The sequence below is a fragment of the Lygodium microphyllum genome, chromosome 6 (assembly GCF_053477565.2).
Source record: "Lygodium microphyllum isolate KBCC chromosome 6, Lygodium_microphyllum_v1.1.10, whole genome shotgun sequence".
NCBI lineage: Eukaryota > Viridiplantae > Streptophyta > Polypodiopsida > Schizaeales > Lygodiaceae > Lygodium > Lygodium microphyllum.
The window spans coordinates 84119373-84191461 of NC_141140.1; the positions used below are offsets into that span (position 1 = coordinate 84119373).

A 72089-nucleotide genomic window follows, 5' to 3' on the forward strand; every position below is an offset into this window, starting at 1 on the left:
TTTGTAGTTGTCCCCTCTCTTTTAGTGGATGCGGTGGCAATGGTAGTGGCAGTGGGAGCCTCTCTCTCTCTCTCCCTCTCTCTCAATCTCCCTTGTGTTGATTTGTCTCCCTTCTTCTCTCTATACATCTCTTCATCAACAAAAAGAAAAAGAGAAGTAAAGAAAAGAGAAAAACAAAGAGAGAAGAGATAATGCATTTATCTCAAAGCTTGAAGACGAATCCTTTCACGCTTCTCTCCTTCTTCTTCTTCTCCTTTACGGGTTCCCTCATTCTTCTTTGCAGTTGTCCCCTCTATTTTTGTGGTGGATTGGCGGTGGTAAATCTCTCTCTCTCTCTCTCTCTCTCTCTCTCTCTCTCTCTCTCTCTCTCTCTCTCTCTCTCTCTCTCTCTCTCTCTCTCTCTCTCTCTCTCTCTCTCTCTCTCTCTCTCTCTCTCTCTCTCTCTCTCTCTCACGTTGATCTCTTTCTCTTCATCAACAAAAAAAAAAGAGAGAAGTAAAGAAAAGAGAAAAACAAAGAGAGAAGAGATAATACACTTATCTCAAAGCTTGAAGAAGAATCCTTTCGCGCTTCTCCCCTTCTTCTTCTTCTCCTTCACGGGTTCCCTCCTTCTTCTTTGCAGTTGTCTCCTCTCTTTTTGTGGTGGATTGGCAGTGGCAGTGACCTCTCTCTCTCTCTCTCTCTCTCTCTCTCTCTCTCTCTCTCTCTCTCTCTCTCTCTCTCTCTCTCTCAATCTCCCTTGCGCACGTTGATCTCTCTCACTTCTTCTCTCTATACACTCTTCATCAACAAAAATAAAGAGAGAAGTAAAGAAAAGAGAAAAACAAAGAGAGAAGAGATAATGCACTTACCTCAAAGCTTGAAGAATAATCCTTTCGCGCTTCTCTCCTTCTTCTTCTTCTCCTTTCCCTCCTTCTTTGCAGTTGTCCCCTCTCTTTTTATGGTGGATTGGCGGTGGCAGCAACCTCTCTCTCTCTCTCTCTCTCTCTCTCTCTCTCTCTCTCTCAATCTCCCTTGCGCACGTTGATCTCTCTCACTTCTTCTCTCTATACACTCTTCATCAACAAAAAGAAAGAGAGAAGTAAAGAAAAGAGAAAAACAAAGAGAGAAGACATAATGCACTTACCTCAAAGCTTGAAGAAGAATCCTTTCATGCTTCTCTCCTTCTTCTTCTTCTCCTTCACGGGTTCCCTCCTTATTCTTTGTAGTTGTCCCCTCTCTTTTTGTGGTGGATTGGCGGTGGCAACGACCTCTCTTTCTCTCTCTCTCTCTCTCTCTCTCTCTCTCTCTCTCTCTCTCTCTCTCAATCTCCCTTGCACACTTTGATCTCTCTCACTTCTTCTTTCTATACACTCTTCATCAACAAAAAGAAAGAAAGACGTAAAGAAAAGAGAAAAACAAAGAGAGAAGAGATAATGCACTTACCTCAAAGCTTGAAGAAAAATCCCTTTGTACTTCTCTCATTTTTTTCTCCTTCAGGAGTTCCTTCTTTCTCCGTTACACTTGTCTCCTCCCTCTTCATGGATGGCGACAGTAGCGGCGGCCTCTCTCTCTCTCTCTCTCTCTCTCTCTCTCTCTCTCTCTCTCTCTCTCTCTCTCTCTCTCTCTCTCTCTCTTGCTTGTTTACAAACTTGTAAAATGCCATGCTCGAGTTTTAACACTTTTTTATGAAGCCCCTCTCTCTCCCGTTTTTTATTTCTCTCCATCTCTCTCTTCCTTCCCCTGCCTTCTTCTCTCTATTTCTCTCCCTCCTTCCCTCCCCACTCTCACTCAACTCATCTCATTACAAAGACAATCAAAGATAGAAAATAAAAAGCTTAAGAAACAAAGATATTGAAAGAAATGTCACCCCACCTCTCTTTATCTCTCTCTCTCCCCTCTCCCTTTACTTTTCTTTATTAACCTTCTCTCTCATTCTCATTGTTTTCCTATTTCTCTCTCCCTCTCTCTTGCTCTCTTTTTTTTTTCTCTCTCTCTTTCTCCCTCTCTCTCTCTTCTTTTCACTCTCCTTCCTCTCTTTACCTCACCCTTCTTTTCTACCTCCTCCTGCTCTCTTCCTTCCCTCTCCCTCTCTCTATTTCTCTCCCCCTCTCTTTCTCTCTCTATTTTCCTTTTTTTGTTTCCTCTCTCTTTGTTTCTCCCCCCTCTCTCTCTCGTTGTTTCTCTCACTCATCCTTTCTTCCTCCCTTCATCTCTCATTTCTTTCTTCCTCTTTCTCTTTGTTTCCTTTCTCTCCCTTCATTCTTGTTCCTCCCTTCCTCCCTCTCTCTCTTTCCATGTATCTCTTTGCAAAGAAAAACAAAAAAAGAAAACAAGAGAACACAAAAATAAAGCAAGAAGAGGCAATGTACCTACCTCAAAGGCCTGAAGATGAAACCCTTTGTACCTTCTCTTTGCACCTTCCCTCCCTTCTCCCTTGCATACTTCTCTTTCTTCTTCGTGTATAGCAGGTCAACTCTCTTACAAGTACCTTCTCTCTCACAAAGTGATAGTGCATCTCAATGCGTTTTGTCCTAGCATTGAACACTGGATTCCTAGCTAATTGTATGATGCTCATGTTGTCACAATGAATGACAACTGGACCATCTCCTTGCACATCCAAATCACCTAATAACTTTTGCAGCCATACCACCTCACATGCTGCCATAGCAGCACCTCTATACTCAGCTTCTGTACTCGATAAAGCAACTGTAGGTTGCTTTTTGATGCTCCATGTAATTGTTGCACTACCAAGGGAAAACATGAATCCACTTGTAGATCTTCTATCTGGCATGCTACCAATCCAATCTGCATCTGTGTATCCAAAGACCTGTACATCCTTACCTGCCTCATAAAAAAGTCCATAATGTAAAGTGAACTTCACATACCTCAATATACGTCTAATTGCCTCCAAATGAGGCTTTCTAGACATCTGCATAAACTGACTAACAAGGCCAACAACATAGCTCAAGTCTGGCCTTGTTATAGTCATGTAAATCAAACTCCCTACTATCCTCCTGAACATAGTAGGGTCTTCTATCTCATCCCCAACATCGACACTTAACTTCACATTTTGCTCCAATGGTACGGAAAGAGGCTTACATGCTGTCATACCATACTTGGATAACATATCCAAGCCATATTGCCTTTGGGATAGCCATATATCCTCATCACATCTGACCACCTCAATACCAAGAAAGTATCTCAGCTCACCCAAATCCTTCATCTCAAACTTCTTCTTCAAGAAGTCCTTAACTTCAGCAATCCCATTATCACTGTCACCTGTAATAATCAAGTCATCCACATAGATGACTATGATGACCAAACCTACATCTCCCTTTCTCACATAAGTGAGTGATCAGCATCAGAAATACAAAATCCAATATTGACAAGATACTCTCCAATCTTGTCAGACCATGCTTTAGGTGCTTGCTTCAGCCCATAGAGTGCCCTCTTTAACCTACACACATATGTGGGATACTCTAAATCCTCATAACCTGTTGGCTGCTCCATATACACTTCTTCTTGTAATTCACCATGCAAGAAGGCATTCTTAACATCCATTTGCTGCAAACTCCAACCTTTGGCTGCTACCAAGGAAATCACACATCTAACAATTACCATCCTAGCTACTGGACTGAATGTCTCTTCATAATCTATGCCATATGTTTGAGCATAGCCTTTGGCAACTAGCCTAGCTTTATACCTAGTAACTAAACCATCTGCATTATGCTTGACTTTGTAGACCCACTTACAACCAATAGCTTTCTTACCCTTAGGTAAGGTACCAAATCCCAAGTCTTATTGGCTTCTAATGCAGCCATCTCCTCATCCATTGCTGCATCCCAATGAGCATGACCAACAGCATCCTCAAAACAAGTAGGCTCAACATCCTCAATTAGTTTCACTATAATATAAGCATAATGGTGAGCTACATAATCTTCAAAACCAAATCTTTTAACAGGGTATTTGACCCTGCTAGATCTGTGTACCACTGGATCACTCAATGGAGCCTTTACATTACTATCAGCTCTCTGTACACCTGGTGTCCTGACTGAAAGAATGCCAAGCTCATTGTCCAAACTCTCCAAACCACTAGAATCTCCATCAAATCCCAAATGACTGATAGATGTATCATTACCATCCAGCACTTTCTTCTTTCCTTTGTCCTTCCCTGCAACACTTATAGATCCACCTGAAGATGTGGGGCTACTCCTTAGTCTCCCAGACCAAGGGCTCACTATAGGTGCAGTACCAGATGATGTTTCTGGTCCACTGACTCCGTGATTCTCATTTATATTTTTGCACATAGCTCTCCTGATCATTATCATCATCCAAAACAACACCAGCAGGTGTATACCAACTTCCCATCTCATCAAAGATAACATCTCTACTCACTCTGAACTCACCTGTGATAGGGTTATAACAGCGATACCCTTTCTGCTCTAAAGAGTATCCAATAAAAACGCATTTTTCTGCCTTTGGATCAAGCTTCTTCTGTAGCTCATCTGGCATATGAACGTATGCAACACGACTAAATACCTTCAAGTGGGATACATCAGGCTTCTTGCCAGTAAAGCATTCTTTAGGAGTCATCCCATGAACTGCAATGTGGGAGTTCTGTTCATAATGTAGACAGTAGTATGGACAGCCTCAGACCAAAAATGTTTGGGCATATTCTTTTCAGCATCCATTAATGCCCGTACGAATTCTGCAATATGCCTACTTTTTCTTTCTACAACCCCATTTTACTGTGGGTTATACTTGCAAGTAAATTGCCTCTTTATCCCTTGAGTCCTCAAGAAGCCAGTAAACTCATTAGAGAGGTACTCTCCCCCTCCATCTGATCTCAAGCACTTCACTTTTAAGCCTATTTCTGTTTCAACAGTTGCCTTAAAATATTTGAAGTGCTCAAACACATCACTCTTTTCCTTCATGAAGTATACCCATAGCTTCCTTGAACAGTCATCAATAAATGTAACAAAGTATTTGCTGCTACTAAGAGATACATTCTATGTAGGCCTCCAAACATCTGTATGTACTATATCAAGTATATTTCTGTTCACTTCTCTATCATATGAGAAGGGTTGTCTTGCCTGCTTACCAAACTGGCATGCTTCACACACTTTATGCAATTCTGTAACTCTGAAAGAAGGCAACCCTATAACCAATCCTTTGGATTGCATTAATTTTAGCATTTGCACATTTGCATGTCTAATACGTTCATGTCATATTTCAATATCTGCAATTACTCATTTTCCTTTAACATACATAGCAGCATCCATTGCAGGAATTCTAGCATCTAAAGTGAACATTCGGTCAACTCTACTTTATTTTGCGACCAACCTGCACTTATTATTAAAGTCTTCTACAAAACAACCTTTTGCATTGAATCGGACTTGCAACCACTACTCTACCATTTGGCCAACAGACACTAGATTCTTTGTAATTGATGGCACATGTAATACATCTCTCAGACTCTTTGTCTGGCCATCATACAAGGACAAGGGAACCTTTTTAATGTGTGAAATTGGGTGGCATGAATCATCACCCGTCTGCACATAACCTGGGTTTTGTAAGTCATGCATCTCTCCAAACCATTCAACATGACTGGTCATATGATTAGATGCACCTGAATTGACATACCATACATCAGCATATGTCCCCTTTTCTGTAACTGCATTCATCATATGCTACATAACAAATAGATGCTCATTTTTGTCTTCATTCTGTCGTGAAGACGATGCATAGTTTCCTTGCTGCAATTTACCACTGTGAATATCATCCTTCTTAGCATAACAATTGGCTACAATATGTCATGTTTTGCCACAATAATGGCAAACAATAGCAGAATTTCCAGAGTCTCTGTTCTGCCATCCACCTCGTCCTCTAAAGCTCCCCCTGCCTCTAAAGTTTCCTCTACCTCCAAAAACCTGCATTTCACCAAACTGTTGATTGAACCTGTTTTGCTGGTTATCACTAGCACGTCCCGTACCACGGCCTCTCGAAGAGGATCTACCACGTCTCCTTTCTGAACTTGAGTAAAATGCTTGGACCTATTCACAATTTCTTTCAGACGAATCACCCTGCATATTGATCTCTTCAGTAATCGTGAGATAGATAAGCTCATCAAAATCTAAAAATGGCTTCCGTACATATACTAAAGTAACAAATGATTTCCATGCCTTCTCATTGTTAAGGCCACTCAGAGTGGATGAAAGCAAATCATCATCATCCAGCATTACATCAATCATCACTGCTAAAGCATTTGCAATGCTCCTTACCTTCAACACATACTCATTGACAGACATTTTTCCTTTCTTCAAGGCATTTAACTCTTGCTTGAGTTGAATCTTTCGTGCCTTTGTATTTACTGAAAACATGCTCTCAAAAATTGTCCAAGCTACATGTGAAGTTTTTGCATTCCTGATATGTCCCAGCATAGTATCATCAATGACTGCAGATAGCCAGTACATCACCTTTTTGTCTTTCGCATTCCACTCTTTCCATGCTTTTAACTCATCTGTAGTCAGAGGGATACCCAGCTCTGGCTCCTTTTCTTCACCTAAAACAAACTCATAAAGGCCCTTTCCAATGAGGAAGTTTGTCACACAAAACTTCCATGACGGATAGTTGTTCTTGTCGAGCTTCTCAATAATCGGATTTCCACTGTTCTCTACCATTATCACAAACAAGGATACAATACAGCAAGCTCGTCTTCTGCAATCTTTCACAACACGTGCACAGCAATACACCAAGCAACCTTTTTCACTGATTGCTCAATAGTACATGTAATCTGTAACATGTTTGCAGATAAACCTTATGTTTGCTTCCTACAAACACCTCAAAAATTACAGATTCGAAATCTATAACCTCTGCACCCACTTTCATCAATACAACCAAAATCGCAGTGTACCCTGAAATTGTTGTTCGCAACCTTGCTGCTCTAAAACGGGGCCCGAAACGGCCTCAGATGCTTCCAATGTCTCCATAGGCACTATCCAAGAGAGAGACTTGAAGAATGGGAGAGCTTCTTACCTGTTACTTGCTTGCTCGAACCTTGCTTCTTCTCCTTCACTTCAGCCTTCAAAATCAGTCTCTCTTAGTGGCACGGCTCTGATACCATGTCAAGAATCACGTGGTAGGGGGATTTGCTTGAGCTACTGTGCCAAACACACACTGTATACACAAGAGGAAGCTCACTCAAGAACACAAGAAGAGAGATGGAGGCCAAAACGTTTAATTGTTTCTTCTTCTTCCACATACTATACAATGTACACAAAGTATAGATAAGATACAACATAAAAGAAAGTGGCCTTCTAAGTCAGATAGTGCATAACCGACTACACTAATCAACTGGCGTTATATCTTTGCCAGCTGTAGGTATGTGTAATAAAATAAATATAATAAGTGATAAGTCAGTGGCCATGTGAGTATCATAATGACCACCAATGTGCTAAGTGTAGACGTGTAGACTCATCTAGCCAGGCGGTCCATCATCAATGTCCGCACGTGTTGAGCTTGCCATCTCAACATAATATAGACAACAATATGAACAACTTCAAACCAAAAATATTTTGGCATATTCTTTTCAACTATCAATGCATGTGCAACTTCTGTAATAAGTCTCTTTTTTCTTTCTGTAAACCCATTTTATGGAGTATACTTGCAAGTAAACTGTCTCTTTATCCCATGAGACCTCAAAAAGTCACTAAACTCATTAGAGAGATACTCTCCCTCTCCATCTAATCTCAAGCACTTAACTTTCAAGGATATTTTTATTTCAACAACAATCTTGAAAGTTTTGAAGTGATCAAATACATCACTCTTTTTTTTCATAAAATATATCATAGCTTTCTTGAGCAATCATCAATAAACATGACAAAGTATTTGCTTCCACCAAGAGATATGATCTGTGTAGATCCCAAATATCTACATGCACAATATCAAGTATATTTACAAGCATATTACCATTGAGTCTTTTACTACACAAGATCTCTAAGGCTAGATTTAACTCTTCTAATTTTGGGATACTTTATATATATATATATATATATATATATATATTCTCAATCGAAATAAGCATTGTACCCTAGCATCAATAGAGCTACACATCCTACTTAATAATTGTCTCCTTATTCAAGATGGTTGTTAAGATAGCAAGCTCAACACGTGCGAACATTGATAATGGACCACCTGGCTAGATAGATCCACACGTCTATACTTAGTATATCAATGATCATTATGATCCTCACATGATCACACTGTCTCATCACTTATTATATTTAGTTTGTTGCACCTACCTACAACTAGTATAGTTATAGTGCCAATCAATTAGTATAGTCAATTATGTATTGTTTAACTTAGTAGACCACTTTCCTTTATGTTGTATCTTATCTATACTTTGTGTATATTGTATTGTGAGTGGAAGAAGAAAAAAAAACCAGTAAAAAAATGTTTTGGGGCCTATCTTTCTTTTTATGTTTTCAAGTGAGCTTTCTCTTGTGTATATGGTATGTGTTTGGTACAATAACTCAAGCAAGTCTCCCCACCACAAGATTCTTGACATGATATCTCATGTATGATATCATTACAATGATTACTTCTAGCACTGGATTTAAAAGTACTCAATATCTACAACCACTCATTTTTCTTTAGCATACATAGCAATATTCATAGCAATAATTCTAGCATCTAAAGTGAACATGCAACCAACTCTACTTCCTTTTGCGACCAACCTGTACTTATCATTAAAGTCTTCTATCAAACAACATTTTGCATTAAATTGAACCTACAACCCTTGCTCTACCATTTGATCAACAGACACTAAAATCTTTGTGATTGATGACACATATAATAGATCTGATAGACTCTTTGTTTGGCCATCATGCAAAGACAAGGGAATCTTTCTAATGTTTGAAATTGGGTGGTATGAATCATCACCCATCTACACAACCTAGATTTTGTAAATCGTGCATCTCTCCAAACCATTCAATATGACTAGTCATACGATTAGATACACTTGAATCAACATACCATATATCATCATGTGTCCCCTTTCCTGTAACAGCATTCATCATATGCTACATAATAAACATACACTCATTTTTATCTTCATTTTGTCTTGAAGGCGAGGCATAGTTTCCTTGTTGCAATTTACCACTACGAATGCCATCCTTCTTAGCATAAAAATGGATTGCAATATGACTTGTTTTGCCACAATAATGACAAAAATTTCCAGAATTGCTAGAACCTCTATGTCATCATTCACCTCTTCCTCTAGAGCTCCCCCTACCTCTAAAGTTTCCATGGCCTCTTGAAACTTGCATTTCACCGAATTGTTAATTTAACCTATTTTGTTGATTATTACCAATACGTCCCATACCACGGCCTCTTGAAGAGAATTTATCATGTCCCCTTTCTGAACTTGAGTAAAAATCTTGGAGCTGCTTATCACTTCTTTAAAATAATTCACCTTGCATCTTAATCTCTTTAGTGATCATGAGAGAACCAAACTAGTCAAAATCTAAAAATGGCTTTTATACATATACAAAAGTGACAAATAATTTTTAGGCCTTCTCATTATTAAGGCCACACAAAGTAGATGAAATCAAATCATCATCATCATAAGGCATTGCATTAATCGCTACAAAAGTGAAACGTACTCATTGACATACATTTTTCCTTTCTTCAAAGTATTCAACTCTTACTTGAGCTGAATCTTCCATACCTTTGTATTTACTGAAAACGTGTTCTCAAAAATTACCCAAGCTGCATGTAAAGTTTCTACATTTCTGATATGCCCCAGCATAGTATAATCAATGACTGCAGATAGCCAATATATCACCTTTTTGTCCTTTGTATTCTGTTCTTTCTATGCCTTTAATTCATCTCTAATCTCGTAGGGTTACTCAGCTCTAGCTCATTTTCTTCACCTGAAACGAACTCGTAAAGGAATTTTCCAATAAGAAAGTTCGTCACACGAAACTCCCATGATGGATAATTGTTATTGTCTAGCTTCTCAATGATGGGGTTTTTACTATTCTTTGCCATTATCACAAAATTGATATAAATTAACAAGTCTTATGTAACCTTTCACAACAAGTGTACATAAATACACCAAGCAACTTACAAATTTGATATATGTAACAAGTACACCCACTTTGATTGACATAACCGAAATCACAATATACCTTGAAACTGTTATCCGTAACCTTGTATGTCTAACACAAGGCTTAAAATGGCCTCAATTGGCCAAAAAAGCAACGGGGAAAGCCCTAAAGGGCACATTTACAAAATATATATTACTTGTATACCAAATCTCACAGCAATCTGAGATTTTCACTTTGCCCTACTTTTGGTGCCTCCACAAGCACTATCCCTAAGAGAAAGAGTGAAAAAATGAAAGAGCTTCTTATTGATTGCTTGCTTGCTCGAATCCTTGCTTCTTCTCCTTCACTTCAGCCTTCAAAACCAACCTCTCTCAATGGTTAACATTCAAGGAAACCCCAAAGTCCCCCAAAATAATTTTATCAAATTCATGAAAGGACATGAAGTAAGATACTATGTATGAAGCATGAAAGTAGCAACTACAGAATCAAAAGAGGGAATGGTTAAGGTCTTGAAGAAATTGAACTTTGTTAAAAGAGGGTGAGAAATTGAAACTTCTATGCATGCCAAAGGATCTTACTAGGAGGAAGAGGCTGAGCATCCCAAACATATACATGTGATAGATGGTCTTATTTAGAGAAAGAGGCATAGTTGATGGCTTTCCTAAAGAAATTCTCACAAATGTTTACCTAGAATTATTCATAATTGAATGGAATACCACCTAATGTCATAGCTCATACTATTCACATGGCTCTAGATGCAAAGCTAGTATGATAGAGTGCTTACCCACAAAGCATGTGGAAACCCTAAGGGATGAGCTAGAAAAGCTCTTAAAAGCATGTTCAACTCTAAGATAGAGCACAAAAAGTAGATCTCACCTATAGTTGTGGTATTCAAACCAAGGGAAAATTTGAGTGTGCATAAACTACAAGAAAAATAATGTAGCAATTAAAAGAGAAAATTGTTGTCTCCCATATAGACTACACATGCTAGAGTATATAGCAAGTAAAGAGGCTTATAGCTTTTTTAATGGATTCATAGGCTAAAACAAAGTCCAAATCCATATAGATGATTGACATAAAAGAAGCTTCCCAACTTGATGTGAAGCTTTCCCAAAAATAATAATGCTATTTGATTTTGCCAATGCATCAACCACTTCCAATGTCTATGATGTTATGAGTATCATTATAAGATGTTATGAGAGGTTTTAAAAGTGGGTTTTGAGAAAATATGTATGATTGCTAATCATAAGGAATATTGATAATATCTTAAAAACATGTTTCAATTGTGTAGGATGTACCAATTGTTATTGAACCCTTCAACATGAAAATTTTGGGTCGAGCATGTTTATAAAGATGGCTGCATTTTGGGGTATGTGGTGAGAGGTGTAAAATAATGGCATAACTACTAAAATCACTTACATTAGCATAGATATTGACTTGCCACCCCTTTTCAAGACAAGAGTCAATGATTTATAAGACGTATACGAGGTACTTAAGTATGGTCTGTGTGATGTGTCTAATCAACAAACTTCTTATAGTATGGAACACACACAAAAGTGTCATATAAAACATGGTGCTTTGTACCTTCATGAAACCATGACATAAGAGATTGAATGTATGATCTTGTTTCTTCAACATGACAAGACTAAACAAAAATAGAGTGATGTTGTAAGTAACAATAAAAGTACATCAATGTTCCATACCATTTACAAATTTCAAGAGTCCAAACATGTAGGAAAAGAGAGCTAGGCAAGTTACAAGTACAAAGAAGAGAGCTAGGTAAGGACTTGCCACTTAGTCACATTGACTCGTAGTCTATGGAGTAGTTAGTAACAAAAGATTTTTGAAGGCATAGGTTCTATCATTATGCAAGCCCTTAAACCCATTACTAAGATAAGACTCATGATCACTAGATGAGTTCTCATGAGATTGAACCAAAATCATCATCACTAATGAGATTGCCATAATTATCATACTCAAGCTCTTGAAAGTATTATCCTTATGAGTGTGGGTAGCTACTTTGTAGACAAGCTACTTGTTGAAAGAGATTATCAATACAAAAGAGTGGGCTTTACGCCCACAAGAGGGCAAGGCTCATGCGGCCACCTTTACTAGTTCTATTATGTGAGCTCTATATTCATAAGTTGTGGAGCATGCAAAAGGAACCCTCACCTCAAGCATTCAATGTGTGCACACTATTTCACATACAACTACTTTCTCTTTGTGTGTGGTATTGACTTTGCTTAAAGAATACTTCAATAAACTCCAAATACAAAATTCATTGAATAAATTAGAAATTTATCTTCTTCGCTACTTGACAAGGTTATGTTAGTAGCAGTCAGTAGCATTATTACTTTCTCATGAAGTAGGAAAGTTGTGTTGAGTCGATCGTATTGGACAAGACTTGAAAATATTGAAAATTATTCCACTAAGGATTCCACCCCATATTGAAGATTATTCCATTATGGATTCCACCCCAACAAATGCGATATAATAATTAAGGGAAGGTTTCCTTTTAAGTAGAAAACTACCTGCAAACCCCCATTTTTTAAGGAAATAGTTTCGACCAAGGAATGATTCCAAAATGCTGTAAGGGCTTTAAGGGCATAACCCACAATCCAAGTTTTGAACTCTAGTGGGCTCGCACTTGGAAGTTTTGGAAACTAATTAATCCAAGGTACTAAATAATGGTTCAAAGCCAAAGTTCAGAAACCAAGGTCCAGGTATGGAGAATGAAGAGCATTTCCTTGGATGGGAGGCTTGTTGTCCATTTTTGCCTCAAGTCTTTCGAGCTGGAAGGACTTTAAGAAGGCTCGGCCGTCTTCAAGCTGATTATCGTTAGACAGGTTTTATACAGATTTGTGCTCAAGTTGGTCGAAGCTTAACTGGGTTGGGTATATACTCTTAAGGCTCTCTAACCTCTTATGAGTGGTGGTTGAGAAGATGGGAAGAATTGTGGCAAATGCCTTTCCCCCATATCCTCTGCACATGAGGCCAGGCAGTTTAATCTGCATAGTGGAAAGAAGGGTGCATATGAAACAAGCATAGCATCGTCTCTGGAATACAGGAGTGAAAAAGCATCCTCCATGTCCTAGTTAAACTGGAAACAGTGAAACACAGGGATTTCCCCATGACTATCCGGCCTCCCATGGTTGAACTGCACGCTGCCTCTCCCACATAGAAAAAGGTCTAACCCTTTTGAGCTCCTGACACTTCATGTGCGAACCGAACCCCCTTTGGAGATGGCTAACACAGGACACAATTTTCCAAAATGGATCTTGGAAGGAGAGGGGAGAATGTGGATCAAATAAGTTTTGTTAAAAAGGAGGGAAACTCTCCTTTATTGTGAAGTCTATAAAATCCACCACGCTGTCTCAAGACTGAGGGAAGGCATAATAAGTCCTCACGGACTGTGTCCCAAGAGGAGAGATTTTCACTTATTAAAGGGCAGGCATATCTTCAAAGTGTGTGACTATTAGAGAAACAAGAACCCCTAAACCAAGATGACATGGAAGAGAAGAATAAGAAGAGTCTGGGCAGGGTAGTACTCCTTCCTTTTGAGGAGGATAAATCACATCCTATGGAGAACCCTTATGAACAAGTTCCATATGAGAAAGATTTGCTGCTCCAAATGTGTGCTTTGTAAAAGGCACGGCACAATAACACATTACAGTGCTTACTCTGGGAACATTAAGCCTCTATCATTACATCTTTCAACAGATAGGCTTATAAAGCAAGAGCCTTCGGTGGCATATAAAGGCTTAATGAAAAACTTCAGCCTTTGAAGCTACACATGGGACTGCTTAATGAAAAACTTCAGCCTTTGAAGCTACACATGGGACTTCTTAGGAGGTATAACTGACTTATCAATTATGAAAATTGGAAAATTATGCAAAATTGTGTTCCATTAACTACTCTACCCCTGCATAGGTAATAAAATATTCAGGTTTTTTTGTTTACTTTGTAGAGATGTCACATGTATACCCACATTTAAAAGAGTAGATTTATTGTTATAGAAACCCCAATATCTCACACACAATCTGTGCACATGCACGTTTGAGACACTACACACGTGCTTTCCTATGTATTGATTTACATGCGAAGATGTGCTGCCAAATTACAATATTTCTCCTTTAGCAGACCTAATCCTCCTCTAAACGTGTCAATAAGACCTACATGGCTTAATATTGGATAGCAATGAAGCACACTAAGAACATCAATATTCGCTCTCAAGCTAAACGACCAAGGCTGGCCATGTTGGTGTTCTTGCTTGTAAGGGAGGTTGCTGATTGGCACAAAGGTAACCACTCGGGTGGGTTCTCCAAGCCTTGACGTTTCTTATGAGAGATTTTCAAGGCTGCTGATTGGCACAAAAAAGGTAACTACTCGGATGGGTTCTAAAGCCCTTTGGAGTTCATGGCATAGCTTTATTGGCTTTGCTCAATTCAAGAAGCTATCTTTCAAATGTGCGATAAGAAGTTTAAACTACTTTCCTTGTGACTATGAAGAGACTGAAAACCAGTAGACTCCTGTTCACCAGTGATATATTAAGTGAGAAAGGGCAATATCATATTTGATAGAATTACCGATACATACACAGATACAAGCTTCCCACACTTAACCCAAAAGAATCAATCTTTGCACCTTTGCCTCTGCCCAGGTTCTCTTATTCTGATTTCAGTCCAGACATTCATCTGTCTATTCTTGAGAGCAGAGCTGTTTGATTTTATTGACACCTCACAACAACTTGAGCTTCCACAATCTTGGCCAGCATTGTTTCAGAGGCCCTCTTCACAGGTATGGACTACAAAAATGGGTCTATATGTTGGCATGCGTCTTCTCTGTTGGCACGTTCAAGAAGTCATGGCATGTTTGTGTAAGAGCTGAGTCCATATGTGTACTCTTACTTCCTGTCTGCCTGGTGACTCCATCCATCATCATCATAAGTCAAGAAGTGCACATTGCGGCAGCAGACACGTGCCAATTGCACACTAAGAATATGCCAGCAACCTACATCACTTCTCTTGTTGCCTGGCCATCTTCCTTTGCTTCTGCAAACAAATTATCACAATCAGATAAACAACAACAGTCCAAAACTCAGTCCCCTTTGAACAAGTATCATCTTTCTTCCACTTCACTCTTATCACAGTGCTCACCCATTCTTCCAACACATTTATGTCATTGATATTATTCACAGCATCTGGCTTCTCCTCTTCCAATTTCTTCCGTGCATCTTGAGCAGCAGCCTCCTCTGCAATGAGCGCTTTCAGCTTGTTCAGTTGCTGCATTGAATCAAATCACATGGTTAAGGACTTCATGCATACCAAGCACCAACACAATCTAAATCATGAAAACATTGATTTGCATGCACAATTCAAAGTTGGCCACCCATATTTGTTCCTGCATGGATCAAAGTATACACTAATGGAACTAAAATGGTAGCTGCAAGGACTTACAGGCGAAGGTCTTCTGGAGTCTAGCAACACAACTTGTAAAATCTGTTCCACAGTGACAAGGCCTTTGTGCTCCTCAAACTGCTTAGCAAGAATCTCGGACTAATTATGACATGGCCTACATGGATGGAGAAATACAACCAAATAACCCCTACTTGGTAAGACCCTTTGAATCAACCATCCAAGAAAAACTTACCAGTTCAGGGGTGAACTCCATCCCATTCTGCATTTTCAAACTCACAATCTTGAACTTGTCCTTCGTCCTCCTTTCAACAGGCTGATTGCCTTCTTGATCTATGGATTTGGGAAGCTCAATGAATTTGACCACTATGTACCCATAACACAAAGGCAAACATACCTGTAGAGATCAGTAAGACTCCAGATGCAACACCAATAAAAACAGAAAACAAATTGCTTTTGCCCACTATTTACTCACACATATCAATACTATACAGCAGTGCTGCAACCAGTTGCTTTCAGTGCATTTTCCTTACACTGTCTAAATAGAAGCTAAGAAAGCAAATGATTTTCTGAGCTCGATTGCTATGCTAGAACAGCATACATTACAGAAGTTTAATCTACACTGAGAAATACCAAACTGACCTCCCCATACTGCTGAGTGCTTCTGTGAAAACCTAAAACACGTCTGAGAGCACAACATGTGCTCTGGAGCTATATCCAAAACAATGTAAAACGGAATCCATTGCAGTCAGCTCCGGTTATCCATTTAGGAGAATCCGACCCTGAGGAAGGTGGTTAATGAGTGAGAAAAAGCCATCTGCAGTCCGTTCTAGAATCGATGCTGGTTTACTGAATGGAAAAAGGCCATACAACGTAACTGCTGAGGCAATCTGGTCTCATAGCTTGGGAGCTTATAGGGCAGTGCAATAAGAGGACCAGCACTACAACTATACATGGCAAGTAACTGTGCAATGTTCACTTGCACGCAGCTTGACTCACATTCTTCAAAATAAACTCCTAGATTCTCACCAGAGCGAGAACTGAAATGATATGTAAAGCTTTACGCTGCATCTATACTGTCACTTAAATGCATAGAGGTCCAAGCAAAAGGGGAGCCCAAAGTCAACATTTTGGGAGGAGCAGAGAGAGGGATTGAGGAGCTTACCAATAGCCACGATGGATTCCCCCGGCCGAAGGACGCCATTGGGAGGGCGCATGAAGCAACTCTTGGGTGCAGTTGTTTGAAACTGCAAGGACCAGAAATGGTGATCAGAAGCCAGAAACCAGAGGATGACAAGACGTCGACGACAATGATGATGATGATGATGATGATGATGACCACAACAATTACTAATTATGACAATAATGATGAGATGACAAGGACGATAACAATGACAGCGTCGAGTACAAAAATGTGGGGAGAAAACAGGTATGGAAGTGGAATGCCACTTACTTTGAATGCAACACAAGCTTTGCTGGTATTCCTAATCCTTACTGCACTGGTAGACTGTTTGCCCGGCTCATCTGTGATTGAAACGAGACATAGTTAAATCACCCAATCAATGAGGTATAGTTAAAATAGATGGAGTCCAATAAACCGCTCAGCTGATCGATAAAACTAATCCAAATCACCCAATCAATGAGACACTTAAAATACGAGGAGTTTGGACAACCAATCAGCTGCGCAGTAAAACTAATCCAAATCACCCAATCAATCGGCTTACTTAGCGAATTAATCCAATTCACTCTATCAATAGACTAATCAATCAACTAACCAGACAGACAACTCAATCAAGTGATTAATCACAAAGACTAGTCCAAGTCGACTAATCAGGAATAAATAAATTAACCAAAACCGCTCAATCAAGACCGAGTACTCTTGGGGAAATGAATACACCACACTCACAAGGGAAGTAGAGCTTGCTATGAGGCTCAAAACGCAGCCTGCGCTTGGTGATTGAGAGGGCTTTGAGGATGCTCAGATTGGGAGCAGAGTTAGAGGAAGGGGAAGAAGATGATGAGCCAGAGCGAGACGTGGAGGAAGGATGACGATGATGATTATGAGACGAAGATGTGAAGGAGGCATTGAAGGAGGAGGTTTCATGGAGGGGACGCCTGTGTGATCTGGGAGGGGAGCGATGGTGCTGGATGGAGACCTGCTGCCACCATGGCCGCCTGCACAAGCTGCCGGGACCCCGGCTTTTCTTGTGGTGATGGTCCGGGGGTCCTTCTGCTGATGCTGCAGCAATGGCGGCCTCGTCGTCGTCTTCACCTAGATGGAATGGATGGCTTCTCGGAGGCTCGGCCTCGGCCGCCATAGCCATGGTTGCCAGAGAGAAAGAGAGAATGGAGGGGGGGGGGGGAAGGAAGGGGAGGAAGCGAAGGGGGACGGGAGCTGATCATGCATAGGCCTATAAGAGAGAGAGAGAGAGAGAGAGAGAGAGAGAGAGAGAGGGAGAGGAACGAGAAAATCGGAATAAATTTCTTATTTCTAGGAGAGAGAGAATCGGGAGAGATTATTTCATTTCTAAAGAGGAATTCTAGGAGAGAGAAAATCAAGATAGAACTATATTTTCTACCAGTCTAAGGTAAAGAAAATTTCTTACAAATAAAAAAAGGAGAGGAGGAAAGAGAAATTTAATAAAGAAGCACAGAAGGAAATAGAAAACTTGTACGGTTCCTACTAATAAAGAGGAAGAGGGGGAAAGAGAGGAAAACGAGCGCAGAGAGTGGAAAGAGAAAAATCCTGATATAACGTTATATTCGCCTACTGAATCGTATGCGAGGAGGAGAGAGAAAAACTCATGATAGTCATACTACGGAGACATTTATTGACAGTGAAATGAAAAAAAGGAAAAATCGTGATAGGGTGATTATTTAAGGTATATGTTTTTATTTGGGCGAGAATCTATTTTGACAGGGAGTCATAGAGAGAGAGAGGATAGAGAAAAATTTAAATAAAGCCCAAAGGAAGGAAATAATTGTTTGTTCTGCAGAAAGGTGACACTGGAAGAGAATGTTGGAGACACTGTTAAATCTAAAAGGAAATAAAGCATTTCCTTCAATATTTTTAACCTGCGGGAAAATAATTTTGGCAATTTTTCACCGGCGCCAGTTATTTTTCCCACCGTATTATTCCTTCTTGACTTTCTTTTTTTTTGGCCAGAGAGGGAGGAAAGAGAAAATTTGGGTTTACGAAATGTAAAATTCAAAATCCTTTTTATTGGTGCCTTTAAAAGACTTGTGCGTTTGTGTGTTTTGGGCCCGCCAAAATCGTTTGCGGAGCCTCTCTTTCTTTTTTAAAAATTAGTTTTTCTTTTTTTAACGGCCGCATTCATTAAAAACGGCTGTGCGATTATATGTGTATGCGCAAGCCACACAACCAAATCCCCGCGAATCACGAAGGGAAGAAGCCTCCTTTGGCTCTAGGCTTAGGCAGGGCATTGTCACGTAGGGGGCCACACACATGAGGCCACCTCAAGTGAACTCAAGAGAGTCCGCACATCTCTGCCTGAGAGTTACAAACTTCTTGGAGTTCTCTAAGAGCCGGGACACGCGCAAGCCGATTGCCATGCGCAAGTAGCTGCAATAGCCTAACACTTATGCATGTCTTGGCAACATCGACTTCAACCCCCCTTGAAAAGGGAAGCTCAATCGAGTCCACCAAGTACCTCTTAAAAATACTAGTACTTCATTTTACTCCATCGACTTTGCATACATGGAAGTTTGATGGATGTCCAATTGTTTCTCTCACATTCAAGCTTGATCTCTTTCTCCTCTGCAGCACAATCCATCAGGCTTCGAGTCCACTATGAAGTGAACCTACATATGGCTGCTAATCTGAAGTTCTTTCACACCATCAATGCAAGTCATCAACTTGTGTGTGCCTCAATTCTGATGTTTTGGGACAAGATTAATGAGGTATTTCTTTTAAAGCGCAAGCATTATCAAATTAGTATTTTAGTTGAAGAAAAATGACATGTTATGATATTTGCACATTTTTACACTTTTAAGAAACAAGCATAAGCAAGCATATTGATTGCTATAAATCTATATGTGTTGCCTTTGATAAGCCACAAAAAACAAAGTCTTGGTTGTTTCTAATACCAATATGGTTCCCAAGTGGGATATAAATGTGGACTAATAAAGTTATCAAACCCTGCATTTACACAAAGAATAGTTTTAGCGCAATCCAAATTTAACGTTTTCAAAAAAAATATCAAATGAAAGCTCGTTGATTGGTGCCTCTTTCTATGTTGCAAAAAGAGCTTACCAATGATTCGATAATGCTACTATGATCTATTAGGCCTAGTGCTCCATTTTCTAACATGTTCTATAGTAGGTGTGAAATGTGAATGTATCCCCACTTACCCCACTACTCCCTCATGTGACATGGCAAGAGTGGTGAGAACTCATCCCGACTCACCCTACTAGTGCCTCATGCAACTCTACTCTAAGACATAAAGGTAGTAATGGTTGGTCACATGGAATAAGAATATTTCTCCTACTTTATAGTTCATTGTAGCTAGAGTTGAAAACTATGAAGTCCTACGCTACTGCTTTGACCTAGGTTTCACCATAGTTTAACCATGTTGAAAGTTCTCATGACTTTGAAACATTAACTTGAAAACCAATAGTCTCACATTCTTTGCTCTCCTTCTTTCGACTTCTACCTTAATAGATGAACAACTCATGTGTGTGTATTATGTTTTTTCTCCTACCACATTTCACATTTGCATATTACCACAATAAGAGCATTCAAGCTCACGTGTACAACACATCATGCAAGCCATAGGTGCACGCATTTATGCTCGAGTGGCATCTTATCAAGGTTAACTCAAGTGACAAGAGTATTGATGGCCTACTTTTGCACCGATGGATGGTTGGATCTAATTCCTAAAACACCAAAAGTCATTTGAGATGAGTAGCAGCAACAATAAGTAATGCAAGCTGTGAGGGTTTTTAGAGAGATTATGCCTTCTTTGGGCCAATCCATATGAGAAATATCATTACAACTTTGACATCTTGTAGTTTGTACTTTGATGCCCTTATTTTACTAATTTGTCAAATAGTTTAGTAGCTCTTTTGAGAGCTCTTTTCATAGACATTGGAAAAGCCCCTCTATTTTTGGTTGGGGGAGGGGAGCATGCTCCAAATTCACGCTACTCTAGCAATGGACGATAGTATGTCACATCCAATATTTATCTCTTGATCCTCTATCATCTTATTGTTTGCTCTTGCATCACATCTTAGTCCCTTCATAAATTTTTAGTTATTGAATTAAACCAACAAATACTATCGAATGGTGGACATTCAATCACACCATTGGGCTTTTGGCCACCCACATCGATGACCTTTACATGAAAGAACTCATGATTACTCATATCATACCCAACAAAGAAACATTGGTGGGAACATTATTGATGGTGACCATTTAGACCATTGTACAAAATGATAGTTCGCCTTGCCACCAAGAGCAATAGGGATGGTTGAGATTGACTCCTCTCTATCTATCTTCCATACTTTGCTTTAACAAGCATGCCAAATTCCTTCTCCCTATGTTTATCATACCATATGGCTCTAACTTAAGTACTAGTTAATCTTTTTCTTTTAATAAATACCCAACCAATGCATGAATAGTAAAATGGGGAGGCCATTTTTCATTATGGTCTAGGTGCAACAACCTCCCCCCCCAATGCTACGTGTCTGTGAATGACTAGGCCCTAAGAAGGTATGCCCACCAAAATGTACATCCACTATCTGGTGTCCAAGATAGTTATCAATTGTCTTTTCCAATTTTTCCATTTACAACCCAATATGATGAAATTTGAAGTCTTCAAACATTTGACCCTCAAATTCAAATAATATTTGTCATTCAAAAATATAGATCTCAATTTCTTGTGAATTCTTGAGCATAGATTCACCCAATTTTTGCCCCTTTCAAATGTAAGAACATTTTTCGACTTTGATTTTGGAAGGTGCGGCAAAAAATAAACAATACAATGGAAAAGGCAACCAAAGGTATCACTTGTCATCAAGTTGTCATCCCACAAGATATCATCATACCATCTCATTCAATGAAGTTGAAGCAAACAAAGATAATAAGTGACTTAAATTTGAGCAAAGAACCCTTTTATGTGGTTCCAATGGATAGCTCGAGGTGATAAATGTAAGATCCCCCCTTGTAGTCTGAAAGGGAATACTCTTTAGTAGGGGCTTAAGGCTCAAGTTCCCAACTAATAATGTGAGGACCACTCTAAGGTACATGGTCTTAGTTGGCTTAGGGAACCTTGAATCTATCTAATCTTGCATTACTCTTATGAACTCCTTGAGTTTGTTCTTGAATATTTTTCCAGGTAGTGATGACACTTTCCATCATTGTATCCATCACAACTAGGCATGATCAAAGTATGTAGGCTTGCTAAAATATCATGAGGGTGATGAGAACTTGTCAAGGACAAGGATTGTCACCTAACCACTTGCAGGAGAATAACTTAAAGAATAATAAAAACTTATTTATTTATTACAAAAGGTAAAGTACAACAATATATTACTTGATACAAGACAGAAGGATGAAGTACAACAATATACTTCTTTACAGTAGATTGATACAAGACAAAAGAATTAAGTATAGCAATATACTTCTTGACATAAGATTGATACAAGACAAAACTTGATACAAGACTAGATCAAAGACAAGACAAGAAGAAAAAAATATCTTGGTTATAAAAGAATGAACTACAACTATGTACTTCTTGGCACAATATCAATACAAGGCAAAACCTCGATACAAGACTAGATCAAAGGCAAGACAAGAAAGGACATGAACTAGAGATACATGACTTGAACTAGAAGTAAGACTCTCACAATTGGTGTTGGTAAGATTGAAGGGCTTGAAGCCCAAGACCCCTATTTATACTAGAGTTGATGAGGTCATACAAAAGCTTTTAGATGATATTATCATTGATGGCATAAGCATTGCTAAAATAAGTGCTAATGCAAGCACTCCTGTAGAATCTTCCAAAGAATATTATAAGACCTTTTTAGAATCTTATAGAACTTTCTAAAAGAGGTTTTTGGAAGATATTGGGTTGATTGGTATCCATGACGTCATGCGTGCACACCAAATATATTAAGTTCTAGCATCACTATATGCGTGATTTGAATAAAGATGGGATAATAGAGCCAACATATGAGAATGGAGCTGATATCTTCACCAAAGCTCTTATGAAAGATCTGCTTCGAGTTCATCTTCAAAGCCTCGGTATTGGGCCGAGGATGTAGATCACTTGTGATGGGTGGATATTAGAGGAGGGGGAGTGTTAGATATGCTCAATGCCTACCCTCATAAGATGGTACCAATGATCCATGGTGCTCAAAGTTGTAAGGCCCCCATTATGAAGGGAACGCATGTGTGAGCCCAAGTATTGATTGGATCCTAACTTATTTTCAGATGAGGTATATGTTTTGTGGGTCTAGCCTTTCAGTTGGATATAATAGTGAAGATGGGAGCAACTTGAGGCACATTGCATTAAGTTGTAAAGTGTGGGAATTATAGGGCCCCCTCTATTTTAGGGTTTAGGGGCCATGGAAGTAGCCCTTAGTAGTTGGGGGGTGTCAGGGGGGCCAATGTTGGGGGTAAAGGTACCTCTGTCTAACCACTAGTGTATTCATTACACAAACAATACTCACACACCTATATACTCTAAGTGGCGGGTGCCTATCACGATCACTTGATTCTTTATTCTTTCAGCAACATTTGAAGAAGGGAAGGTCGGTCACATACGGTGACTGTTGGAGTTCCACACATAGTGTCTCTATCTCTTGCTCTATCTACCATAGGTCTTCTTTGCTCTTGCTTCCACTTTTGTACTTCCACTCATGCTCTACCTTTCAACTGGTATCAAAGCCAACCATTCAAGGAAACTTTTCATCCTTTGCTTCAGCCCTAATTCAAAGCTTCAACTCAAGGTTTCACGACAACCATTGTTTTTTCCTCTCAAGATATGCATTGAGTCTTTACTTCTTTTAGCTTATTCTAGCTTGCTCTGCACTTGTTAAGGAGCTTCCCAAGGCTTAGATGAGCCTTATTGAGTGCTTATTAAGCTAATGAGCAACCATTTTATCCATTTTGAGTGGATACATAGCATGTTGTAGAAGTCATGGACAATTATGATGACATCACTGTCATATTTTGGCCATAACGTTTGCATAAGGTATTGGATTTAGGCATTCTATAGCTAGAAATGAAGAGTGTGGTGAGAGCTATAGATTTGGGAACTCACAAAGGTGTGCAGTTTTTTATTCTCTATTTCATAGAGAATAGAACAGCTTTGGTTTAGATAGCAAAAAATAAATTCTACAATGCGTGTTTGATGCTTTTGGGAGTGATTTGACCTTAAAATAACTTAAATTTCACTGTCATTTTAGTGTTGTAATAATAGCGCAGCAAGCATTTATTAGTGAAAAGCTTATGCATAATGCTCATTGATGCTTTACAAGATACTTAGTGGATGTTACGCTACTTCAGTTGTTATGTATGCTTTTTTATATGCTATGGCATGCTTTTGAGTTGAGATTTGGGCTCTGTTACATTGATCTTGGTTGTGGTTACATGCCTTGGTTACTTTAGTGGCTTACGTAGTTACCAGCTTGAAGAATCTATTGGGTTTTATGCTCCTGGCTTATGTTTCATGTATCTTGGATACTCTGATATCATATACTTCATGTTTTGAGCTTGTATTGCTCATTTGGCATTCGATTTTGTTCAAATGGGAGTTACTTGCACAACTTTGGATATTAAATAAAACTTTGGATTTTTATAGTTGAGCTTGAGCTTACTTTCACCAAGACTATGGGACACTTACTTCATGTATATGATCTCTTGATATGTATTGAATGCAATTATCCTACAATGGGTTGATTTGATCACTTATTTTCGACTTGGTACTTATGTCTATCAATGTGTTGTCAGTGATATTTATATGCTTCTGGGTTATGTATTGAGCTTTGCTTAGTGGAATGTGCATTTGGTAGCTCTCCTCTCTTTCCCATGAGATCTCCTATGTGCATGATATATATTATTGCTGCATGTAGGGTTATTGACACACTACAGTTGTGATAGCCTTCAGTGTTTCTCACAACTGGTTGTTGGCATAACAATGTAGCTTATTATAGCAACATATAATTTTAATTTTATGCATTCTATCGGAGGGCAGCCACTTGGATTTGACAGTTACTTTATTATAGTTATGTCTGTTAGTGTGTTGTCAACGATATGTATATTCTTCTAGATTATGTATTGAACTTTACTCAATGGGTTATACATTTGGTGGCTCTCCTCTCTTTACCATGAGATCTCTTATGTGCATGATGTCTATGCCTACCACATGTATGGTCACTAACACATTGCAATTGTGACAGCCTTTGGTGCTAGTTATTCATGGTCTTTCTTTCTTGGTTGCTCATATCTAGTTGTTGGCATAACAATATAGTTTATTACAGTAGCATGTCATTTCAATTTTATGCATCCTATCTAAGGGCAATCACTTGGATTTGAAAATTATTTGATTACAGTTAGTGGACAGCTCATCCTTTTGGCAGTTTCTCTTGCTCAACCCTTGATTTGGCTGTGATTTTGGGGCTATTTTACTATCATTTACATCAACCTATTTGTCTTGGATTGTGCTTTCATCTCTTGTTGTATGGTGCATTGAATATCAATACTATCTTTAACATTGAGAAGTTGAATGGTACAAATTATAGCCATTGAAAGGCACAAATTTGACAGGTTCTAATGCAAAAATTGTAGATTAAGTCGTTGAGACATGAGACACAAAGCTTGAATACCTTGATGTAGAGGATTGGGTTGAGATGGATGAGCCATGTAAATCTACAATCATTTTTCCACTCTCTAAGTAGGTCTACTATAATGTTGTCTCTGATGGGAAAACCACATGGGAGTTATGGGATAAGATTCACAATGTCTATAATAAGTAGAGCTCTACCTCTCAGATATATTAGTTGAAGCAACTCATGTACCTTCATATGGAGAGGACCTCCATGTCTGCTCACTGGAATGAGTTTCATTCTATTGTCAACCACTTGTCTTCACATGAAATTGAATTTAAGGACAAACTTCCTCCCTTGTTCTTGCTGGTTGCATTGCTTGAGTCATGGGACACGTTCTATATTGCTATGTGTGCAAATATGCCTACTGATGGATTGAAATTGTAGGATGTAGAGGTGTGCTTTTAAATGAAGTCGTTAATAGAAAGAATGTTGATGCTTCTCACACTTCTCATGCTTTAACACTCAGGTTTGCAATAATGGGAGGAGCGGCAATGATCATTATGGAAGAGACTCTTAGAAGTCTTGTTCTCAATCACATGGACAGTCTTGTAGTAAGTCATGTGGTCATAAGTCCACATTGACTTGTCACTATTATGGGAAGTAGGGTCATACTTGGCCATAGTGCCATAAAATGTGTGATGAAGTATAGGAAAATGATAAAGTGTAGGAAAAAAATGATGATTGTAGCATTGTCATAGCAAGTCTAGTGTCAAGATTGAAGAGGTTAATGTCATGTAGGTTGATTGTGATGATGCCTACATACTTGTAGCTTCTTCTCTTGATGCTTTGTAGTCATCTTCCTATGCTCAATGTTGGCTGCTTGATTTAGGAGCTTCATTTCATGTCACTTGTATTGAGGGTGGTTCCAGTTCTATTGTAACATGACATGATCTGTCAAATTGGGTAATGACCTTGCCTTGGATATTGTTGGTACTGGAGATATCTAGCTAGGTCCTTCAGGTGGTATGTTTACTTTGCATGATGTACACCATGCTCTAGCATCTTTGACCAAAAGTCTATTTTTGGTAGACAATTGGATGATGTAGGTTATGTCATATCTTTTAGTGATTCCTCATGGAAGCTTAACCACGGGAATCTTGTCCTGGCGCACAAGGTGCCAAGTCTAGCACTCTTTATTCCTTACTTGTATCTAGATTTATTGGTCATGTTTTGGCAGTGGGGCTATCATACCACATGTATCGTTATGGCATCATTGCCTAGGACACATGTTATTAAAGGGAATAAAAATGCTTACCCGTTTGCAGTATCTTCCATCCCTTGATCATAAGTATTTTGATTCTTGTGATCATTGTCTATATGGTTGGCAGACTCATAACTCACATAAGAAGTCTGGCATTATGTGCATGGTTGAGCCTTTGGTTCTTTTCATTCTGATGTTTGTAGACCTATGCCTTACAAGCTGTTAGGTGTTGTGAAGTATTTCTTTTCTTTCATTGATGATTACTCATGTAAGGTTTGGGTATATTTCATAAAGTAGAAATTGGAAGTCTTGGCTACCTTTCAGCGTTTGCTTGCTTTTGTTGAGAACCAATCTAGGTATAGGCTAAAATGCCACAATTTGACAATGAAAGAGAGCTTGTATATAAATCCTTTGAGCAATTTTGTGACAAGAGGGATATTAAGTGTCAATTGACCACCCTCCCCCCTCCCCCTATACACCCCACCCTAGAATGCTATGGATGAGCACATGAATAGGATGATTTAGGAGTGAGTCTATAGTATTCTTAGCCAAGCATGCTAACCCCATAACACTTTTGGACTGAGGAAATTACTACTATTGTACATTTGATCAATCAATCTCCCCATGCACTTCTCTTAACTATCAAGTTACAGAGGAGGTATGCTCTGGAAAACCTCCATCATATACTCATTTGTGTGTCTTGGGTTGTGAGGCTTTCTGCCATATTCCTAAGGACAAGTGCAATAAGTTGGATCATAAGTATATGCAATGCATATTTCTTGGTTATGGGGATGCAAGTGAGATGGGCTATCAACTATGGGATCCACATGCTTGAAAGGTCATTTGCAACCATGATGTCGTTTTCCATGAGGAGAAAATGCATAAGCAGCTTCAATAGGTCGTTAAGGTACAATGGTGGTATTTTAGGAGGAGTCTCATGTTACTATATAGCTAGCTAGATAGCTTGTATGGTTGATGCTCCAGTGGCCCAAGACCATAATGTTAGATAGGAGGTACATGACCCACATCTTATTTTGTGATGGTCTACTAGAGATAGATGACAACTTGCTTGATTTGCGCCCTTTATGGATTATGTTATGGTGATAGACATCGGTAAGTCTCTTACTGATGATGAGGCAATGCGCAAAGGTGATCATCACTCTTGGGAGAGGTCCATGCATCAAAGTATGCCTCACTATAGAAAAATCATATGTGGGATTTGGTTCCTCAGTCTAGTGAAAAATGTGCATTGCTATGCAAGTGGATATACAAGTTTAAGAGTACCCTTGGATGCCCCAAGCTAACCTATAAGGCCAAATTGGTTGCTAAGGATTTTAAGCAGGAGCATGGTGTTGACTTTGATGAAGTCTTCTCTCCTATTGTCAAGATGACTACCCTATGCTTGGTTTTGGCTTTGGTTGCATAGCTCAATTTGGATCTTTATTAGATGGATGTCAAGACAGATTTCTTACAGGGGGACTTGCATGATGAGATTTATATACATCAGCCTTGGGGCTTTGAGAAAAAAAGGCAAGGAAAACCTAGTGTGCAAGTTGAGAAAGAGCCTTTATGGCCTTAACTAAGCACTTAGGGAATGGTACCATAAGTTTGATGCTTTCATGCATTCCCAGGGATGTACATGCAATAATATGGATTTGTGTTTATACATGAAGAAGGCTTGTGATGGCAGCCTTATGAATTTGGTGCTCTATGTTGATGATATGTTGATTGCTAAAGTTCTCATGATGAGCTAAATGCCTTGAAAAATCGAGTTAAGAAGAGCTTTGAGATGAAGAACATGGGATAGGCCTCACATATTCTTGGGATGCACATCACATGCGATCACTCTAAAGGTCTCCTTTACTTATCACAAAAGGATTATATCCAAAATGTTCTCGAGTGGTTTCATATACAGGATGTTAAGCCTATTAGCTATCCTTTACCTTCTCATATGAAGGTTAGTTAGGGTGATTGTTTGTAGTTTGATGAGCAAAAGGTTGAGATGGCAGAGATCCCTTAAGAATATGCAATGGATAGTTTGATGTATACCATGATAGCCACTCATCCTGACATAGCATTTGCAGTGGGAGTTGTGGCAAGCTATATGGATACACCCTACATGTGTCATTGGGATGTTGTAAAGGGTATGATGAGGTACCTTAAGAGCTATGGGATACACTGACTCTGATTATGCAAGACATGCAAATAGTAGGAAGTCCCCACCTCTAGCTATGTCTTCACCTTTGCTAGAGGGATTGTTTCTTGGATGTCCAAGGTGTAGAGCTGCACAGCCCTATCTACTATAGAGACAAAGTATATTGCATCCATTGAGGCTTGCAAAGAGGCTATCTAGTTAGGCGGTTTGGTTGCAGACCTTGGAATTAATGATTTGGTCCCTACACTCTATTTAGATTCTACGAGTGCCATTTAATTGGCCAAGAATCTAGCCTTCCATGTGAAGACAAAGCACATTGAGGTGTGATATCACTTCATCAGGGAGGTGGTAGGGGACAAGTCTATTGAGCTATCTTGATTAACAAGAATCCTATAGATTTTCTCACTAAAGGTATGTCAATAAAATGTTATGCCTTCCTTAAGAAGATGATAAACGTAGGATGAGATGACATCTATTCTTCATGTAGTTTTACTTTATGTACATTTGTACTTTTTCACTTTTTTCTTATTCTCTCCTCACTAAGGGCACATTTGCCTTTAAGTGGGAGGTGGTTGGGGGTAAAGGTACCTTTGCCTAACTGCCCATGTATTCACAGGTGGTGGGCACCCATCACTGTCACCTCATTCTTTATTCTTTTCGGTCACACATATTGACTGTTGAATTTTCCACATATGGTATCTCTCTCTCTTGATCTCTTACTCCATCCACCATAGCTCTTGATTTGCTTTTTCTTCTACTTGTGTGCTTCCACTTAGGCTCTACCTTTTAGCTAGTGGCCCCTATGATGGAGGTTTAAGGGTAATGCCTCGGGCATGACAGTAAAGGGAATATTTCTTGGCTAACTAGGAAAGATTCATAATATGGTTAGTTGGATAGGCCAACCAGACTGCCTTCTTGGGGGGCTATAAAGGGAAGGCCCCTCCAAAGCCATCATCAATCTATCTTTTATCCAAGTAGAGTTCTTCTAGCTAGCCTCAAGCTCTTTGCTTATCATCTATTGACATTGCCACTTAACCATCATAGTGGAAGCTCACAAATTGATAGACTCATCTTTGTATCAATTTGTTTGGAATTAAGAGAATTTTATTTTCTTCTCTTATTTGCTATGCACTCTCTATTCCTTGCTCAATATTTTTTTTAAATGGCATGTAATTTTTAGAAATGTCTTATAAGGGCTCTTTGACATCAATTTAGCTCCTACTGGGGTTAAATTAATACCATGATCAATGTCACGATTTGAGGATGTGTTGGCAAAAATTTCAAGAAAAACATTTGAGTAGTTTCTAATCCATGAGGTTCCTTCCTCCATATCTACCCTATCATGTTTGATCAAGTAGATTGGGTATCCTTTCCTTAACCATGTAAATGATATTTATCCTTGGCTAATTGAATCTAAAGGCCAAACTTGATTAGTGTCCTTTTGGTAGCTCTTGATTCTAGTTGTAACTTCCTCAAACACTTTAGAGAAATGAGAGAATGGGTACTAATTCAATTAGTCAAGCTTGAAATGGCTTAGTTTTATCATTAATAAGAGTTTGAATCATGAAGAATTGACTATTAGTATCATGATTGTTAATAATAGCATGTGTATTGGCATATTCGACCTCTTCTCTTAAGGTATGTTCCTTTATAGGTTCTCCTATATCTTACTACAAGTGCAAGCACTAGCATTTATTCCTCTTCCACATCTTATCTAGGCAAATCCTTTTCAATTGGGAAGCAATTGCCAAAAGTTTTGAATAGGATTTTGACTAACTAGATTTGGAAAATCAGCTCTTCTATATTGAAAGCATTGAAAACTTCCTTGCAGGGGGTTGTACTTGTAATTTTGGTAGTTAACCTAGGCTCTCCTTGGTTGATAGTTTCATCCTCCAATTCTAGTTTGAAAGGTTTTGTTGCTTTCATTAGATCTAGTAATTTACTTCACTATCAGTTTAGTCCTTATAAAAAAAACCTTCCAAGAATATTGGTATCAAGTCAATAGTTCAATTGTGCATGCAATATTTGACAAATTAGGCTATCTTTTGAGTAGATGGCATCTATAGAGCACATTGTTTAGGGTGCCATGAACTTAGAGTAGGACCCTCTAGTGATAGTTTGAACTGATGGAGAAAAAAACACATTCATGTTGACATATGCTTAAAGAATAGGGGTGGATATCATCTTTTCACTACCTCCATCATCTATTGTCAAGTTTGAGAACCTTTCATTACAATGTTCTCATAGCACCATTACTTCCACTATAGCATGAGTCTCAATCAAGGAATCATATCATCTTTTCACTACCTCCATCATGTATTGTCAAGTTTGGGAACCTTTCATTACGATGTTCACTACCTCCATTATTGCTTGAGTCTCAATCGAGGGATCATGGATGTATTTGCTATGCATGTACCAATAATAGTCATCCATAGCTTCCACCTAAACCTCAAAATCCATTTCTACTTTAACTCCTCCAAAACTAGGCAATTAGATCTTATTGTGCAAGAACTTCTTCCATTGAAGTTTGGTGAAGACACTAATAATAGAAAGGATATTATCTTCCCAATTTCATCAAAACTAAGACTCATGATATAATGAGACTATGCAAGCATTTCCAATCTAATATTCAAGTACTTTCCACATTGCTTTCAATAGTTAAGCTTTTCTTTCCTAACTCGATAGTACACAATTAGCTAGGATGTATTCAATTTTGCTAGCATCGGTGTAGAAATACAAAATTGGATGTTTGCCACAATAGACCTTATAAACACTTCCAACAACTAAATTTATGGTGGGGAAGGTTATTAGGTTAAGAATAGACATCATGGTAGTAGGGAAACTCTATTTGGTTAAGGATAAACATCATGGTATCATGTAGTTAGTTAAAGAGACCCTAATGCTTCCACATATTATCAATAGTATATTCCTCAAGTCAAATCCATCACATGCTCAAGTCACAAAAGTCAAGGAAATAATATCTTCAAACATTTTTAGCAAACTAGTGTATCCTTTTAGTAGTAAATCACTTAGTTTTCTAAGGATTCTCAAGTTCCTTAGTCTTACTTGCACTTGAATTCTTAAAAACTTATGTTAAAATTATCCCACACATGACATTATAAGTGCTCAAAGACTACAATATGACTAAGCACTCATAGGCTTGACAAGTGGCAAAGCTTATAATTAGCTTTAAAGCTTGTAGATATGGCTCTCTCTCTCTCTCTCTCTCTCTCTCTCTCTCTCCCTCTGTGTGTGTGTGTGTGTGTGTGTGTGTGTGTGTGTGTCTCTCTCTCTCAGCCCTCTTGGTGCAGGATGGCACTTCTATAGTTGTGAGTAGAAGAGGGGCATTATGTGTTAGTGATAGTGGGATCACCCATCTCCTCCCCTCTATTCTCACTACTTTTCTCCATATCCATCTTATGCTTATCTCCTCTCCTCCCATCCCATGAGCACTCAATTTTGAGAGGGGTCTAAATTAACAAATCAACATTATTGCTATCTCTTCCTTTAGCCTTTTGCATGCGGGAATTCTTGGATTTGAATGTGATTTTGACCAAAGCTTTGTCTAGAGACCATACATTTACATGATACTATTGCAATTGAATCTATGACTTTTGCATTCATATTGAAATTTATTGTACAAACAATTGCAAATGCAAGAGGATGTGATTTCATTCTCCCAAGCATCAAACTTTGTTGATTTAAGAAAATGTTTCCCAATCACACAAAATGTCAAAACTAAAGTTTAATATTTGTAACTATCCATGTAGAAATGCAAAAATGAAATTGAGACTACAAAAGTACCATTCATGTAAAACCCGTTTGATATAATTTTATCACGTGAGTTCTAAAATGGCTTCACTATAAAGCACAAACTTCAAAGTAAACAACAAATATGTGTCTTTCCACACATAGTTCTAAGATGTAATGGGGTAGTATAACGATAGTGCTAGATATGATCAATGTCCCACCCTCATTAGGTGCTACCAATGATCCATGGTGCTCAAAGTTGTAAGGCCCCCATTATGAGGAGAAGCCAAATGTGAGCCCGGACATTGGTTGAGTCCTGACTTGTATATCAGATGAGGTCTATGTGACCGGATGGCAAAAAGGTGACTGTTGTGGGTCTAATCTTTGGGTTAGACGGAGTGGTTAAGCTTGTAGCAACTGGAGGCGCATTGCATCGAGTTGCGATGTAAGGGAGTTAAAAGGGGCCCCTATTGTGGGGTCTGGGGGCCGCGGAAGCGGCCCCTGGTTGGGGGGTCCCAGGGGGGCCAGCGGCCCCTTTGGCGGGAGTCCGGGGGCAGCGCCCCCGGCCCGATGGTAAAGGGAATATTCCCTGGAATATTCCTTGGCCGATTAGTGGAGACTCATATGGTAGGTCGGGACCTAACGACCTTCGCGGGCTATAAAAGCTAAACCCCTTCGCAGCCATCTCTCACTCATCTTTCACCCAGTCAGAGTTGTTGTTCCAGCTAGCCTTAAGCTCTTCACCTATCTTCTCTCCAGATCGCCATCTAAGCTTCACACAGTGGAAGCACACGGGCGGACAGAGCCATCTTTGTATCAGTTGTTTGAAGTTAAAGAATTTACTGATTCTCCTCTTATCTGTTGTGTACTCTCCATTTGCTTTCTCGGATTCTGTTCACTGCGCCATGTAATATTTTATAGATAGAAGAAATTAGGTGTTAATGAGTACATTAACTTGTCTTGGGGATTTTGCCTAGAAGGCCTGATATGCTATTGCAGAGTGGTACATTAACTTTAGATATGTTGCAAGCAAATGCAAGCTATTGTGTGACACACTAGCTTTGCTTAGCTCACACAACATGAATATATTATTGAAAAATTATGTTTCAACTAGATACTACTATACAAGACCACTTTTTATAAAAAAAAAGGAAAACAAAAAGAACATGAAACATAAATTGCAACTTCACTTAGCTCACAAAACATACTGAATTTGCATACAATGTTTCATTGTGAACATTTACCACCTTGCAATTCGACTCCCTTTGGTAAGTGCATGTTCGATGATGGTGTAAAGTAACCATAGAGATAATCTTGGGATTGAAGTGTCACAAATATAATTTCTATGAAAAGGTGTGATAGTTTGGAAAAGTCCCAAATCAAAACAATTTTTGGTGTAGGGATCCTTCAACATAATGGGGAGATAATAATGATTAACCTCGTTCTCATTCATTTGTAAGTGCTAGTTTTAAAGTGATATAGCATCAGATTGATTGAGGGCATTGCAACACTAAGGTGGAGTAAATGAGAGAGAGAGAGAGAGAGAGAGAGAGAGAGAGAGAGAGAGAGAGAGAGAGAGAGAGAGAGAGAGAGAGAGAGAGAGAGAGAGAGAGAGAGAGAGAGAGAGAGAGAGAGAGAGAGAGAGAGAGAGAGAGAGAGAGAGAGAGAGAGAGAGAGAGAGAGAGAGAGAGAGAGAGAGAGAGAGAGATGTGCATGTATGTTGTATAGAAGGGCATGTGCATAGCAATAAGCTACTTGAAAATTGGACAAAATTTCATACTACAACTTTTCCAATAGCTAGGATCTATTAATGCATATCATTTGCATTAAGAAACTAATCTCAACCATGTGACACATTGTTTGGCAATGACTAAGTTTATCCATCGTGTAAACATACATGGCATCACCATGTCAATCATTGAAAATAGGAAAGTCATTCCTAGCTATGCGCCATGTCAAGTGTGTCTTTGATAGGTGCAAATAGCTCTCAAAGTGTAAAATAACACCTTCATTTGTAAAGTACTTGAATACAAATTCTTATTGTGATCTCTCTCTCTCTCTCTCTCCACATGTACACATATCCATGTGTATGCATGTGTAAAGATATGTAGGGTTGCCATATGTACAAAGCTCAATCCACTTATCCTCAAACATTTCCTTGGTGAAGTGATACTTCACCTTAATATGCTTTGTGTTTGCATGAAAGATAGGATTCCTTGCCAATTGGATGCACTCTCACTATGCAAAATGGTCACCTCTCTAGCAATGCCTAGATCTCCCACGATATGACCAAGCCATATAGCTTCCTTGAATGCCTCAATGGCAGATAAGGCCATATATGGGTGTGATTGAGACATCCATGAAATTGCACCCTTGTGAATGTGTAAACAAATTTTGCCATGGACTTCCTAGAGTCTACATTCCCTACAAAACTAGCATCTACATATCCAATGATAAATGCATCCATCCTTCCAAAACAAATTCATATAAGTCTAATGCCATTCAAATATCTCATGATACTCTTTACTTCTTTTCGATACTTCTTGTTAGGGTTTTTCATAAACCCACTAATCACTCCCACTAAATAAGAAATGTCTAAAAGTGTAGCTACCATAGCATACATCGAGCTACCAATCGTGGATGCATAACTTATTGTGGCCAATTTATCCTTTTGCGCATTTGACTTAGGGCTATCCTTTTGGTTATGTTTCAAATATGGAAGCAACAGAATACTGATGGCTATCCTCTTATCTATATTAAAATACTCAAATACCTTCTTGATGCACTCTTTTTGAGACAATTTGAGAACCTTATTATGTCTATCTCTTATAATTTGCATACCAAGAATATGATATTTATTCCTCAAGTCCTTATGTCAAACATTTCATCCAATATTTTCTTCAATGTATCCACATGTAAGAGAGACTTCATGGCAATAAGCATGTCATCCATATAAAGGATCAAGGTGGCAAGACTAACAACCATAGGGTTTGACGTATATAGATAGTAATATGTCTCACTCCTTGTATAGGCTTGGCTTGTTAAGACTACAAACCAACTATTCATTGTTGTGCATGAAAACACTTTTGGTTGTTGCATATAAATATCCTTATGCCAATTCCCATGCAAAAAATACTACCTTTACATCCATCTAGATAAGCTCCATATCCTCCTTGCCAATTAATGCAAGCACTATATGAGGATTTTTCATCTTGACTACTAGTGGGAAGATCTCATCAAAGTTGATCTTTTGTCCCTATCCATCCTCAAAATGTGGCATGAGAGCCACACTGTGGCAGCCAATGCAAGCACTATGCGAAGAGTTGTCATCTTAATTGCTAGCAAGAAGGTCTCATCAAAGCCGATTTTTGGTCTATCCATCCTCGAAATTTTGCATGGCCATTCAAAATCTCAATAAGCATTCTCTTATATGTTTAATAGCTCCATGATGTTATGAATGTTGTTGTGAGGTTGTCTTTCCTTGTATAGGCATTCAAAAGTAGCTAGACAATCTATCATCCTTAAATATGTCCTCTAATTTGTATATTTTAAGGATCTCATCTTGAAATGGCAAGGGATGGTAATTTCTCTTAGTAATGGTAATGAAAGGCTTATAATATCTAGACATACCATGATTTTACCATTCTTTTAAGCACAATGACCATTAGAATGCCATTTTACACACACACACACACACACACACACACACACACACACACACACACACACACACACACACACACACACACACACACACACACACACACACACACACACACACACACACACACACACACACACACACACACACACACACACACACACACACACACACACACACACACACACACACACACACACACACACACACACACACACACACACACACACACACACACACACACACACACACACACACACACACACACACACACACACACACACACACACACACACACACACACAAAATCTCTAGTGATAACTACACATCCTTTTTGAGTTATTCTCTCCATATCTCATTCAATCTCCTCAACCTTTGTACTTTGGGCTACTTTCTCTTTTTGAGCTCTTTATGGCATTGTAAGCCTTTGGCTCCTCTAAGATGACTATACTATTTAGCAACCACCTTTGGAAACTTTTCATATATCATCTTATACTCTTTATTTCCTTGTCTGTCAAGTTTCTCCCAACATCTTCCTAACATCAACTTGCACTAAGGTGACCTCAACATTGAGCTATGAACATGCTCTACATAAACCAAGATAAACATGTAGTAATTCCTCTTTTAGCTCTACTTTTTAGGCACCATTGCTCCCTATTTCTTCCTTTTTTGATATTGAATGGTTAAACTAGATTTCTTAACAAGCTTACCATCATGTATCTCCATCTTCATAAATCACGATCTTTGAATGGTTAACATCATAAGCAATAAATAGTCCTACTTTCCAATAATGGATAATGTCTTGCAATCAATGATAGCCTTTCCAAGATTATGGGGTATGGTTACTCTCTAATAGGGATCCCATAGAAATCTACAAGACATGTAAACCTATCACCAAGACTTTGACTTTGTAAAAAAATTCAAGACATCAAACCCTTTTTAAACTTGTAAGCCTAATATTTTCCTAAATTTCTCTAGTCACATATATTTCCAACTTCTCCATAATAATACCTTTAGTCATCACACACACTTGTCCTCCTCCATCTATATATGTCCAAATTGCTCACTTTTTGCTCTAGCTCTACTTCAAGGACTAGGATTGGGTCCATTAGTGAGAATTTGAGGTCACTTTTTGGCCTTTTAGCATGTGGAGAAAGAGTGCACTCCACCAATGAGGAGAAGGCTTTCATTGCAAATTTTTTAATTTGAAAATACTTTTAGTATTTTTGAAAAATAAATTTGATATTTTTAAAAGTTTTAGTTTTATTGAAATGGCTTAAGTAATTGTCACTTTCTAGTAATAAAAATTATTAATTGTTAGTTTTACTGAGATGGATTGGAGTGGTTGACATTTTTTAATAATAATATTTTGCCATTGCATTTAGCTATTTCTCTTATTGAGGCAAAAAAAAAGTGGTGGGATACTCTTATTTGAAATATTCTAGTATTCATTTCCTCCTCTCTTCCCTCCACTTGATAGCCCTTGGAGTTTTTTTTTTCCCTCTCCACTTCACCACACATTTTTGCCCTCTATCTTCTTACTCCATGGAAGAGTCTTCTCAGCGTGGCACAAAACCTAGTGCTTCCATTGAGTCCATCTCACTTATAATACACTCAATGAGCAAGACATGTGGGTTCCTTGATCATAACAAAGGGAAGTTGGATAATCATGCAACATAAAAAGTAGAAGAGATCCTTAACAACCAACCCTTTCTTATCATGCTGGAGGGTAATAGATTTTAGCTTAGTGGCTCCAAGTGGAAAATGAAAGAAGTGCACTTGCATCATGTTTTCATGCATAAGGAGGTTCGCCTTGAGCCCAATGCCTTCAATCTCCTTCTCCATAAACCCAATTGCTATTAATGTAATTTGGTTGCATTTTCTTTTTGGTATGAATGAAGGTTCATGTTTCTTATTTATCTTGTAACTAACAAGACTATTTGATGTTAATAGACTTGCATCCATCAAGCCTTAAGGAGTGACAGCCAATGGAATATGCAGTAGATATTCTAAATGTGGTTCACACATCCGTTGATGCAAAGCTTTACAAGGGGAGGACCAAAGTGGCACTGGTTGAGAGGGGCATATTCTTTTATGATTATTTTTATATACTACCTTCCTCCAATGAGCAATGGGAAACCTTGTATAACCTTCCCCTTCCATATTGCCTAAAGCCCAACATTTAAAGTAGGAAAATCAGAATATCTACTTTTATGCATATAGCCATTTTTGTGGACTTTTTCTCTAGCACAAAAGTCCCAACTTCAAGAATCATGTTCCTAGTAAAGTGCCTAGATGCAAATAGTATCTTGGAGTTTGTAGATGCACGTTAGGATACAAAGGTATAAGATGGAATCTCCTGCAATATGCAACTAGATTTTGTTATTTGCAAGTATATGATTGCCACTTAAACCTTCATTATATGACATTCTCATATAGAATATGGCACCATGTTTGAGTGAAGTTGGTGCCACTAGACCAAGACATGAGAGATTTTTTTGGAAACTCAATACTAGACATTGATGTCTGGCTGAATGGTGAACTTTTGATTGTTATGAAGCTAGGGTCAACATGCATAGTATGACAATTGAGGAGGGACTTGCACAATGAAGTCATCTAACTTTCTACTTCATTTAAGTTCTATGTTGATAATAAGAAGGTGCATTGTTATTTGCATTATTTGTTTTGCTTTACATTCACATGTTCAAAGGATTTGTTCACACCACATTATTTTTAATTACTCTCTCTTGATGTCTGCTAGGTCCCAATGAGAAAGGAAAATAGCTTTACGTGTAAAAAGATAACAAATAATGATGTGCATCTATATTAAAAGCCCATTACTATGTATTACTAGAGGCCATTACACATGCCTTTTCCACGTAAGAAAGACAAACATTCAGGAGCCTTTTGCACACAAGAAGACAATACTACCAAAAAATTGTAATTAACAAGTTTAGCAATATGAATAAAACCTTTTTTTTTTCATTTCCATTTTCTTATGTGTTGTGTACAAATGATGAGAATGAGCCATCTCAAATTTACATTTTAAAGGCCATCAAGGCTAGGTTCAAGAGCTCCCTTGAGGGAAGGCGCCGAAAAATAGAGTGTGAGGGTGGCTGGGGTGGTGAGGTTATCGTGAGTGGTGAGACTATGGTTAAGATTGGCGGCAAGGTTGGGATTGGGATTGCGGTGAGGTTATTGTTGGGATTGGGAGGATTGACATGCAAGGTTCTCCATATCATGTTTTGTAATCTTAGCTCCCCCCCTCTCCACCCCTTGCAGCCTGCTATCCACCACTTGCAACTCACTCTCCACAGTCACCCCCATTTGTATCCATTCTTTCACATCCACCATATCACCTTCAAATTGCCATATGGCATGTTCATACAGATACATAGCCATTGATTGAGTTTCTTTCTCCTCACGCCATCTCTGTGCACACACACTCTCTCCCATTAATCTCTTTGCACCACCTTCTCCTTGTGGCATGGGGTAATGCAAGCTACAATAAATTAAAGGGTGGTAATTTTGAACTTTTTAACATCAAAATCAAAGTAGCTTCATATATTAGCTAGCTAGGAGGAACTACAATAAATGCCCTCTACATCATTCTCTCTTTTTCACAAAGGTGCCTCATTACTATTCAAGGGAAACTACAATCATGGGTTCATCACAATCTCTCTACAACTCTAGCTAGCTGGTCTTAGAATCTCTTGTATTTTTACAACATATGTATATAGGCTCCAAACATTAGGAAATTATCAATATGTTATTCTGTTGTATGCTTTGTGCGCGTTTGTGTAACTTGATAAACATTTAGACACAATACACATTGTGTAGCGAAATCTATACTTTTGACTTTGATGAGCATTTAAAATTGTCCTATCTATAACTATGTACTATTCAAGAAATTGGCTCAAAATGTGAGGAGTCAATATATATTTTACCGATTATAATCTATGAATTATGCATGTTATATATTATTCCATTATCGTTCAAATGTGCTCCCTACATGCAAGTCAACACATTGTTTTGAAGCAAGGTCACTTTAAAACAAGGTGAAAAATCACAAATGCTTTGCATTGGACAAGTGAAAGTGCAAAGATAAACATAGAAACAAAGAATGTTGCCTCAATCATTGAACAAGATAAGATTTCCAAAGCACTACACCAAAACTAGGATAGAAGAAGCTAGTGAACACAAACAAGCAATGCTCTTGATCGAGCACTTACTACTCATGATAGGAAATGAAAATGACTTGCATATCATCAACCCTCATGTAAGTAAACATTATCAAAATATATGGGATATGAGGTACCATCATCTTGTAGACCCCTCAGCATTAGTGCGCCAAGAAAATATATAGAATTGTACAGGGGTGGTGGCAACAAATTTACAATATAGCAATTTAAAAAAAAGGGGGATTAAAAAAGATGATCAAATAAATATACCTAATGAGATCAAGGATTAAGATGCCCAAAAAACAAACAATAATAACTTATTGTTGTAGGAAAACCATAATGGAGTCAACCAACACCTCTTCATTAGCATGAGAAAGCACTTGAATGTCAAGAGTGTTGAGCTCAACCTCCAACTATTATCCTCTCAAGGTTATAATGGCCTAAGTGGGGGACCACTATGCCCCCTAAGTAGGTCACACACTCATTAAGGATGGTGTCCAACTCTCTTCGTCGAAAGTGGTGGTAGTTGGTAAGGTTTGCTAAAGTGGAGGTAGAGGATAAAGACTTTGTGGAAGAGGCAGGGGTTGGCAATGGCTGCGGTTTGTGGTTGATGGGGCTTGGTTGGGGACACTTGGAGTTGGGGCTCTAGATTGAAGCTCATCGAGTAAAGGCACTTGGGGCTAGGGTTGAGACTAGGGCTAAGATTGGGGTTCGGGCTCATGGGGTGGGGGCACTTGGGATTGGGGCTTAGCTGGGGGACTAGGGTTGGGGCTCATGCTTGGGCTTGTGGCGTGGGGCACTTGGGTTGGGGGTTGGGGGTTGGGGCTTAGGCTAGGGCTCAGGCTCAAGCTCATGGAGTGGGGGTACTTGGGCCTAGGACTGAGGCTAGGGTCGGCGGGTTGTCTCGAGCTCTACAAGCTCATGGGATGGGGGAACTTGGGCATGGGGCTAGGGCTTGGGCTCGAGTGGTGGGGGCACTTAGGCTTGGGGTTGGGATTAGGTTCCAACTTGTGGGGCTTGGTCTCATGTCAATGGGGCTCAACAAGCTCTACCTAGGGGCTTTGAGGGCTTTGTCATTGGGCTCGAGTTGGGATTTTTCTTGTGCTCTTTGTAAATGTATTTCCCTCTCACGGGAGATGAGGATGTTGGCCTAGCTTGTCAATGGTGAAAAGGTAGGATAGTAATAATCTCTTGCATGTAATGGTTTAAGATTTCCATAGGATTTGAAATCCTATCATACTAGAGTTGCAAGTGGTGCAAGCTGTTGTAATCTCTAGGCATGACCATCAACCCTATGGGCATGGGTTGCAATAAAATATGTGTCCTCAAAAAATTTGATGGGAAAGTCTTTACTAATCTCTTAAAGCATGTGAATTTTTGAGAAGGTACATTGCATGTCTATGGCCCAACAATTACAGATTTCTTGGACCAATCTTTGGAAGGGAAAACATGGTATTGTAGGTTGCATTCGAGTCTCTACCCTAAATAGCTCATTAAGAGCTATTTGGTGAGTTTGATATCTTCTATGCCTTCCGTGGGAGGGACCCCCAATCATAAACCTTAAAACATATACGATAAAGAGTCACCACAAAGCCACAAAGGTTGCTCGATCACTCACTAACAGCTACAAATGCTTATTCTCCATGTGGAGCAAAGTGTCCATATCAATGTGCGTATGTGTGTATACCTATGTGGTATGCATAAGTGAAGGTACATTCATGTGTTGATGTGGTCATGTGGCTTTCTTGGTGTAAATATATGCATTCATGGATGTGTGCATGCATGCATGTTTCCTTGAGCTCTTTGTTGTGTCCCTCAAATTAAACTCGTCTCTCTATTTGTACACGTTAGCATTTGTTTGTGGTGCTTAGAGGTGGAGGGACATGTGGCCATGTAAGAAATATCTAAGAATACTTTATTCTTTTTGTTTTCTTAACCATCATTTATGTGTGCAAACTAATGATTAAGTTTCAACAATATTCCATATCTTTGAGAGAGAGAGAGAGAGAGAGAGAGAGAGAGAGAGAGAGAGAGAGAGAGAGAGAGAGAGAGAGAGAGAGAGAGAGAGAGAGAGAGAGAGAGAGAGAGAGAGAGAGAGAGAGAGAGAGAGAGAGAGAGAGAGAGAGGATGATTTAATTATAGGAATAAAAAGCAAGATTTGAGTTTGGTTTTGCGAATTAATATAATGGACAAGAGAGATAAATGTACCATTCATTGATTTGGGAAATATGAGCCTTTAGTGCATTCCATTGTCAACACACCTTCAACCCACTCCATGTATATATATAAGATAAAGATATACAAAAAACCAATTTTTTAAATAGAGAGATATGCATAAGTTCTTCATAGAATTATGGTGTTTCAAGAATTACTACCAAAAAATAAATTTTAGTGAACTCTTAATAGAAAATGCTAAAATATGTTGGGGTCATTATCCATGTAAGCAAGGCCTAAGTTTTTGAAATGAATAGTAAGATTGGTACATTGGGCTTTTGCTCATGGTCTTACATAAAGGGGTGGAATCCTTTCATAAAATTGTGGGCTCAATTTGTCCCACCAAATTGGATACATGCATCGAGGTTTAACCATTAGTCCAAGACTATATCCAGGCCATTTTGATGTTCAAACCATCTACGAATGGGTGGATTTGTAGGTGTTGTACTTGCTAGGTCAAATGATTCATGCTTTTAGAGAAATTTAGTAATCTCATTATAGTTGCTAAGTTGTGCCATTAGCTCATTATTGGAGTAGACGGGATCCTTCAAATTCCTTCACAAGCTAATCAACATGGGGAGAGCCAACATATCCCCCTATTAATTTAGAACCATACATAAAGGGGATCCTCAAGTTGATCAAAGTTAAAATTCCATAAACCAAAAAAAGGAGGCTCATTAGAAGTTTTCACTATAAATTTTTTTCATGAGAAGTATGTCATGATATAATCATTAATATATGAGCTTAAGGTCCAGGATTACTATGAATAACTTAAGTAATGGATGTATAAAACTAGTTGAGTGCACAATTTTTTCTTGTTTCTTGATTGTAGTGAAACAATACTTTGTGGATGCTACTTGGGAATTAAACCTAACCCCTCATGATTGATTCACATAAGATTAAGTGTACATCCTTACTTCATGAAGGGATGGATTCTAGATCGTGTGCAAAATTATGCCAATCTCATTTGTTAATGCTGACAACTTCCAATCTCATAGATTGCCAATTCTAACATTTTTCTTAGGAGTGACACTTAATGCATAAACATTGAAGGGGCTTTTCTTCTCACCTTAATCAAGTGAGCTACAACATCAAAATAATGGTTATTAATTGATTTCTCTTGTCCTCTTGTAGGAAACTTCATGTCCTACATACAATGGCTAACCTCTCAATTAGCTTGCTAGAAACTAAAAATAGATTTTGTTACACATTATGGACTAAAAAATTTAGTGTAGACAATTCTAACTTTAAAGTGGCCAATAAAATTCCCCTTTATCTAGCTTATCAAAATGTTTGATTGAAGTTGATTTCCATAGCCTTTTTTTTTTTGGGAAAAAGAAAGGGTAAAGTTAAATAGATGTTTCAAAAAAATTCTAGCACAAACTTGATAGAAAACTCGTATCACACATAACAATTCAATATTTATTACTAGAAAGCTCATGATTCATGAATGTATAAACCAAACCCCCCCTTTATTACTAGAAAGCTCATGATTCATGAATGTATAAACCAAAACCAAACACCCCCCCCCCCCTCCCGCCCCCCCCCCAACCCCCAACACACACACATAAAGAAAAACAACTTTACTCAATAAGAAAAACTTTATATTTATACAAGTACAACTTCTTAAGCTACATTGTTAACTCTTGTAGTACAAACTAGGTGTAGTATTTCTATATAGTTAAAGTTAAGCACACTATTTGTAATTAATTCTTTAACTTCACTTTTGTCACCTTTGTTACCATGATCTCTCTATGGGTGTAGCATATACTCCACCTTACTATCCATAAATTGAAATTAATATTTTCTCAATCTAAAACTCTTTGTATGCCTTTCCAACTAAGATGTGCTCCAGTAAAGAAATGGTAGGACTCTACAGTAAAAAGCCCATGTTGTGCATTACCAAGCCATGTCCATAATTTGTGGCTTGACATGATTCCTTCAACAACTTGAATAAAAAGAACTTAAAGCGATTTATATACCTTAAATATTGCGACTACTTTTTGGATAGTTCCTATGGGTTTTTAAGTTAAAAGAAATAACTTTTATCATTCTCATCGTACAATTATTGGGTTTTATAAGGTAGAATGACAACAAGAACATTACATCATTTGAATCTCTTTGCAATAACCTTCTTATATGATTTCTTAAAGCCAATACATAAAGCATGCAACATGTCTATGGGTATACAATCCATGGTTTTTAGCATAATCTAATGCATGCATTATTCCTCCTTACATCCTTTTTTGTCACTATTCATGTGTCATTATCTCATGGTTACATTCCCATGTGTGTCAATTATTTGAAAGCATTAAAGATTCCAGTTTGGAAGCATAGCTCATTTGTTATGGGATCCCGATCATTCATTATTTGAAAACATAAAATTTAAGCTTTGTAATGTGCTCAATCATTGGCTTTAAAGCCAATACACAAGGAAATGTTGGTAGCAGATAATATGTATTGTCCATATCATTGCTCTTACAAAACATGACCACATGTGTATTTGAGTTCCTTAATGATCAAGTTTTGGAATACAAAGACCATAATACCATGATGATGAGATTGGGTAGAAGGTCACCTCATCTTTTGGAGATGCATGCTACGTTGACTTATGATACTTTAAATAAACTTTTTCTTACACACCTTTCCACATATTTCCAAGATGTAGAGAATAAGAAAACCAAAGGTTCACTTTTCCAAATGTCAAAGGGTGAGAAAAAGAAAGAAGAATAAGCAAGTCACATAAGACAAAGGCTTTACATCTAAATACACACAAAAATTTGGAAGTTGTGCATGAGCTTTCATGTATGTTTCATATTTGCAATTTGTTTTTAGTTGTTTCACAATCTAACCAAACTTTTCGAAAAATAGTTGTAATGATTTTTTTTCTTGATTTTAAGATTTATTTAGCTTGGATGTACACATGATTATTCTTTGGCCAAAATATAGTTGTCACCATATTTATTTATAACACACTCAATTTTCTCTATTATCAAAGCGTTATCCAAACTCATTTAAGAAAGTTCATATAAAAAGATTTTTACGAATGCAAATATTCAAAAGATAAAAATCATGGATTGTTTTTGTTGGAAATCTCTTTCATTCCAACAACTCATGATGATTACATAGAGTGATGGATGCCCAACTGTAGAGGCGCTCAGTCGGCAAGACCCATAGACCACTTTTTGTTCAAGTGTTTCAAGCCAAGCACTAATGGCTACCTCTCACATAGCTGACGCGCTATCTCTCTATGAGTGTAGTGAGCTTACCTCCATGCCCGATTGAGTTGCCTCCTCTCCTAAGCACTTTGATAACTCCATGATCCAAGTGCAAGCTTTAAGCAAGCTTGATCCTCAAGCTCCACACTCCAAGCTCCAAGCTCCATTTCCGCGAGCAAGAGAAGAGAAGAGAAGAGAAGAGAAGAGAAGAAGAGAGGAGAAGATAGAGAGCTTCTTTACCACGGTCCCTCACCCTCACACACTCACTCCCTCACACTCTCACACTCCCTCTCTCAAGCACAAGCTCAAGCAAGCAAGAAGAAGAAGAAGAAGAAGAAGAGAGCTACTTTTGCCCACACACAAGAATGAGCTTCTCATTCACTTTTCAACTTTATATACAAAACCCTAAATCCCTTTTGGGTGGTCATCCCCTTATCCCCCTTTTTAACATGGCCGGCCATGGCTTAAGCCCTTTTTCCCATTGTCCTCCTATCTTCCTAGCTTCCTTTCTACCGCCCATCTACCTTTACAATTTGCACGGGTGAGAGTCTGACACTTTTAAAGTAAATCATGGTGCGCCTTGTGCTCTTTTACAAAAGTATTAACTTGCGTTTTTTCTTGCATGCCTCTCTCCTTGATTTAGGAGTTTTTTTGCACTTCTTGTATTTCTAGATTCTTCTTTGTGCGCCTTTGTCTTCTGTTTCACTTTTACCTTGGCCTTGTCTTTTGCTTTAGATTTTTTGGATTTTCCACCTTGTTCGTCTGAGGGTTAACATTACCCCCTCCTAGACAAGTGCTAGTCCCATGGTACTCCACCGTCGTAGGTAGCAGGCTTTGGCATACATCGAAGACGTGGGTGGAAGGGACTGATGTGGAGGAGTTTTGGTGGTGGTGCAGATGAAGGTCATTGGGGGCACTTTGTTGACCGGATTGGTTGGTGATAGGGTTGTTGAAGTTGGCGATAGGGCTGATTTTTGTTGGGAGCTGCACTCATGGGTTGGCACAGGTGTTGATGTTCTGGGGATTCTACGGGTGACAATTCTTTGGTGGGCTTGCAAGATGATAAAGGATAAGAATTTAGTGTTGAGTGTTGATGAAGAGCTGACAATACTTTCGTTGGAGTCTTTGATACTTGCAATTGAAAAGCCTCTCATATGTGGTCTCTCCTTGGGGTAATGCTAGTCTTCTTATTGTGCACAAGATGTAGTTTGATTAGTTTGGGAGACAGGTTGAATTCTAAGTGAGCCGAGAGTAATGTCTTGCACTTGAGGACCCAAACTATGTATAGATTGTGGTGCATATATTATGTGAGTGCACGTGCATACTTAGATATCACGTAGTTAGAAGATTGCTGGTTTGGTTCCTCGTAACAACGTGTGGATGAAGCAAGGGCTTAATGGGGTGGAAAAAATTTTCGATGTTGAGGAGAAGTATACTCGAAGGCTTCTTGAGACATCATTTGTGATTTTGACAACCCGATGTAGCATAATTGAGCTCATTGACACCTTAGCTTTTAGTAGCTGGTGGTTACTAGTAGTGTTTGAAGAGTACGCTGTACTTTCCATGGTCTTGTGTGCATTGCTTACCACTATTGATTGCAATGGTACTACTAAGATGGAGTGCGAAAAAGAATTGTGCAAATGGTTCATGGGAACAGGTCTAACCACAGGCAAGACAAGCTCCCTAGGTGTGTCCTGCCCTTGATGTTCCTTGAACAATTGTGGGGGATGTATAAAGGGCTAGGGAACTAGGGACGATGAGCCAGCCGACCAAGGTCATTGGGCATACCTAATTTGGGGATCCCTAGGTGCTGTGTTGTGATCCTGAGTGCTTGTTTTTTTCTCCTTTTTTTTTGGATAAAATGAATACAACCAAAGCAATACATTGAGGTTATTAGCCTTTCATTTGGACTGAGAAATGTTGAGATCCAAAGGCTGTGAAAAATGGATATTACAAGGATGATTGTGTTACTAGCCTCGATGCTAGAGGAACAGTTGTTGAGATGGAGAGATATACTTGAGATTTTGCAAACCTCTTTGTAACATGTGAGACATTGGTACAATTGAGGTAGCAACTGCAGTGAGCCAGATGTAGAGTTTGGCTAAGAAAGAGAGAGTAGCCAATGACTATGCTTTGGGCCATGCTCAAATGCAATGTATGCTTTCTGCAAGGGTGATTTTCTTTTCCAGCAACGGGGGTTCCATCATGGCTCTTTTGTTCTTGGTATTTCTATTGCTTTTTCTGTAATGGCTCTTTGTGGGGTTGGTGGTCTTGTGGTGACTTGAACATTGAACACTTTCATACAGAGACCTCTATCATCTTGTATCCACTTGACAACTCGTGAGAGTATATGCAAGTCATATGCTTCAATCATAATGGATAGGTGTAGCTAAAAAAGGCATCACTTATTTGAATCCCATAGTGTTGACTTTGATGCATATGACCTGAGCTGATTACCATTGCTTGTGCGTGTGTATGCTTTGCTTTTTTGATATTATCTATACACAATCACAAAACACATTGTTTATTTATATATACATTTATAAATCCATGTCACTTGTGAGGATAAAAACCAATTGTAGAACTCAAGGTTGTACTGGAATGTGGCACACTCATCTACTACTTGTGGCAGCCTACTCAATAACAACAAATATTTTGCAACATCGAGTAGCATGGTGCCTTGTTTGAGTCTATTGGCAATATGTAGCTCCTCCTCGGTGAGAATTTTATCAATCAGAGAGTTCTCTTGGCTAGCTTCGGCTAATTCCATACCCAGAACGGTAGTCAGCACTCGAAAGGAAGTTGGTGCCACATAGGTTGGGTCTCTTTGAGACCGCCATTAGGCCAGTCGCTCCTCTAAGACTGTATAATATAGGCTCCAAGTTCATAGCCATTGTAGTACAGATTTCAAACCAATGTTTTCCAAATTGACTTTGACCCTTTGATTGTTGATTTAGCTACTCTATCTCTAAGAGATTTGGTTGGCAAAGTGCTTCTTGAATGTCATAGTTAAGCATAGTTCGTTGGCTTCCTCATCAGAGATGAGTTGCATGCATTCATATAGGAGCTTGTCATAGTGCCTGTTAAGATATACTTGCTCTTCCCAGGATAGCGAATATGCTGAATATTCCTCAAGCTGCTCCCTAGGGAGAATGTGCCCATGTCTGCAAGGCATAAGCACGTGTGAATAATTTAAGTTTAGCCTCCAACTCGATCAAGCACTCTGTGACACTTCTATGTTTGATGAGGGCTTGCTCGATTGCTATCTCATGCAAGGTTTTGGGAGTTTCCCTAGGCTTTAGCATAGCTAGGGGCTCAGGCCTAAACAAGCAAGATAGGTCGATCCTAGGATTGCTCATGTCCTTGGGGTTTTCATGTTTCTCTTGAGGCTTTATAGCTATTGTGTCATGGTTCTTCTCGGATGTGATTGGTGTAGTTTTGTTAACTTTTTGTGATAGTGTATCCACTCTTGATTGGTCAATGTAAGTTCTACTATTGGTGGATTGAGCATTGCAAGCAACTGTTGATGATGGTAATGGTTGCTTTGACTTATCAAAACACACGGATGTGTTTGAGGTTTCACCGTTGTTAGGAGAGATGGTAATGGGTGACTCGATGCTTTATTCCTCAGCTCTTCAGCACTCTTGGTCTCAATCTTCTTGGTGTCTAGAGCCACTTGCGATTGCCGATGTTTTCATTTTTTTCTCCTCTTTTTCTTGGGCATTTGAGGTGTATCCTTTAAAGACTCAGGACCCTGAATGAGGTCAGCCCATTGATGTGCTTGGTTGGGCCTCAACATTCTCTTTCTCTAATGTGTCCTCATGGGACATAGCTGTGGCCTGCTGAACAACCTTGCTAGGTTGTGAGGGTACAACTGCCTCTCTTTTTGGAGGGTCTAGCTCTTCATCTAATTCCCCTCCGTCTAGCCCCTCATCCAATTGCATTGGCGGTTGCTCTTGGTCGGGTTTTTGCTCTTTAGACTCTTGTCCTTACCCATTGGAACATGCCTCCATTGCTTCTTATCAGAGCAAGTGTTATGTTTAGAGCTATTTTTTTCTTGCTCGGGAGGTTTGGGTGACTCTACTGTAGAATCAAGAGACAGTTTAGGGTTCTTGTCATGTAGGATTGGATGAAACTAGCCGAAGAAGTTAGGGTTGTATTGATGGAAAGCATAGAGATCTAGGATTTTAGGGTCTTGAGTGAGGCAGAAGACATATGCGCTAACATCAAGTACCATGCTCCCTACTCCTAGCCTGCTAGGCACACGTAGATCTTCTTTTAGAAATTGTTTATCATAGAAGGGATGTTTTTGGATAGTGGCAGAAAGCTGGACCTCATGGACCATTGCCAACACTCTTAATGAGGTTGGGGCAACATATGTGGGATCATGTATTGATGTCCAAAGGGCTTTCCTTTCCTCAGTGAGTGTCAGTAGTCGGTGGCAAATTTTGGCTACCAAACGTTCGTTGGAGTACCATTTTTGCACAAAGTCACCTTGTCCTTTCCCTTTTCGTTTGATTGCTTTGAGCTTTTTCTTGTTTGTCTCACATTGAGCAGTATAGAGTGAGGGTATTAAGCACAATTCTCTAGCTGCGGCCTTTGGGATATCCTTTATGACTTCCTCAACAACATCTACATAGTAGGAGTAAACATGTTGCTGCTCGTCCCAAGTCAGGGGCTCGACTATGAGCTTTGTGTGCTCTGGTGTTGGCCTTCCAATGTCCACATGGACATACGTACGTGTGATGGTTGTTAGCTTGTGATCAAGCTTCATCATGCACTTCATCTCTAGTTCATTGGTTAGATGTGCCATCTCCTTGGCCAAATCTTTGCTAGGGGTGTCAAGGATGTTGGTTGGGATACCTCTTCCACATGTGAATTGCTAAGGACACATTCCACAAGGGGCATCATCACAGCCAAAGGCTGTGATGATTGCTATGATTCCTAATTGGAAGTAGTAGCGGCTAGTTTAATGGACTGGCTACTATTGGTAGATTGCGGTGTCAAGTCCTTAAGTAGATCAGAAGTGATTGTGTCTTTTGTTGCCCTTTGTGCATTCACTTGTGCAAATCGAGCTAGTCATAGTGGATTGCATAGGCATATCCTTAGATTGAGAGCTAGGGGTGGTGTCATGTCCCGCATCTTGGACATTTGGAAGCTTAGATGGAGATAGATATTGGGATTGAGCAATTGTACTTGACAACTGTTATTGTGCTTCCTGTGTCCGTTTAGGGAAAGAAGGTATTAGAGATTTGGGACTCCTAGGTGGACTTAGCATTGGCTGGATTTGCTCACGGTTGCTAGATCATTCTGCCATTTGGTTTGTTGAGCAATTAATATTATCACGAGCAGCATTGTACCTGTGGTGCTCCTTATCCTCTTGGGAAGTCAAAGGCTCCTTGGGCACTAGTGGCTTTTGTGCATACTTGACGATTACATTTAATATTTGCTTGTTAAGTATGCTAAGCTGAGGATCTACCTTCCGAATAGTCATGTTTGGTTTCTTGATTTCAATCATGAGGGGCTTAGTCACTCCAATGTTATTGTTCCGAGACTTGGGTTTTTGTTTAGATTTCCTCTTGTGCTTCTTCAGTTTTGATACGATCTTGCCTTCATTTGATAGAGGTGGTTTAGAGGGGGCTTTGGCACCCAAATCCATCAGTTACCTACGTAATACCCCTGAGCACGTAGCAACACTTTGGATATCCATTGCAGTGTTGTGCTAGCTCTCCACCATTGATACCTTCGTCTATAAGGCTTGGGCTTCTTTTGAGGTATTTTATGATATTTGTAAGTCCAAAGCCTATCCTTGGCATTGTCTCCCGACCTTCTTGTTTCAAGCATGGCCTTGCTCCTGGTTCTCTCTGTTCAACATGTGCTTGTATCAACTCTTTCAACAAGTCCTTGCTCTTGTTACTAGGGTCGCCTGGTATGTTAGAATGTTCCTTGTCTTTCCCCCGAGGTTTGATGAGGTCGCCCTTACTAAAGGTTGTGATTATCCTCACACCAATTAGTGTCAAGTGTATCCTCTGTGCTACATAATCAGGCTCACACTTCGTCGCCCTTTTGAAGGGTCTTCCTAGGAGGGTTTCCTTTCCATAATTAGCACTATTTGGAGGAACATGGAATAGGATAGGCAAGCTTTCAATTTCAATAGTTACAAGGATCCTACACTTCCCTATAAGTGCTTGTGGGTGTCCCCCATAAGGATTAAGAGTTGCATTAGTTGGTGTGAGCTTTGGTTGTGGCCTAGTAGGGTCCATGCTTCATATGTCAAGATATTAAAATCTGCTCCTTCATCAATGAGAGCATCAATACTATGCTTTGTTTTTACAGTGAGTTTGACCCTAAGATAAGCAAGTGGTACTATGTCTTCATCTTCTGGGTCTTGGCTTATACATTCAAGCCTTCTAATACATGCCTTTGAGTCCCCAATTGCACAACCAGATGTGGATTCTCCACTGATGACTTGGGTCGTTTGTGTTGTGCCATTCAAGGTGTATCTATCGTTAGGACTGTCATGTCTAGTCATCCTCATATTTGTAGCTTGATGTTGTTGCATTTTGCTTTGACTAGATGCAGTCTGAATGCAACATATACATGTTTTTGTGGTCTGGTCTTTTTGCCCTTGTTGGCTAGATTGGCCCATTGAGGTTCTAGGGTCTCTGTTTGTCTTTGTTCGGGTATAGGTTTTTGGTTGTTGTTTTGTAAGTGAGAATATATGCTTGTGTAGAGCCATTACTACACTAGGATCTAATTTGGAGGACCTGTCATGGCATGCGCTTTCTTTCCAGTCTACTTGGGGGAGGTGCGGAGGGGGCAAAGCAGAGGGGGCAAACTCTACGAGGGTCGGAGGGAGGAGGGGGGTAGTAGTTCCCCCCTAGCCCGTAGGGCCATTACACTAAACACCATACACGATTTGAAAGACTGTTCGTAGCCAAGTTTTGAACTACTTGCTCTAGATTTTCGCCCAGTGATAGATTTATGATGTGCTTTCGGCTCTATACAATCTCTGGGTTGGTTTCAAGGGTTAGATGTGTCAAATTTGTATCATGTTCACCTGTCTGATTTTAACATTTTTCTGTTCAATTCTTAGAGGTTTGATTCTCAGGAGTCCGATTGTTAGAATCGAACGCTCGATTTTGGGATGGTCCGAGTTCGGGTGGTCCGATTTTTGGGTGGTCTAATTATGGGTTGGTCCAATTATGAGATGGACTAATTTTTGTGTATCCGATTTTCATGTATCTGATTCCTAAGTAGTTTGATTTTGGATGGTTCGATTCTGGGAGCCAGACGTCTGATTATGGGGTGTTTGATTTTCGAAATTAGACAAGGTATGCCCGATCAAACAAGATGGGTTCGTCCGAGTTTGAAAATAGGACCATCCGATTTGTCCAACTCTGATTCTGGAAATCGAACTCTAGTAACAATGTTCGATTCCTGTGGAGAGTTTCCAAGGATGATGAAAATCACTCGATTCTAACGATTTTGGTTATGAGGGGTCACACAAACTTCCATAATGTAAGAATAGACCCTAATGAAGGATTGTGTATACCTGGAATAGTAAATAAACTCCCAAATATAAATTAAAAAACAAATCAAACCCTCTTGCCCTGTTACGATAGCAAAAATCCCAATGCTTGTTTTTTTTTTTTTTTTTCCCTACCGTAATGCATCCAAATCACAAAGCAAACACCTATACTACTCCAACCTACCTTTCCAAATCTAAAAAACTAAAAAATTACTTGCTAAGGAGATTGAATACCTCTTCAAGCTCCCTCGCTTCCTACCTATCTACCTCAAGCACTGGTTTGAGAAAAACCCTACTTGCAACTCAAATTAGTGCTCAGCTTGAAACACTTGAACAATAAGCGGTCTGTGGCTCAAGCGCCAAGACCCACAAACCGCTTATTGTTCAAGCGTTTCAAGCCGAGCACTAATGGCTACCTCTCACACAGCCAATACACTATCTCTCTATGAGTGTAGTGAGCTTACCTCCATGCCCAATCGAGTTGCCTTCTCTCTCGAGTACTCCGATAGCTCCACGATCCAAGTGCAAGCTTCAAGCAAGCTCGATCCTCAAGCTCCACGCTCCAAGCTCCATTGCCATGAGCAAGAGAAGAGAAGAGAAGAAGATAGGAGAAGATAGAGAGCTTCTCCACCGCAGTTCCTCACCCTCACACACTCACTCCCTCACACTCTCACACTCCCTCTCTCAAGCATAAGCTCAAGCAAGCAAGAAGAAGAAGAAGAGGAGAGCTACTTTTGGCCACACACAAGAATGAGCTTCTCATTCACTTTTTAAATTTATATACAAAATCCTAAATTCCTTTTGAGAGGTCATCCCCTTATCCCCTTTTTTTACATGACCAAGCTCTTTTTCCCATTTTCCTCCTATCTTCCTAGCTTCCTTCCTACTGCCCATCTACCTTTACAATTTGCACGGGAGAGATCTTGACACTTTTAAAATAAATCATGGTGCGCCTTGCACTCTTTTACAAAATTATTGACTTGCACTTCTTTTTTGCGCCTCTCTCCTTGATTTAGGACCTTTTTGCACTTCTTGTGTTTCTAGATTCTTCTTAGCGCGCCTTTGTGTTCCGTTTCACTTTTGCCTTAGCCTTATCTTCTGCTTTAGATTTTTTGAATTTCCCACCTTGTTCATCTGAGGGTTAACACCAACCCTTGCACAATGTGTATGTGCCCACTTTTTAAAAGTGGGTGTGTATATGGGCACAATATATTTACACATCAAAAGGACATGGTTTGCAAGAATATAGAAAATAACAATAAATAAAAATATAAAATTTCTAAATGGATTCCCATGAAAAAGTTACATAATCATCCATCACTTTGTAAAGTGGGTAAGGGATACTCTTTGTTGGAAATCGTGATTTTAGGGTCACACACACACACACACACACACACACACACACACACACACACACACACACACACACACACACACACACACACACACACACACACACACACACACACACACACACACACACACACACACACACACACACACACACACACACACACACACACACACACACACACACACACACACACACACACACACACACACGTGCATGTAGCTTGAGAGAGCACAACGTAGGATGCCCTAAAGTGAACATGCATATATACAATGTTGAGGGTCAAAAAAGTGTGTTCACACCCACCATCATTACCAAAACATGCTAACAAATCCCTGCTAGAGTGATGCAATGAACAAAAATGAATACATAAAGGGGAGTAAGCCCAAAGCTTTGCAAAAATATTTGAACTTCCACAAGGCAAAGCCTTTGTTAAAAGATCTACAAGATTATCTTATGTTGACACATAGTCCAAGCTAGTCTGTCTTGCAAAGACTCTCCCCCTAACATAATAATAATGCATCACAATATGCTAAGCAGCATAGAACACTAGGTTCCATGAAATTTCCAATGTGCAGTGAAGCTGGTGATGGTAGATGTCTATTGAACAAATTAGCCAAAGATGTCTGAGCCAAACACACTCAACCATAGCTATGAACCCACCTTGTACTTAGTTTCACAACTACAAGTAGCCACAATGTGCTATTTGTTACTCAACCATGACATGCATAAGCTACTAAGTATGAAGAAAAAACCACATGTGGATACATAGTGTTGTAATAATAAGCTCAATTAGAAACCAAAAAAGCATGTAAATGTGATGACAATGATCTCCCTAAGGGATAAAACAACCTAGGGTATTGAGCACTACTCGAGTAGTGAAAAATATACTTCAATTGCTACAAATGCATGTTGCTTGGGCTATGTATAAACTTGCTCATCTGAGAGATTGGAAACTAAATATTTAAGTTAGTCTTAAAATCACCAATATGTGTCTGATTAGGAAAAGATTTCAAGCTTTTAAGCTTGGAGAAGTAGGGTAAAGTATGTGCAACTTTTTTAGTTTTTGTTTGGGTTTAAAGACAATTGTTTTATTGGTATGTACAATAATGGATTGTCTATTTATGTAGAATGGTTGATAGATGTTTTGGGAAGCCAGTAATGATATAAATTAGGATTATGTTTGAGCTCAACAAGGACATTTAGATCATATGCTTGGACCATAAGTAGGTAAGATGTAAGATTGGTTTGTTAAAGTGACTTGGACATGTAACTCCTCCTGGTCACAATTTTGTTTAAGAGCAAGTGATGTAGCAACTTCTCAAGTGAGTCAAGTTTGCATGATTCAATAATTGACTTGATAGACATAGTCGTACAATATGTAGGATCATATTGTAGCAAATTGACAATAGATGTTGTTTGATCATGGTTATGAGCAGGGTAAAAAACATTGGCTCCCCATGCTTTTTAGTTTGTAAATAGGCAAGAAAATGTTTGGTTGATCAACCAATGAAGAGTTTAGAAAATTGGATAAATATTACAAAAAAACCCTATTTTGAGTTATTTAAAAAAAGGTTAAAATATATAATTTTTTCTATATGGTTTGTTTTTTGAGTCCTAAAAAATTAGCTTGATGACTAACAAAACCTCCACATAATAGTACTTTGGGTTAAAATTTGCCCCTAGGTTTTACCCTAGTTATGAGATAGTTGCTCTCAATGGCAATGTCATATCTTAATGTGTCCATGTTATTAGGAAATGGCTCAAAGAGTGTCATTGTTGCTTGAGTTTCTAAATTTGGATTGGCCCCTAAGCTTAGTAGTGGGTAGGTAAGCAGGAAGCTTGTATCTGCAATTATTTTTTGGGGAGTTTGCATGAGAGTTGCTCTTGGATGGGAATGCCCTTATGATGCAAGTCTTTTGCTCTTCCCAAGATGGATGTTGTTGGGAGGTAAGTGAGACCATGCCATTTTCATTCTCTTTAACTATCATCACTTTTGAGGACATTGTGAGGCTACATGTTTTAGCTATCCATAGTTCCAAAAATATATAGTCTCATGTGGTTGGATCATTCCATGCCCTTGTCCTCATCCCAACATTATAATCCATCAAGATGGGATGGCCATCTTTGTCTTAGTAGTAGAGTAATTGCCATTGGTTGATAATCCATCAAGACCGGATGGCTCTCTTTGTCTTAATAGTAGAAAAAAAGGGTTTGTATACTTCTCCTCAATGGATCGTTCCATGTCCTTGTCCTCATCCCAACATTGTAACTAACATTGGGTGATAGTCCATCAAGATGTAATTGAAGAGCACCCTGCCACTGCACAAATTGAACCACGAACCGGCCAAGAGAGGCTGCAAATACATTTGCTGGCCATGAAAACCTGCAAGAAAACTCTCATTCTCACCAAGAATCCATATCCTCAAGACACACAAGAGGAAGGCACACAAGAAATTGGACAATTCTTCCATCCTCACCCTCTTCCTCTTCCTCACTCTCCATTAGATTTTGCAAAGGAGCACAAGAGAGAAAAGCAAGAACAAGAAGGCAAGTGTTGTGCCAAAATGAGAGAGGAAGAAATGAACCGTGAGAGAAGAAGATAAAGGAAGAGAGAGGGTGTAACCACCTCAACCTCCCACCTCCCCAAATCCCACGGCTGCAACCACCTCCTTTTCCTTTCTTGAATTATTAAAATTCAAATTTGCATACATTGGCTAAGGTCTAAAAGACCCTTCAATTTTTAGCATGAGACAAAAGGTGTTTGACCTTTCCTTTCCCTTTCAACATTTTTTTTAATGTGAGCCTTTTGGACTACACATTTTACATTGCTTCATATTTGAAATTTTGACAAAGGGGTACAATTGCAATGAGTCATTTTACAAAAAGTTGTTTCCATGTGAGCACATTTTTGTGCCTTTATTTGCACTGATTTCTTGGTCATCATTCCTCCCACACTTAAGTGTGAAGCGTCCCCGCGAACAAACTTGAAGAAGAACCACGATCAACACTTGAAAAATCTTCATCTTCATCATCGGTCTTCAATCTTCATTTCTTTTCTTCAATCTTCTTTGAATTGTCATTGGATAGGGAGGGAAATAACACACAAAATAGAATCAGAACTAGGACGTTGAAGCCTAGGTTATAAAGCACACCCAACAAAACTCGAAAGATAGGGCTCTTCAACAACATGGCAACAAAAGTAGCAACACATTCAAGCATGGATTGAAGGACAACCACATCATGAAGCTCATTAACTAAACCCAAAGAAGATATGACCATGATGCACACCCTTGCAAAAGAAGAAACATTGGAGTTCTCCCACCCAATAGATATGTTTTGAAAAGAAAAGGACAATAAGCTTTATTGAAAATAAACAAAAACAAACAAAAAAAAGATTCTTGTGTATTTTGGAGAAGGGGTGATCTTGATGAATAGGAGCGTATTAAGGATACAAGGGGATATCCATATGAATCACTATTAAAAAGGTAGTTTTTATAAAAATCTTAATGTTTAAGTTTTGTTTTTTAAATTCTATAGATTTTGTTGGATCTGTTGATGCTGTGCGGTGTGTGTATGGATAAGACCAAGGTTGTGGCCCGTAATAATTGTTGCACGTGTTGATTTCTTGCCGCTTTGAGGGTATGATTTCTGCTCATGGAAATGCACTGATGTTGCGTGGAACAGGAAGGTGATGTCAAATGATGAGGTATAGAAGATTGCCGCTGGTTCTGTTGGAGATGATGACGCCATGTTAGAGATGTCAAGGAGGTCTTGATGTTGTCATCAGACTACCATTGCGCATGATTACACGAGGTGGAGATACGCTAGTGCTAGTGAGCCCGGAGGAAAGGCTGGCATAGGCCGTTTCTTTGGTCAGCGAGCTGTCGGGTAGGGCTGTAGGCCACTTGAAGGATTGCAGGCAGAAGAAATAATGGAAAGGGTAGAAGGCGAAGGAGGGAGAGTTGGGGTCGATGGGGGATTGGAACAAGCTTCTGTCTGAGAAGACATCACGGGCGTAGGCCTCAAAAAGAAGGAAGTAGGAGAGGAGCTGGATGGTGGCTTCCGAAATGCGGCTAAGGTGACGGAGGTGGAGGGTAGCAACAAGAAGAAGAGAAGAAGAGCTGAAGGTGGAGGAGACTACGAACATGGCAACAGGACAGTCATGGGAACCAGCAATTTCATCTTCTTCACCCATCATTCATTTCCTTGATCTCCTTGAAAGCCTGAAATGATTGAAACTTTTCCTTCTTTGTCCTGGAACGTAGCCAAGAAAGATGGCTTTCCATGTCCAAAAATCAGGCTACAAACATTTCCCTTGCAAGCTCCATAGCCACCTCTTTCCCAGCCAGTGCACCAAATGAAGAGCACCCTGCCACTGCACAAATCGAACCACGAACCGGCCAAGAGAGGCTGCAAATACATTTGCTGGCCATGAAAACCTGCAAGAAAACTCTCATTCTCACCAAGAATCCATATCCTCAAGACACACAAGAGGAAGGCACACAAGAAATTGGACAATTCTTCCATCCTCACCCTCTTCCTCTTCCTCACTCTCCATTAGATTTTGCAAAGGAGCACAAGAGAGAAAAGCAAGAACAAGAAGGCAAGTGTTGTGCCAAAATGAGAGAGGAAGAAATGAACTGTGAGAGAAGAAGATAAAGGAAGAGAGAGGGTGTAACCACCTCAACCTCCCACCTCCCCAAATCCCACGGCTGCAACCACCTCCTTTTCCTTTCTTGAATTATTAAAATTCAAATTTGCATACATTGGCTAAGGTCTAAAAGACCCTTCAATTTTTAGCATGAGACAAAAGGTGTTTGACCTTTCCTTTCCCTTTCAACATTTTTTTTAATGTGAGCCTTTTGGACTACACATTTTACATTGCTTCATATTTGAAATTTTGACAAAGGGGTACAATTGCAATGAGTCATTTTACAAAAAGTTGTTTCCATGTGAGCACATTTTTGTGCCTTTATTTGCACTAATTTCTTGGTCAAGTAATGGCCCTCTTTGTCTTATTAGTAGAGAAAAGGGGTTTGTATAGTCCTCCTCTTTTACTGGTTCTTCAACTTAATGGATGGGAGTATCATTATGTGGATATATAATAATTAGGCCCAGAAGTTGAGGGATTATTAAGGGATTGATTTCTACTATTTTTGTATTTGTCTCTTCTTCCAACGGGCTAGTAAATCTTGCCATAAGTTGCTTCCATTCTCTTTTATGATAGTGCTTTTCCTTATCCAACCCTATGGCACACCTCCTCCTCCATTCTCTATAATAGTGGTGGCATGGGTTCATTTTCCAAAATTTGATGGTATTGTAGAGTGGGATCCTCATGTTTGGTAGTTTGAGGTGGCTTATGGGCTCAATTAGTGGATAAGGCTGTAATAGAGTAAAAATGCCTTAATACCTTAGCCAATATTTAGCCTACTAGGGTTAAGTATAAAAGGCTAAGTTGTAACTAGCCAAGGATCTTTTTTCTATTTTCTAACATTTCATATTTGAGGTCTCAACCTCCCACCATCTAAGAGGGTGCATACTCTTGGCCACCATAGATTGGGGTGCATACCATGTCGCAGCCTCTCATCAATTGATTCTCAATCATTAATGATAATATCATTTTAGCCTAGCCACCTTGGTTATGGTTTCTTGGCAATTTAGTCTATTTCTTCAAATTTCTAGTTTAATTGTTTCTTGTGGTAATTAGCTTCTTTACATTGGTATCATAGCAAATCTTTGATCCAATGGGAAGGTCATTTTCATGGTGAAATTGGTTACTAGATTAGGCACAGGGTAATTGGAGGACAAAAATTAATCACAAAACTTGACACAATTAAAACCGTGACTAGTTAAGGTTCTTTGTAGTAAGTCATGACTAAATTTGAGGATCTTGAAGAAGTCCTGAAGAAATAATGATGGATTCAAGGTTATTTTAGTGGTTTGTGGTCAATTTGGGGCCATTTTGAAGGTTCTTGGACTTAATTAGAGTCTATATAGTTTTTAGAAGAGTTAAACTCTAGTTACTTTTTGAAGTAGGCTTCTCTTTCCTCTTTCCAAGCTTCTTTGTGAGAGCTTCCATGGATTTCTCTTCTCATATCTCTTTGCCATGGCCATATCTCTTCATGCAACCTACATGGGATGATTCTTGATTTCTTGAGCAACTCATTGACTACCATTATGCTTGATCTTCATGCAACTTTTGAACACATGATGTAAGAGGAGGTGTTGGACAGTTTGCATTGATTTTTCAGTCTCCTCTCCTCCTACAAATCAGCATTCGTGTGCATCATTGAAGCTTCTCCTTCATTTGATCGATCAAGGGTAGCCCCTGACATGAAGTATTTGCATTCTTCTACTTGATCTGTCACTCTCCTTCAACCTTAAAAGTCTCATCATAACCCTAGCTATGGCTGAACATGGACATCATGAATATTTCAGTGATTTCTTGAAGTTTTGAGTCAATCTTGGCGCCTTTTAGCTTCAAGAAGTGAAAGGCAAGCATCTACAACCGACATTGGACATACATGGAAGCTTTGAAGCAAGATTAGAAGCATTTTCCTCATCTCAAATTGGGGCAAAATAGGGCAGCTATCAATCTTCATCAAATTTTTCTTCCTTGAGGCTTCAATCCATGGGTCTTGTATTGTCTACAACCCCGAGAAGGTTAGATTGAAGCTATTCTATCAAGAATGGGTTTACATTAAAGCATTCCTTCAAGATTGAAGGCATTTTCAACTTCTTAAACATGGTAAAATTTGCTTCCTTGAGGCTTCAATCCATGGGGATTTTATTGTCTACAACCCCGAGAAGGTTATATTGAAGCTTTTCTATCAAGAATGGGCCTACATTGAAGCATTCCTTCAAGATTGAAGGCATTTTCAGCTTCTTAAACATGGTAACATCTGAAAATTCTTGGAATTCTTGATTCTATCAAGAATTTGCATTCTTCAAGGCTCAAAGGATATTCTCCAGGTGGACTTCCATTCAAGCATTGGATTCTCTTGATGCATTGGAGCAATCTTAACGATTGGGGGCTGAAATTACATGGAAGTGATCATTATGGGTCAAATTTTTCTTGAAGCTAGCGTTATGATATTTAATATTGATCCATTGATGATGGATTGTGCTGAATATTGATTGGTTGGGGTTCATATACTACTCTTCATCAACATTAAGAGGCAATTCTATTTTCTTTAGCTAAATCTCTATTTTCATCCAATTGTTGAACTAGTCCTACTGTTGATAAAGAGAGATTGAGTATAATAGGTCCTCTTAAGTCACCATTCAAGGGCATGTAGAATTCAACCTAGGACTGATTGTGATTGCTTAATGAATTTTCTTTTCTACCCATTCATACATTGATGCCGAATTGATTAAATAAATGCTATTCACTACTACTTAACTTGGAATTTTATCGGATGATTAACAATGATGCTATAGGACTGAAATAATGATGAAAATGGTAAGTGGAATATTGTAAAAGTAGTGAGTCACTACAAAAGGGTAATACCCTATCCATAGCCCTTTCATTTTAGTCATGTCCTAATACCCACTTGCATATAATTGAAGAATCCAAATGCTTTTTAGTCAATTCATAGCATACTTATTTGATTAGCCATTAGAATGTACTTGCCATTTTGATTCTCATGACAAAAAAGTGGATGCTAGGAGAGTCAGGAAGATAATAGTAAGGTGACCCTCCCTTCTTGATTATGACCCTAAGGGGTGCACAACCCAGTTTAAGGAGGAACTTTGCACACCCCTCAAGTCTTGAAGCCCATGAAATTTTCAAGTTTAGGTGTAGGTATATGCCCATTTTCAGAGTTTGAGAGTAGCACAGTAGTGATCAACACTATTCAGAGTGCTACAAGTGATTGTGGTTCCACTGGAACAATATTGGAAGAGGTGCATGACATTTCTTATTCTCTAGATACATATAGGGGGTCACACTTTCACAAGTCTATATAGTAGGTACCTACCAATATATAGGTTATTCTTGATCCCTACAGGTATCTTGTAAGCATCTTTAGGTTGCTACATAGGTTTACAAGGGTTATTTTTACTTAGGGTACTCCCATAGGGTCAAACATGGCACTTACGGGTTGTGGACATGGTGCATGTACATAAAATTCTGTCCTAATCCATATTGAGAAATTAATAGCTCCATTCAAACAGGGGATCCTAAGCTTTGATTTGAATTTAAAAAAAAATGATCCAATGTTGGGAGCTTAAGTTATTGTTGATTTACTGACCGTAAGATACAGTGAGACAACACCCAAACAACATATAGGGGGACATTGTTTATTATTGTTTCACCTAAAGTCTTCGATGACCCAAGTTAATATCTTTTGAAATCTATATATACCCATATAATAAGATTCCCATTGAGATATTAAGCATTGCGATCGATGCTATATTTTAAGAGAAACATGGGATTTATTGACAAATTATCTACTACTACTATACTGTCTTCTAATGGCCAAGAATAAGAAGAAAGACCCTATTATTGAAGCATTGAATGAGGGTGTCAAGAACTTCCAAGAGGATCAAAATTTCACAAATGAAGCCAATAATTTTGAGCAAATAGATGAAGACTTAAGCACTAGAATTTCTTACAGCACACGCCAAGAAAGGGAGGACACACATGAAGTACATGCAATGAATGATTACCTATTACTGTAAAAAGAGTTGGGACATGTGAATGAAGGCCTTTCCAAATATTTGAAGACTTTGAATGAATGCTTAATACATATAAATCAAGATTTTTTGCAAGGGATGGCACAAGTAAATAAGGGTATCATTGATCTACAACAAAGCAACAAATCTTTATTTCAAGAACTCATTTCAACCATAAAAGAAATTGGTAGCAAGCCACAAAGGGAACCTCAAACTATTGAAGATCCACATGCAACTCCTTTTGTTGGAAAAATTTCCCAACCAAACAAAGAAAGCTTTCAACCAGCTATGCATACTTTTGAAAGAGGAGAACCATCAAGAGTAAGGGGTACCATCACTCTTCACAAATCCATGACTTTCATACCACAAGGCCTCAGTTCTCAGCAGCCCAAAAGATAGTCTTAGACATGAAGGGAAACAAGATAGCAATCGATGGGATGATGATTATCATGGATGTGACCACTTCTACAAGTCTTTTTATTATCACCCTTGTAATGTGCAAAAAGGAAACACAGTTGAAAATCAAGTTCATGAAGGTGGGAGAAATGATGGGAGAAATTAGTCCACGATCTTTCAAATAAAGAGGATATTTCAAATGGTCAACCCTCATCTCATGGTTTTGGGCCATCTACTTTTAGACAAAACTCTTGGAACAAAGATTCATGGAAGCAACATTCTTATGGACATCCATCTTACAATGAAAAGGAGTATAAGGAAAAGATCAATATCACTAATTTCAAAGGGGATAACGCTTCACCTTCGGAATGGGAGGAATGGATTAACAAGCTTGAATTGTACTTCACTCTCTTTATCCTCGAAGTGAAGAAGTAAAGATTTATTTTTTGGCTCTTCATCTTGAAGGTTATGCCCATACTTAGTGGCGGTACATGCACAAGATTGGGCAAGACTTTCTTACTTGGGAGGAGTTCAAGCAAGCAATGATTGGTGTTTTTTGTTTCTCCTTTGGAAAAAGAAAGGTTTCAAAGAAAATGGCATGCATGTGCTCAAAGAGGGATGTTCGTTATAGAGCCTACTCCAACACCTACTTAAATCTCTCCATGTACATTGAAAGAATTTTAGATTTTGCTAAGCTAAATAAATATATTTTTGATCTTGACCCTACCCTATCATGAGAGGTGAGAGCTCAATAACCAATAACTTTACATGAGGCCATTCAATTGGCTGAAAGATATTCCTTGAAGTACAAGAGAGATGTAGAAGAAAGGAGTTTAGGCAATAATTTTTTCAATCAACCTACAAAATATGGGCAAGTTTTCAGCCAATTAAGAGACACTTTAAAGCAAGAAAACACAAGTTATAACAATCATAACCGTTATAATAGCGAAGTACCAACTTTCCCTACTATTTATGTCTCTAAATAGGGTGGAAATTATGCACAAAAATATGGGAAAAAAATTCAAAAATGTGATTGAGATAAAAGGAAAAATTTCAAGAGCTAAAAATGCTCCTAAATTGTCCCAAAACAACTTTAACAACAACTTCATTCATCACAACAAGCTTAGGGAAATGCATACCACCAAAGGATTATGTTCTAAATGTGGGGAGAAGTGGTCATAAGACCATAAGATGAAGTGCAAAGCCAAGAATTAAAAAAATCAATATGGTAATCACTCAAGACGTGGAAGTTGATGAAGAAGAGGAACAAGAGGGCAATTTACTCCATGTCGATGCTTATCCAATGGTCGAAGAAATTAATGAAGAAGAGGATGCCACTAATGAAGGATTCTATAATCCCATGGACGGGTTTCCATTTGGTCTGGGTGGCACTTATGATTCTCATCCTTCCTTGTGTGCTATTTCACATGATGCATGGACAAGATGCAAAGGGGAAAGTACACTTAGACTCAAAGGTATCATTAATGGCAAGGTTGTACATATTTTAGTAGATACGGGCATCACTCATAACTTCATCAACACTAAATCTTTGAACGGGCTGAAGTTGCTAACCATTGACATGGAATCATCCTTGCGGACACAAGCTACATATGGTGCATATGAGTCTAATAAAGAAGTGTGTCCATGTACTTCAATTGAACTATCTCCTTCTTGATCCTTCTTCACAATACAAGTGGATTTGACCACTTTGGATATGGGGCCTATTGACATTGTTATCGATTGTAATTGGTTGAAAACCCTTGGCAAATTTAATTTAGATTTGGAGAAAATGAAAATTGAATTTAATTGGCAAGGACAATAGATAGAATTGAAAGGCATAGATCTCAAACATATAAAGCTCATCTCCATGAAGAAATTACGAAAGAAAATCAATGCAAAGTCATGCATCTTCACTCTTTTGCTTGCAAAAGTAGATGAAGAGCAGTCATCAAATCAACCATCTTCTTCTACAAAGAAAAAGGGATCCAAGATTGGAAGAGCTTTTGGAGGAATACAAGGATTTATTTCAACCACCATCATCTTTATCTCCAAAGCAAGAGGTTGACCATCCTATCGACTTGTTTCCCAACAAAAAGCCCATTAAAAAACCTCCTTATCGCTTGTCCAAGTTTGAGAGGGAAGAGGTGGAGTGACAAGTCAAAGAATTGTTGCAAATGGGTTTCATTCAGCCAAGTCAATTATTGTTTGCCTCTCATGTGCTCTTAGTTAAAAAGAAGGATGGATCATTTTGTATGTGTATTGATTATCAGGATTCGAACAAGTCAATGGACAAGAATGGGTATCCCATTCCCTAGATTGATAATATTTTGGATGAACTTAAAGATGCAAAGGTCTTTACCAAAATAGATCTTCATTTGGGTTATTATCAAATTCTAATAAAGGAAGGAGATGAGTTTGAAAGGGAGTTATACCAGTTCTTGGTTATGCCATTTGGACTTTCCAATGTGGCCACTACTTTTCAAGCCATCGTGAATAAAATATTGCAAACCTTTTTGTTCAAAATAATCCTTATTTTCTTTGATGATATCCTTATCTATAGAAAATCCAAGGATGAGCATTTGAAGCATATACGAGCAGTCTTTGACACATTATGAAGACACATACTCTTCAAGCCCTCATGAATAAAATATTGCAAACCTTCTTGTTCAAAATAGTCCTTATTTTCATTGATGATATCCTTATCTATAGAAAATCCAAGGATGAGCATTTGAAGAATATACAAGCGGTCTTTGACACATTATGAAGACACATACTCTTTGTTGAGATGACACAATGTTCATTTATGGAAGATGAAGTGAAATAAGGCATTAGAGTGGATCCCAACAACAATATAAAATGTGTTAAAGAATGGCCTACTCCTACGAATGCAAACTCTTTGAGAGGATTCCTTGGGTTATCATCCTTCTATAGGAGGTTCATCAAGAATTATGCTCATATAGCAGCTCCATTGACGGATAGGATTAAAAAAGAGGCTTTCTTTTGGGAGTCCATCGAAGATAAAAGTTTTAATGAGCTAAAATCTCTTTTAATTTCAGTACCTATCCTTGTATGCCCGAATGCCTCTAAGGAGTCTATCATATGTGCGGATGCTAGCGGAAGAGGAATTGGGATTGTTTTATGTTAAGATCATGGAGTCATAACTTATGAAAGCTAAAATCCTAATGACAAGGAGTGTCAATTATATGTTTATGAGAACAAGAGATGTTGGCAATATTGCACACTATTAAAAAGTGACATCGTAACATCTATGGAAACCATTTCAAAGTCAAAAGCAATCATTATGTGCTGAAATACTTCCTTTCACAACAAATTTGTCTCCCAAGCAATGAAGATGGTTAGCTATTTTTCAAGGATATGACTTTGAGATATCTTATATGACTGGAAAAGATAATGTGGTAGCGGATGCCTTATTAAGAATGTGGGCATGTTCCATCTCTAGCATTTCAATTGTCCATAAGGATTGGGTCCGTGACATTCAAGAAAAGTATTTGCTTGATGAGCAAGCATCCAAAATGATGAAGAAATTATAGCAAGGAAAATGAGAAGAGTATCCAAATGATAAATGTCACAATGGTCTTTTATGGTATCAAGGATGGGTTTTTGTGATTCCTCAATCATCTTTCAAAGATCGCATTTTGCGAGAGATGCACTCTTCACCTTTAGCAAGACATCATGGGTTTTTCCAAACATTTGATAATATCTATAAAAGCTTTTATTGGAAAGGTATTTGGAGAGATTTTAAAGACTATGTCATGAGTTGTCTTTCATGACAACAAAATAAGGATTCCATGCTTCTACTCGGTGGTTTGCTTCTGTCACTACCTATTCCTCATGGGAAGTGGACTGACATTAGCATGGATTTCATAATGGGATTGCCTACAACAAAACATAGGTGTAATAGCATTTATGTGATGGTAGATTGGTTGACTAAATCAGCGCATTTCATTCCAACAAAGGCTCAATTTACAGTAAAGCAAGTGGTTGATCAATTTATGGAATGTGTCTTTAAGCTTCATAGAATGCCAATGAAGATTGTGTCCGATTGTGACATAAATTTATGGGCAGCCTTTGGAGGAGTTTATTCTCTTCCATGGGGACTATTTTGACTCCTAGTACAGCTTATCATCCACAAACAGACAGGCAAACCAAAAGGGTCAACAAATGGCTAGAGGTTTACTTGCATCATTTTTTCCATGATACACAAAACACATATGGGACCATTGGCTTCATCTTGCATAATTTTGTTATAATAATACTCATCACATGAGTATTGCAATGTTTCCTTTTGAAGCATTATATGGCTATAAGGTTCAAGTGCTTTCCTCATTGTTTCATGATGATACGAATCCTAATGCTTGTGAAGAGTTAGAGAAGATGGAGGCTCTTATGAAGTAATGTAAGGATAACATGATGATACGAATCCTAATGCTTGTGAAGAGTTAGAGAAGATGGAGGCTCTTATGAAGCAATGTAAGGATAACATTGGAAAAGCTCAAGAGACAATGAAGGCCTATCTAGACGAGAAAAGAAGATGTCTGGAGTTTGACAAAGGTGAATGGGTTTTCTTAAAGGCTCCAAAATCCTGTTATGCTTCTTAAGGGATGGTATAATAAACTTGCTCATAGGTATTATGGTCTATACCAAATAATTAAGCGAGTTGGGGATCTTGCCTATCAACTTGATTTACCTTCAACTACACACATCCATAATGTCTTTCATGTATCTTAACTCAAGAAGTATGTTGGCCCTAAAATCCAAGTTCTTGAAGAACTCCCTCCCCTTGATGAAGATGGTTTCATCATTTATGAACGTGAAAAGATTGTTGGTAAGGGAAAGAAGGTTTTAAGGAACCAAGTTCTTGTGGAGTATCTTATAAAGTGGAAGGGTTTTCCTATGGAAGAGTCTTCTCGGCAACATGCTTCGTATTTGGAACAATTTCCATGGCTTCTTCAAGAGGATAGTTCATTCACTAAACAGTAACCAGCCTGATGTAATAAAGTTTTGTACTAAAGTTAGTTGCTCTATTTTCATCAAAATTTGATATTGTCATCTACATTTCTATAGCTTGTACATGAAAATTGGACAACCTACAACGATTTGTTCCACTTACATGGACTTTCTTCATCGACTTATTTGGTCTTCTTTAGTGTGGGCTTCTATTTCAGCATGACTTCATCTATTTCAAGCTATCCTTGTATCTTGTCCCAAATTTAGCTTTGAGGACAAAGCTCTTCTAGATTGGGATGGCTTGTAATAGAGAAAAAATGCCTTAATACCTTAGCCAATATTTAGCCTACTAGGGTTAAGTACAAAAGGCTAAGTTGTAATTATTCAATGATCTTTTTGCCATTTTCTAACATTTCATATTTGAGGTCTCAACCTCCCACCATATAAGAGGGTGCATACTCTTGGCCACCATAGCTTGGGGTGCACACCATGTTGCAGCCTCCCATCAATTGATTCTCAGCCAATAGCACGAGGAAACTCGGTGCTAGTCTCTAGCAACGCAACAACAACAAGTAGATAAAAAATCATTAAAGGATTGCCAGGTGGCTTATTTCTAATCATAGAATGGTTTCACACAATGGTCATACACTTTTGCATTTTGCATGCCACATGGTATAAAAGTTTGATGCATAGCACTTGATTGCCTAATAAATGACCAACATGGAGTGTGTGAGGATTCATAGGCCATAGGGCAGATGAGTGTTCCTTGGGGTAAGTTTAGTGATGAAATATCAACTCCTGGATCGTTCGATATACAAAAGAGTGGAGCTTGTATATTTGTTCTCTATGTTGGAGCAGTACATCAAGGGGCCAATCCCTGAGATGTAGGAGAGTTGCAATGAGGCCATGAAGTTTGAACCGTGAGGTTGCCTCCTACGTATTTGATACGTGGTATATTACACCAATGTGTATGGGATCTCCCTCTGAGGAGTAGAGGAAGGCAAACGTTGGACTATGTCCTATTACAAACACAAAATCAATATTAGAGTTTAGTGTAGCGTGTGCCTTAGATGCTCCTGGCTGTGAGGCTGTGTGGGGTGTCTTGTGTGTCTTAGAGGTTTGGCGGCTAGTGCTAGAGAGCTAGTGTTGGGCCCGCCTTTGGTTCGGATAGGTGGTGCGTTTGTCGGGAGCTGCCCATAAGTGGCGGTCTCCGAATCTAGGTTGTGAAGGGACCTATGTTTATTATGTCCATTAGGAGTGTACAAAGCAGCCATAAAATGGGGTTCGTTCAAGGATGGAAAACCTTAAATTTCCCTATATAAAACTTACTGATGGACTTAGTTAGTTATGTAGAGCATGATTCCTCTACAGAAGATAATTTAGGTGATGAGAAGAGTAACCAGTTAGTGGTTAGCCCATCCTCTAATGCGATGGCATGAGCCGAGGTTCGCCTTGGTGTGGTCTCTACCCAAGAGAAATCATGTATAACCATCCATCAACCTAGAGGGCATGGAACAAGTATGTTGGAAGCTATGGCAGTCATGGCATCAACAAGTGATTATGCTAAAGCCATAGTGCCATGGGAAAAACTCAACATACAGTGGAGTGTAGTTATGGCTAAAACATCCCATGTGGTGGGGCATTGTGCCAAAATTTTAGGTATCACAAAGATGTTAGAAGCCCTAGCTATAAAGGGAAAACCTTGATTAAAAGGCATTGTCCCAAGGTCCTAAGTGCTAAGGATAAGTTTGGTTTTGATAAGGGGCAAAAGCTCCTAGATAAAGCCATCATGGAACTACTTACAAAGGGGCAAGATATGGAAGATCCTCTAAGAAAGGATAGGAATGACAAGTTAAGAGCTATAGGCCTCCCTAGACCACTTTATGAGTTGGCAGAAAGGGATGTTAAGGATAGTATTAACCTTCCTACACTAGTAGAGGTGGAAACAGAAGAGGTCAGAGACTGTAAAAGGCTGAACTAGGTCATGAAGAATATGAAGATTTTAATGACCTAGTGCTGATCCCAAGAAAGAGGACTAAATGTCCTCCTCCTTATAGGGATCTTCGAGTGTTTCATGGGTTGGTAAATGAGGACCCGATGTTGCACTTAAAGGAATACAGCCTAATGTGCCATGCAAGTGGGTTTGATGATACACATCGGATGCTTGTGTTCTCTAGCACCCTAAAGGGAGAATCTGGAAAATGGAATTGGAGCCTCCCAAGAGGGTCGATTAAATCATTCGAGGAGCTGCACGATAAAATTTTTAGATGAATATGAAAAGAATGTGCCTATGACCTAGGTCTTAGGGCAACTTATGCAGATAAGACAAGAGTCTTACCCTTATGCTAAAGAATACGCTAGAGCCTTTGACGATATCCTGAGACTTTGGCCAAGAAGAGCTACTATGTTGCCTAAGGATGTGCTATGTGAGCTCTTTATGAGCGGCTTATAGATTAATACACAAATCCAAGTGAGGATGCGATATCCTAAGTCATTAAATGAGACCACAAGGCGTGCGATTGACTATGAGCACTATATTCGAAAATGTTGGGAAAACTTTTGGAGTTTCCCTCGCTCGTTGCAAGTGCATCCAAATATCCAGCCAATTTTGCAAAGAGAAAATCTTTTCGCTAATACAAAGACAACCTTAGCGGGAGATCTTGGTGGTCAAAATCTTCAAGTACAAAGTGGCAATCCTATGAGTAGTGATAAGATGCCTCTTAGGGATAAAAAGATTCCATGCCTAGTTAGTCCCATCAAGGCTTGCAACAATTCCACGAGAGGTAGTTGCAATGGCGGCATTGATAGGACCATCGAGCCTATGAGTATGAATAAGCATGCTATGCGTGGCCCTAGTTGTGCTCCTTGTAAGGATCTTAAAAGACATTTCCAATTTATGGATGAATCATGCTTTTGAGTAGAGGCTATTCCTTTTAATAAAATTATGGTGCCTATGGCTAAGTAGTTGTTGCAAAGTGGACAAAGGAAAGGGAAGACATCTCATATGAAGAAGATATACCATGCCCAAGGTCCACCTATGCTGAGTAGAAGCCCTAAGGATCTGAGGCCATCTAGCTATAGCAATAAGCTTGCTTTGAGTCCATTAGACCAATGTGACAAAATGAGGCAGTCTAAGAATATGAAAAGGAATATGAGATGGGTTTGGAGACCCAAAATTTCTAAATGTATGGTTGGTGTGTCAGATGAAGGGCGACGAATTGCATGTGGACATGCTTTGACGGATTCCTAAGAGGATGTGACTAAAGGCTATAATGCTACACCTGACAATAGGGACCGCCATGAGATGCATCTATGTGATGGGTCTAGGCTTGAAGCTCTATCTAGTTTGGATCGTATCATTGACACATGTAAGCGTCCAATTAGAGACAAGTTGAATGATCATAAATCCATGATTCTCCATGTAGGA

At 38.9% G+C, this 72089-nt stretch overlaps 1 protein-coding gene across 1 annotated transcript; it reads right to left on the minus strand.

The window, feature by feature from the left end:
* Positions 1–14105: 14105 nt before the first annotated feature.
* On the minus strand, positions 14106–17855 carry LOC148034749 (vesicle-associated protein 4-1-like). The gene is made up of 7 exons (XM_087679717.1): positions 17412–17855; positions 16959–17029; positions 16671–16752; positions 15741–15871; positions 15548–15625; positions 15248–15373; positions 14106–15142 (listed from the first exon to the last, which is right to left on the minus strand). The coding sequence occupies exons 1-7, from the start codon at positions 17827–17829 to the stop codon at positions 15107–15109; spliced, it is 942 nt and encodes a 313-aa protein (XP_087535843.1). The 5' UTR covers positions 17830–17855; the 3' UTR covers positions 14106–15106.
* Between the last annotated feature and the right edge of the window lie 54234 nt (positions 17856–72089).

Bases quoted from the DNA above. Each gene is read 5' to 3' on its own strand.
- LOC148034749 (XM_087679717.1), bottom strand. From the start codon at position 17,829: ATGGCTATGGCGGCCGAGGCCGAGCCTCCGAGAAGCCATCCATTCCAT. The intron at 17,030-17,411 runs GTGAGTGTGGTG...TTTCAATCACAG, and splicing joins TAGCAAGCTCTACTTCCCTT to ATGAGCCGGGCAAACAGTCT. The intron at 15,626-15,740 runs GTAAGTTTTTCT...CTTGCTAAGCAG, and splicing joins TGGAGTTCACCCCTGAACTG to TTTGAGGAGCACAAAGGCCT.